The sequence below is a fragment of the Pleurodeles waltl genome, chromosome 11 (assembly GCF_031143425.1).
Source record: "Pleurodeles waltl isolate 20211129_DDA chromosome 11, aPleWal1.hap1.20221129, whole genome shotgun sequence".
NCBI lineage: Eukaryota > Metazoa > Chordata > Amphibia > Caudata > Salamandridae > Pleurodeles > Pleurodeles waltl.
In genome coordinates, this window is record NC_090450.1 from 690,766,053 (window position 1) to 690,838,141 (window position 72,089).

Below are 72,089 nucleotides of genomic sequence, written 5' to 3' on the forward strand. Positions count from 1 at the left end.
TAGTCTTACCGGAGAACTGCCATTTCATCGATGGTGGAGGTGAAAGGTGTGAATGCAATCTCTCCTGTTCAAGATGAAAGGGTCCCCTTAGGTGAAATCAGACTTTTATCTTTCCCCTGATCACTCTTCAATGTGGCCGATGACAGACAAAAGCAGAAAACACACCTCATTGAGCCTCTTTTGTGGGAGCTCTAGGCTGGAGGCTACCATGCTGTTGAAGAGCATCACTCTACACAAATGCTGTGTCTGGGGAACAGCCTGAAGAGAACACTTGAAGGAGAACCAATCCAAGCCAGTGTAGAGAGTGGATCCACATCTACTGTCTGGTGGCTCTTCAAAACTTGAGGACAGTGGAGAGTGATCTTTGTGTCCTAGTGTCAGCAGGCCCCAGTCTCTCAAGTGTAATTTCTGGCAGGAATCATGAAGTTGCACAGTGACCTGAGCCGCTGGGCCTAATCTGTCAAGTTGCAGTGTGGATCAAAGCTGCTGCACCTGGACTCAGTCATGCCCTAAAGCTTCTGTGTGATGTTAGATTCTGGTGTGCCTGAAGCTGTGGTCCTCCATTCAACCAGTGAGGCGTCAACATCTGCTTGACCCCAGCAACGTGGGTCCACATTGATCTGGACCCGAGCAGGGCTGCACCTGTCGGACCAGCCATGAGAATACCCAGAACTCCCCTAGGCAGCTATACCACCCAAACTTGACTGCTGAGGAAGTTGAGAGGAAATGCAGGATCACACTCAGCCAAGAAAAGGATTGGGAGCGAGCATCAGAGGATCTGGGCAGACAATCATAGATTGAGAACCAGTAAACTGAGTAAAAAAGACTGTGCGCTAGCACAAGAGTTTGACACTAATCTGCTCATCTGCACCTGAACCTAATCACACTAGAAGCAGACCCAGGGAGGGACTCACTAATTGGGGTAAGTGGTCATTAGGGGAAAGAGGCACCAACCTCCTCTAGGACCAGGTCACTAAATTGCATCATTTACATTTTCCTATGAGTAGCATTTGCTCTAGTGTTTATTAAAGTACTTTTCTTCTTAAAAGACAAACACTGGGTTAGACAAACATTTATTATACTAATGTATGCTTATCCAGTATTAAGCTCAAGCGCCCCTACGCTACTTCCTTGAGAAGCCTGTGACTGCTCGTCATCTACATCACTGAGAGCCACTAAAAGAGGCGTAGTTGTCCCAGTTTTCAGAGCCACAGTAGGATGGACCCCATGACAACAGAGGCAAATTTCCTCAGTCCCGAGAGTGAGGCCCAGTAGTTCCTTCTTGCTCCATGGCCCCCTAAAAGGATCTGGTAAATTTTGCCATTTTAAACTGAAAATTCAATTGCTGGAATTTATGCTTACTGGGAGATTTTTAGCTTCATTACGACTCTGGTGGTCCATGGACCGCCAGACTCGCGATGGTGCTGGGACTGCCGCTGACAGGGGCAGTCCGACTGCCATATTCTGACCGTGGTGGAGCCGCTACGGTCCGACCTCCATGTTGCTGCCAGCCGACGGCCTGCGGTCTCAATCCGCCAGGGCAGCACTGCAAGCAGCGCTGCCCTCTGGATTATGACATGTGTCTCTGCCAACCTTTGCATGGCAGTCCCACTGCCATGCAAAGGCTGGCGGAAAGGGGGTACCGGGGGCAGTGCAAAGCGCGACGGGTGCGGTCTCACCAGACGCACAGCAATATTGCTGCCAGCTGTATTACGAGGTGGCATCAATGTTGTGGTGTGTTTCCCGCTGGACCAGCGGGTGGAAATGCTGTTTCTGCCAGCTGGCCCAGCAGGACACTTGTAATAGGTACTGTGGAGGGATGGCCGCATATGCGGTGATCCCGATGCAGGACTTTGACAGGCGGCCTCTGCAACCCACCAAAGTCATAATGAGGGCCTCAGTGTTAAAGCTAGAAACCGCTGAAACCCAGTGCTAGACATACTATAATAAGGTTTGAACACAGTATGCTTTGTGCTTGACACATCTTTCCCATTGAGACTTTGTTGGTTAACACTATTGTAAACTCCAGAAGCCCTCCAGAGCAATTTGATTGCAACACAGTAGTATAAAACACTGGTTATTGAAATTTAGCTCCCAGCGTGTAAACTCTATAAACAAATTTGGGGATGTAGCATATTAGTTCTCTGCCAAAATATCCTATTGTTCTTTGAAGATGAGCAGTGAATGAACATTGAGTTAATTTTGTTTTACTTGCTCTCTCATGGTGTGTCTGAGTTTCTACTCCCTACCTCCCTCTTTAAGTAAATCTTGACTATGAGACTTTGCTGCAATGTGTATAGTTATGGAGGATGGCACATAGGTTATTCTATTGATTTGCTACATCAACAGTGTTGGTAGAAATGTAATTTGTTTATGACGATATGGCAAGGATATGATAACCGGGTGTCCACTGTGAGAACTGCCTGATTGCAGAAGATCCAGTTCTTTCATCAAGGGAAAGCTGGTGGCTTATTAGAGCCTTGAGAAGGAGCCAGCAGGTTTATGAGCCTTGCAAGTACCATCGGTCAACTGTTGGGTAAGATGGATAAAGAGCATATTAAGGGTTTGTGGAACATTTTAATGTGGGGGGAGAAGCAGGTAGTGAAACAGGATTATTTCAGTGACTGTAGTGCAGGAGCTAGCAGCTGGAGCCTTGTAGGGGAAACAGACCAGAGGATCTGAGCGGTTTGGCTGGTAAGGGGAAGGATGGTCAAGAGAAAGGTAAGATGGCATGTTAGGCATTTCATCACAAAGTTTCAAGTCAGATCAGCGCTGGATTAGAGGGGGTTATTTCAGGTGGTGGATGTAAGTTTCTTTCTGTTCTCTTCTGTTGGGTGCAGTTAAGGAAAAGCACAAGCAGATTAGACAGAGGAGAGGAAGCAAGAAGAAATTATGGTTATGCAGCCTTTTATTAGATAGGAATGGGTTGCGTATACTAGATGTAATGTTCAGAAACTGTAGGAGTGACCGACACGAGGGCAACAGTTGGGATTGGGAGGGAGAACTTCTGGTTAGTTAATGATACCACCCTCTGTCATTTTCTAAATGCAAAGAGAATGAATTAACACAGCTGTCGGTTGATTGATTTGAAAGAAAAGGAGCTAGTTGTGTCCTCTCTTACCATGCGTCTCCTCAGAAGCAGTCAGCAGCATCAAGAGAGGGAAGTTGGGAATGTTTGATAACAGTTGCGAGCACCACTTAAGGCCCCATAATTTAATCCTTAATGGGAACTCAATGAAGAATGTAAACATCTACTAAATATTGTGGGCTTAATGGTCAGACTATCCAAGCAGTGGTAAACCAGGAAACCTATGCAAAAGCTGATGGCTGACCATAAGCCCACTGTCTTTAAACGTTTTTTATTTGCTTTAAAAGAAATAATGAAATTAACTCTCGCAACAGACTGTTAAAGCTCTCTGTAGCCAGAGATAAAGATGGGTTTGAGGCAGTTTTAAGTGAAGGGGATAACAGTGTAGTTGACACAGGCCAGTACATAGCAGAAGGTATTTATTTTAAGGAGGCAGTGTACATCCATAGTTCTCGGAGAAATGCATGCCATATGGGAATAGACGCTGGGAAGGTGGCTCCACCACATATGATGGGACAGGAAACTCCTTCAGACAGGCCTTTTCTGAGCATAGAGAAGTGTATTGCTAATTTGGTTTGCTTCAGCCAGGGACAGTACAGGTGTGCCAGCTTGGTTCAAATATAGCCAGCTTGCAAGCCGGTATTTGTTAAAAAGAAGATGGAAGGTCCAGGGAGTGAAGCAGTCCTGGGAAGTCCAGGATATGGAATATGGTACAGTTAGCTGAATGAAACAAATTTATCCCAGTACATTAAGCAGATGAGATGTCAAACTAGTGGATCTAAGAAGTGAAAGAGGGCCCATTTGTGCAGGAGATTGAAAGCCACATCCTTTGATCAAGGGGATAGATGTCATTCTAGCAGGTTCAGGAAGTGAATGATGAATGGTAGATCCAGGAAATAGAAAACTGTAAGAGCATATCCAGGAAGGAAAGGCAGACTTAGGTCTGGGATGGTTATTGAGGAGCTGATGGATGAGTTAAGTAGACACTAATCTCGCTAACAAGGGGGCAAGCATGTACGAGTACAGACCAAAGTGGGTGGTGAATTTAGGGGAGGTCAGAACAGTTTCTTTATTAGCCTACCGTTTAGGGTACTTTTGTAATGTCCTACTCCTTGGCATAGCACTGTTTTGCTTGTGCAGTCCTGTCACATTTGAGTAGCCTCTTACCTCGCTTGTGTCTGCTTTGGGTTGTGGTTTGTTGCTAAATAAACATAGGTGTACTGGGCCTTATGACTGTAGCATATCTAAATCATCACTGGCCACACTTTTTCAGCAGTTGCTTTCTAAATATATTTATGTATCTGTAAAGATGACACATGGTACCATACTATACCTGCTGAAATCCAATTTGCTGGAACATTTTGTGTAATTTGACTCAGTGTAGTTTTGGGTGCAGCATTAATCAGTCATGTACATGGAGGCCTAGAACACAGCTGTGAAGAAGGGCATGCAACTTGAGAGAGACAACAGGAGCTATGCAGTATGTTATTTTGCAAGTTTAATGTTTGTAAGGTTACAGGCAAAGAGAAGTCAATCCAAGATGTAGTGTTGGGTAGTGGTTAGTGGGTCGTGGGTCTTAGAAGCACTTCCTGTGCACAATGGAGGGGCCCGCCTCATCGTACTCTGGTTTACTGATCCACATCTGCTGGAAGGTGGAGAGGGAGGCTAGGATAGATCCTCCGATCCATACAGAGTACTTTCTCTCCGGGGGCGCAATTATCTGCAGGGAAGAAGAAGAATAAAAGTTAGTGATATAGAGTGCTATAAATGTATGTTAGATGTGAATCTTTATGGAATGTATAATGCTAAAGCCTTTTGGGAAGGTCTCAAATCACTTGTATTACATTTTACCATCAACAATGACAGACAAACTTTATGAGAAATCTCAAGCTACTTTAACAAGCTGTTGCTCAAAGGTCATTAGTTCTGGAGCAGAGACAGTAGAAACATGTCTTTTGGTTGATTGACTCTGTAGTAATCCCACTATAGTGTTCAAAAGGTGGCCAGCCTGTTCTCAAAGCCAAAGTTCATTTTAAGGTGGTGTGTGCTAGTACCAGAGGTATCTTGAAATGCATTTATGGTCTGTATGGTATCTTCTAATTCATGGTATATTGGGCTACGATGTACCTTCTAGTGCAGAAGAACTACTTTAGAAGGAGTATTATAGTCAGGTGGGGTGGTCTGGGAGGCATTCTCTAGTGCTGTGGGTGTAAAGTGAAAATATCTTCAAGCACAAGAAGAGACTACTAGAAACTCTAGACTAATACTACAGGTATGATCTATACAAAACTTGTAGAGCAGTAAGTGTGGTACAAAAGGTATTTTCACATACACAAGTTGTTGTTTTTTTGGGTACTGATTCTTAACCTTTTGACTTGTGTAAGGAAATGCCTCCTTGGCATGGTTGCCCCCTGACTTTTTGCCTTTGCTGATGCTATGTTTACAATTGAAAGTGTGCTGAGGCCTGCTAACCAGGCCCCAGCACCAGTGTTCTTTCCCTAACCTGTACTTTTGTATCCACAATTGGCAGACCCTGGCATCCAGATAAGTCCCTTGTAACTGGTACTTCTAGTACCAAGGGCCCTGATGCCAAGGAAGGTCTCTAAGGGCTGCAGCATGTCTTATGCCACCCTGGAGACCTCTCACTCAGCACAGACACACTGCTTGCCAGCTTGTGTGTGCTAGTGAGGACAAAACGAGTAAGTCGACATGGCACTCCCCTCAGGGTGCCATGCCAGCCTCTCACTGCCTATGCAGTATAGGTAAGACACCCCTCTAGCAGGCCTTACAGCCCTAAGGCAGGGTGCACTATACCATAGGTGAGGGTACCAGTGCATGAGCATGGTACCCCTACAGTGTCTAAATAAAACCTTAGACATTGTAAGTGCAGGGTAGCCATAAGAGTATATGGTCTGGGAGTCTGTCAAACACGAACTCCACAGCACCATAATGGCTACACTGAAAACTGGGAAGTTTGGTATCAAACTTCTCAGCACAATAAATGCACACTGATGCCAGTGTACATTTTATTGTAAAATACACCACAGAGGGCACCTTAGAGGTGCCCCCTGAAACTTAACCGACTATCTGTGTAGGCTGACTAGTTTTAGCAGCCTGCCACAAACCGAGACATGTTGCTGGCCCCATGGGGAGAGTGCCTTTGTCACTCTGAGGCCAGTAACAAAGCCTGCACTGGGTGGAGATGCTAACACCTCTCCCAGGCAGGAATTGTCACACCTGGCGGTGAGCCTCAAAGGCTCACCTCCTTTGTGCCAACCCAGCAGGACACTCCAGCTAGTGGAGTTGCCCGCCCCCTCCGGCCAGGCCCCACTTTTGGCGGCAAGGCCGGAGAAAATAATGAGAATAACAAGGAGGAGTCACTGGCCAGTCAGGACAGCCCCTAAGGTGTCCTGAGCTGAGGTGACTCTAACTTTTAGAAATCCTCCATCTTGCAGATGGAGGATTCCCCCAATAGGGTTAGGATTGTGACCCCCTCCCCTTGGGAGGAGGCACAAAGAGGGTGTACCCACCCTCCGGGCTAGTAGCCATTGGCTACTAACCCCCCAGACCTAAACACGCCCTTAAATTTAGTATTTAAGGGCTACCCTGAACCCTAGAAAATTAGATTCCTGCAACTACAAGAAGAAGGACTGCCCAGCTGAAAACCCCTGCAGCGGAAGACCAGAAGACGACAACTGCCTTGGCTCCAGAAACTCACCGGCCTGTCTCCTGCCTTCCAAAGATCCTGCTCCAGCGACGCCTTCCAAAGGGACCAGCGACCTCGACATCCTCTGAGGACTGCCCCTGCTTCGAAAAGACAAGAAACTCCCGAGGACAGCGGACCTGCTCCAAGAAAAGCTGCAACTTTGTTTCCAGCAACTTTAAAGAACCCTGCAAGCTCCCCGCAAGAAGCGTGAGACTTGCAACACTGCACCCGGCGACCCCGACTCGGCTGGTGGCGATCCAACACCTCAGGAGGGACCCCAGGACTACTCTGATACTGTGAGTACCAAAACCTGTCCCCCCTGAGCCCCCACAGCGCCGCCTGCAGAGGGAATCCCGAGGCTTCCCCTGACCGCGACTCTTTGAACCTAAAGTCCCGACGCCTGGGAGAGACCCTGCACCCGCAGCCCCCAGGACCTGAAGGACCGGACTTTCACTGGAGAAGTGACCCCCAGGAGTCCCTCTCCCTTGCCCAAGTGGAGGTTTCCCCGAGGAATCCCCCCCTTGCCTGCCTGCAGCGCTGAAGAGATCCCGAGATCTCTCATAGACTAACATTGAAAACCCGACGCTTGTTTCTACACTGCACCCGGCCGCCCCCGCGCTGCTGAGGGTGAAATTTCTGTGTGGACTTGTGTCCCCCCCGGTGCCCTACAAAACCCCCCTGGTCTGCCCTCCGAAGACGCGGGTACTTACCTGCAAGCAGACCGGAACCGGGGCACCCCCCTTCTCTCCATTCTAGCCTATGTGTTTTGGGCACCCCTCGGAACTCTGCACCTGACCGGCCCTGAGCTGCTGGTGTGGTGACTTTGGGGTTGCTCTGAACCCCCAACGGTGGGCTACCTTGGACCAAGAACTGAACCCTGTAAGTGTCCTACTTACCTGGTAAAACTAACAAAAACTTACCTCCCCCAGGAACTGTGAAAATTGCACTGTGTCCACTTTTAAAACAGCTATTTGTCAATAACTTGAAAAGTATACATGCAATTTTGATGATTTGAAGTTCCTAAAGTACTTACCTGCAATACCTTTCGAATGAGATATTACATGTAGAATTTGAACCTGTGGTTCTTAAAATAAACTAAGAAAAGATATTTTTCTATATAAAAACCTATTGGCTGGATTTGTCTCTGAGTGTGTGTACCTCATTTATTGTCTATGTGTATGTACAACAAATGCTTAACACTACTCCTTGGATAAGCCTACTGCTCGACCACACTACCACAAAATAGAGCATTAGTATTATCTATTTTTACCACTATTTTACCTCTAAGGGGAACCCTTGGACTCTGTGCATGCTATTCCTTACTTTGAAATAGCACATACAGAGACAACTTCCTACATTGGTGGATCAGCGGTGGGGTACAAGACTTTGCATTTGCTGGACTACTCAGCCAATATCTGATCACACGACAAATTCCAAAATTGTCATTAGAAATTGATTTTTGCAATTTTAAAAGTTTTCTAAATTCTTAAAAGACCTGCTAGGGCCTTGTGTTAGATCCTGTTTAGCATTTCTTTTAGAGTTTAAAAGTTAGTAAAAGTTTGAATTAGATTCTAGAACCAGTTGTAGATTCTTAAAAAGTATTCCAACTTTTAGAAGCAAAATGTCTAGCACAGATGTGACTGTGGTGGAACTCGACACCACACCTTACCTCCATCTTAAGATGAGGGAGCTAAGGTCACTCTGTAAAATAAAGAAAATAACAATGGGCCCCAAACCTACCAAAATACAGCTCCAGGAGCTTTTGGCAGAGTTTGAAAAGGCCAACCCCTCTGAGGGTGGCAACTCAGAGGAAGAGGATAGTGACTTGGAGGACAATTCCCCCCTACCAGTCCTATCTAGGGAGAACAGGGTCCCTCAAACCCTGACTCCAAAAATAATAGTCAGAGATGCTGGTTCCCTCACAGGAGAGACCAACACCTCTGAAATCACTGAGGATAGCCCCAGTGAAGAGGACATCCAGTTAGCCAGGATGGCCAAAAGATTGGCTTTGGAAAGACAGATCCTAGCCATAGAGAGGGAAAGACAAGAGATGGGCCTAGGACCCATCAATGGTGGCAGCAACATAAATAGGGTCAGAGATTCTCCTGACATGTTGAAAATCCCTAAAGGGATTGTAACTAAATATGAAGATGGTGATGACATCACCAAATGGTTCACAGCTTTTGAGAGGGCTTGTGTAACCAGAAAAGTGAACAGATCTCACTGGGGTGCTCTCCTTTGGGAAATGTTCACAGGAAAGTGTAGGGATAGACTCCTCACACTCTCTGGACAAGATGCAGAATCTTATGACCTCATGAAGGGTACCCTGATTGAGGGCTTTGGATTCTCCACTGAGGAGTACAGGATTAGGTTCAGGGGGGCTCAAAAATCCTCGAGCCAGACCTGGGTTGACTTTGTTGACTACTCAGTGAAAACACTAGATGGTTGGATTCAAGGCAGTGGTGTAAGTAATTATGATGGGCTGTACAATTTATTTGTGAAAGAACACCTGTTAAGTAATTGTTTCAATGATAAACTGCATCAGCATCTGGTAGACCTAGGACCAATTTCTCCCCAAGAATTGGGAAAGAAGGCGGACCATTGGGTCAAGACAAGGGTGTCCAAGACTTCAACAGGGGGTGACCAAAAGAAAGGGGTCACAAAGACTCCCCAGGGGAAGGGTGATGAGACAACCAAAACTAAAAATAGTAAAGAGTCTTCTACAGGCCCCCAAAAACCTGCACAGGAGGGTGGGCCCAGAGCCTCTTCACAAAACAATGGGTACAAGGGTAAAAACTTTGATCCCAAAAAGGCCTGGTGTCATAGCTGTAAACAGCATGGACACCAAACTGGAGACAAGGCCTGTCCCAAGAAAGGTTCCACTCCAAACTCCCATCCAGGTAACACTGGTATGGCTAGTCTCCAAGTGGGATCAACAGTGTGCCCAGAGCAAATCAGGGTCCACACTGAAGCTACTCTAGTTTCTGAGGGTGGGGTGGATTTAGCCACACTAGCTGTCTGGCCGCCTAACATGCAAAAATACAGACAGCAACTCTTAATTAATGGGACTAGAATAGAGGGCCTGAGGGATACAGGTGCCAGTGTCACCATGGTGACAGAGAAACTGGTTTCCCCTGGCCAATACCTGACTGGAAAAACTTACACAGTCACCAACGCTGACAATCAGAGAAAAGTACATCCCATGGCAATGGTTACTTTAGAATGGGGAGGGGTCAATGGCCTGAAACAGGTGGTGGTCTCCTCAAATATCCCAGTGGACTGTCTGCTTGGAAATGACCTGGAGTCCTCAGCATGGGCTGAGGTAGAACTAAAAACCCATGCAGCAATGCTGGGTATCCCTGAACTGGTGTGTGTGAAAACAAGAGCACAATGCAAGGCACAGGGTGAACAAGTAGAGCTGGAGTCTGGAAGAATGGCCCAGCCTACCAAGAGAACAGGAAAGTCAGTTGGGAAACCAACTGCAACACAGCAAAAGAAAGGGAACCTCTCTTCTCAGGAAGAAGTTCTGCCCTCTGAGGGAACTGAGCCTTTGGAGCTTGAACCTTATCAGGTTGAGCTCTTAGGCCCAGGGGGACCCTCAAGGGAGGAGCTGTGTAAGGGACAAGAAACCTGTCCCTCTCTTGAAGGCCTTAGGCAGCAAGCTGCTGAAGAGTCCAAAGGCAAGAAAAATGGAACGCATAGGGTCTATTGGGAAGATGGACTCCTGTACACTGAGGCCAGAGACCCCAAACCTGGTGCCACTAGGAGAGTGGTAGTGCCTCAGCTGTTCAGGAAGTTCATCCTAACATTGGCCCATGACATTCCCCTTGCTGGACATTTGGGACAAACCAAGACGTGGGAGAGGTTAGTCAACCACTTCTACTGGCCCAATATGTCCAACATGGTTAAGGAGTTTTGCCTCTCCTGCCCCACCTGTCAAGCCAGTGGTAAGACAGGTGGGCATCCAAAGGCCCCCCTCATTCCACTTCCAGTGGTGGGGGTTCCCTTTGAAAGAGTGGGTGTGGACATAGTTGGTCCACTAGAACCTCCCACAGCCTCAGGAAATATGTATATCCTGGTAGTAGTGGATCATGCTACCAGGTATCCTGAAGCTATTCCCCTTAGGTCGACTACTGCCCCTGCAGTAGCCAAGGCCCTCATTGGTATCTTTACCAGAGTGGGTTTCCCTAAGGAGGTGGTGTCTGACAGAGGTACCAACTTCATGTCAGCATACCTAAAGCACATGTGGAATGAGTGTGGGGTGACTTACAAATTCACTACACCATACCATCCACAAACTAATGGCTTAGTTGAGAGATTCAACAAGACATTAAAGGGCATGATCATGGGGCTCCCAGAAAAACTCAAAAGGAGATGGGATGTCCTCTTGCCATGCCTGCTTTTCGCTTACAGAGAGGTGCCACAGAAGGGAGTAGGATTCTCCCCCTTTGAACTTCTGTTTGGTCATCCTGTAAGGGGACCACTTGCCCTTGTTAAAGAAGGCTGGGAGAGACCTCTCCATGAGCCTAAACAGGACATAGTGGACTATGTACTTGGCCTTCGCTCTAGAATGGCAGAGTACATGGAAAAGGCAACCAAAAACCTTGAGGCCAGCCAACAGCTCCAGAAGTTTTGGTATGACCAAAAGGCCGCACTGGTTGAGTTCCAACCAGGGCAGAAAGTCTGGGTTCTGGAGCCTGTGGCTCCCAGGGCACTCCAGGACAAATGGAGTGGCCCTTACCCAGTACTAGAGAGGAAGAGTCAGGTCACCTACTTGGTGGACCTGGGCACAAGCAGGAGCCCCAAGAGGGTGATCCATGTAAACCGCCTTAAGCTCTTCCACGACAGGGCTGATGTCAATCTGTTGATGGTAACAGATGAGGATCAGGAGGCAGAGAGTGAACCTCTCCCTGATCTTCTGTCATCAGACCCAAAAGATGGTACAGTAGATGGAGTGATCTACTCAGACACCCTCTCTGGCCAACAGCAAGCTGATTGTAGGAGAGTCCTACAACAGTTTCCTGAACTCTTCTCCTTAACCCCTGGTCAGACACACCTGTGTACCCATGATGTGGACACAGGAGACAGCATGCCTGTCAAGAACAAAATCTTTAGACAGTCTGACCATGTTAAGGAAAGCATCAAGGTGGAAGTCCACAAGATGCTGGAATTGGGAGTAATTGAGCGCTCTGACAGCCCCTGGGCTAGCCCAGTGGTCTTAGTCCCCAAACCTCACACCAAAGATGGAAAGAAAGAGATGAGGTTTTGTGTGGACTACAGAGGGCTCAATTCTGTCACCAAGACAGATGCCCATCCAATTCCAAGAGCTGATGAGCTCATTGATAAATTAGGTGCTGCCAAATTTCTAAGTACCTTTGACTTGACAGCAGGGTACTGGCAAATAAAAATGGCACCTGGAGCAAAAGAAAAGACAGCATTCTCCACACCTGATGGGCATTATCAGTTTACTGTTATGCCCTTTGGTTTAAAGAATGCCCCTGCCACCTTCCAAAGGTTGGTGAATCAAGTCCTTGCTGGCTTGGAGTCCTTTAGCACAGCTTATCTTGATGATATTGCTGTCTTTAGCTCCACCTGGCAGGATCACCTGGTCCACCTGAGGAAGGTTTTGAAGGCTCTGCAATCTGCAGGCCTCTCTATCAAGGCATCCAAATGCCAGATAGGGCAGGGAACTGTGGTTTACTTGGGACACCTTGTAGGTGGAGGCCAAGTTCAGCCACTCCAACCCAAGATCCAGACTATTCTGGACTGGGTAGCTCCAAAAACCCAGACTCAAGTCAGGGCATTCCTTGGCTTGACTGGGTATTACAGGAGGTTTGTGAAGGGATATGGATCCATTGTGACAGCCCTCACTGAACTCACCTCCAAGAAAATGCCCAAGAAAGTAAACTGGACTGTGGAATGCCAACAGGCCTTTGACACCCTGAAACAGGCAATGTGCTCAGCACCAGTTCTAAAAGCTCCAGATTATTCTAAGCAGTTCATTGTGCAGACTGATGCCTCTGAACATGGGATAGGGGCAGTTTTGTCCCAAACAAATGATGATGGCCTTGACCAGCCTGTTGCTTTCATTAGCAGGAGGTTACTCCCCAGGGAGCAGCGTTGGAGTGCCATTGAGAGGGAGGCCTTTGCTGTGGTTTGGTCCCTGAAGAAGCTGAGACCATACCTCTTTGGGACTCACTTCCTAGTTCAAACTGACCACAGACCTCTCAAATGGCTGATGCAAATGAAAGGTGAAAATCCTAAACTGTTGAGGTGGTCCATCTCCCTACAGGGAATGGACTTTATAGTGGAACACAGACCTGGGACTGCCCATGCCAATGCAGATGGCCTTTCCAGGTTCTTCCACTTAGAAAATGAAGACTCTCTTGGGAAAGGTTAGTCTCATCCTCTTTCGTTTGGGGGGGGGTTGTGTAAGGAAATGCCTCCTTGGCATGGTTGCCCCCTGACTTTTTGCCTTTGCTGATGCTATGTTTACAATTGAAAGTGTGCTGAGGCCTGCTAACCAGGCCCCAGCACCAGTGTTCTTTCCCTAACCTGTACTTTTGTATCCACAATTGGCAGACCCTGGCATCCAGATAAGTCCCTTGTAACTGGTACTTCTAGTACCAAGGGCCCTGATGCCAAGGAAGGTCTCTAAGGGCTGCAGCATGTCTTATGCCACCCTGGAGACCTCTCACTCAGCACAGACACACTGCTTGCCAGCTTGTGTGTGCTAGTGAGGACAAAACGAGTAAGTCGACATGGCACTCCCCTCAGGGTGCCATGCCAGCCTCTCACTGCCTATGCAGTATAGGTAAGACACCCCTCTAGCAGGCCTTACAGCCCTAAGGCAGGGTGCACTATACCATAGGTGAGGGTACCAGTGCATGAGCATGGTACCCCTACAGTGTCTAAATAAAACCTTAGACATTGTAAGTGCAGGGTAGCCATAAGAGTATATGGTCTGGGAGTCTGTCAAACACGAACTCCACAGCACCATAATGGCTACACTGAAAACTGGGAAGTTTGGTATCAAACTTCTCAGCACAATAAATGCACACTGATGCCAGTGTACATTTTATTGTAAAATACACCACAGAGGGCACCTTAGAGGTGCCCCCTGAAACTTAACCGACTATCTGTGTAGGCTGACTAGTTTTAGCAGCCTGCCACAAACCGAGACATGTTGCTGGCCCCATGGGGAGAGTGCCTTTGTCACTCTGAGGCCAGTAACAAAGCCTGCACTGGGTGGAGATGCTAACACCTCTCCCAGGCAGGAATTGTCACACCTGGCGGTGAGCCTCAAAGGCTCACCTCCTTTGTGCCAACCCAGCAGGACACTCCAGCTAGTGGAGTTGCCCGCCCCCTCCGGCCAGGCCCCACTTTTGGCGGCAAGGCCGGAGAAAATAATGAGAATAACAAGGAGGAGTCACTGGCCAGTCAGGACAGCCCCTAAGGTGTCCTGAGCTGAGGTGACTCTAACTTTTAGAAATCCTCCATCTTGCAGATGGAGGATTCCCCCAATAGGGTTAGGATTGTGACCCCCTCCCCTTGGGAGGAGGCACAAAGAGGGTGTACCCACCCTCCGGGCTAGTAGCCATTGGCTACTAACCCCCCAGACCTAAACACGCCCTTAAATTTAGTATTTAAGGGCTACCCTGAACCCTAGAAAATTAGATTCCTGCAACTACAAGAAGAAGGACTGCCCAGCTGAAAACCCCTGCAGCGGAAGACCAGAAGACGACAACTGCCTTGGCTCCAGAAACTCACCGGCCTGTCTCCTGCCTTCCAAAGATCCTGCTCCAGCGACGCCTTCCAAAGGGACCAGCGACCTCGACATCCTCTGAGGACTGCCCCTGCTTCGAAAAGACAAGAAACTCCCGAGGACAGCGGACCTGCTCCAAGAAAAGCTGCAACTTTGTTTCCAGCAACTTTAAAGAACCCTGCAAGCTCCCCGCAAGAAGCGTGAGACTTGCAACACTGCACCCGGCGACCCCGACTCGGCTGGTGGCGATCCAACACCTCAGGAGGGACCCCAGGACTACTCTGATACTGTGAGTACCAAAACCTGTCCCCCCTGAGCCCCCACAGCGCCGCCTGCAGAGGGAATCCCGAGGCTTCCCCTGACCGCGACTCTTTGAACCTAAAGTCCCCACGCCTGGGAGAGACCCTGCACCCGCAGCCCCCAGGACCTGAAGGACCGGACTTTCACTGGAGAAGTGACCCCCAGGAGTCCCTCTCCCTTGCCCAAGTGGAGGTTTCCCCGAGGAATCCCCCCCTTGCCTGCCTGCAGCGCTGAAGAGATCCCGAGATCTCTCATAGACTAACATTGAAAACCTGACGCTTGTTTCTACACTGCACCCGGCCGCCCCCGCGCTGCTGAGGGTGAAATTTCTGTGTGGACTTGTGTCCCCCCCGGTGCCCTACAAAACCCCCCTGGTCTGCCCTCCGAAGACGCGGGTACTTACCTGCAAGCAGACCGGAACCGGGGCACCCCCCTTCTCTCCATTCTAGCCTATGTGTTTTGGGCACCCCTCGGAACTCTGCACCTGACCGGCCCTGAGCTGCTGGTGTGGTGACTTTGGGGTTGCTCTGAACCCCCAACGGTGGGCTACCTTGGACCAAGAACTGAACCCTGTAAGTGTCCTACTTACCTGGTAAAACTAACAAAAACTTACCTCCCCCAGGAACTGTGAAAATTGCACTGTGTCCACTTTTAAAACAGCTATTTGTCAATAACTTGAAAAGTATACATGCAATTTTGATGATTTGAAGTTCCTAAAGTACTTACCTGCAATACCTTTCGAATGAGATATTACATGTAGAATTTGAACCTGTGGTTCTTAAAATAAACTAAGAAAAGATATTTTTCTATATAAAAACCTATTGGCTGGATTTGTCTCTGAGTGTGTGTACCTCATTTATTGTCTATGTGTATGTACAACAAATGCTTAACACTACTCCTTGGATAAGCCTACTGCTCGACCACACTACCACAAAATAGAGCATTAGTATTATCTATTTTTACCACTATTTTACCTCTAAGGGGAACCCTTGGACTCTGTGCATGCTATTCCTTACTTTGAAATAGCACATACAGAGACAACTTCCTACAACTTGTGTGGAAACCAGGGTATCACTGCTGGAAGTTGGGCATGCTGCCTGAGCAATTTCTACAACTTGAACCTCACAAGCATATACCGATACACAAATGATCAAGTATTGTATTTAGCTCACCAATAAAAAACATTTAAAATCAAACTTTTATTTGGAAGGTTGGGTCTTTTCAAAATGTCGCTTTATTTCTAAAAGACAAAGCGATCTGCTAGACTCTAACATATCACTTTGTCTTATTTGCTTCTAAAGCATAGTCTTTTTGTCGGCATATTCCAGTGCTGCTTCTACTGAGATCACCAATCATTCATTCTAAGATCAGTTTGCTGTACTTGTGCTGCTCTCATGAATCAAGATAAGGATACCATCTTAGTTTTGAGCATCCAATTTCAAAACCCTTCACATTTACAGAACATTAAATTTTGCTTTTTTTATATATATGTACTTTATTAATCTACTAATAATATTTCATTTTATAAAAATGTGCGTATCCTCTAAGTAGGTGTTTCGGAACCCCGGGGGTCAATGGACTACAGGTTAATAGCCACTGGTCTAATAAAATGTGCTGGAAAGGGAATGTCGTCGACCAAAAGAGGTGTGGTCTTAGGAGGTTTATTATTCTCTTCAATATGTGATTTAGTCGTATCTTCCTTTACAAGACGTGTGGCTAGGCGGTATCTTCAACTGCTGGATGTGTGTTCTAGCAGTCATATGTTATCAGATGAGGTATGGCCAAGAAACATCTTCTCATACATTAAGTGGAGTTCAGTAGAGGAGATGTGGTAAGGATGAACCATCTGGTGCCAAAGATGTGTAGTAAGAAGTGTCTTCTACTGGAGCAAGTGTAGTCTAGAACGGATGATCTATATGGTATTTTCTGGGAGAGCAGTGGTAGTGTATAAGGTATCCTCTGGTACAAGGGTTGTTATCTAAATGGCATGTGTATGCTCTTAGGATGTAACTTCTCGATCAGATGGTATGGTCTATATTGTCTAATGCATGGTGCGTGCATAAGAGTATTTCTATTAAAGCATTAGATAATGTCTAGGGAGTATTGTCTAGAAAATCGAGGTGAAATCTATGGAACTATTGTAGATAGGCATTTCTAATGCATACACTTAAACTATTCATCCAATCTTGACACCCCTCTCTTCCAACATTTGACACCAAGTCCTCCTACACCAGGGACACACACACTGAGGGAGCTACTCCAGTTGAGGGACATTAACTCCACTTTTATCCTACAACCAGTATGATTGTTTTTTACAGAGGTGGCAGGATGCCAGGTATAGGCAGTGCTACCAGAGGAGTCTGTGTTCCTTGCATTTTGTCGTAGATACATTAATGCTTTTAAAGTGCTGCAAAAGCAAATCACAAATATACATGGAGAGCCTTCTGCTTTTCTTTTTCGTGCAGAGATCACTGCACATATGGTAGGAACTGTGGGAGGGACAAGGGAAAGTGGCTGGGAAATCTGGAATACTTACTCCTAATTGGGAAGGGACAGGCTACTTCAAACACCTACCCACAAAGGGTTAAGGTTACTGCTCTTAATAAACTACACTTCTGAAGTTACAGCCAAAAAGGTCACAAAACGTGCACTTCAGCCAGTCTTTGGACTAACATTCCCAGGGAATTGTATATATCGTGACCTGAGGACCCTTCGAGTAATGGTATTAATTAATTGAGCCATGATTGATATAATAGAACAGGCCACTTTGTTACGGTTATGGCATTGCGTTGATAGGAGATTGTGTTTTAATCTGATGAATCTTTGTGTGGGAATACAAATGGATTGAGTTATGACTGATGCATTGGCATATGGCACTTAAGGCAATTGTGTAAAGGTACACCGACGAGCTTTAAGGACATCTAAATCTCTAATATGGTGTGCCTTAAAATGAAATAAAATTTGTCAATTTAGAAACAGCTTATATGTAGTAGGAGTTTAGTACATAGGACTGGCACAAAGGTTGAAATAGGAAGGCCAGCCTTTGCTCACGCTCTGTTGCACATCAATCTGCATATGAACTGCACATGTCCCGCATGTGTCACTTTATTGGGGCTTTGAAGGTATATTGACCTTGGCCTATGCACTATAATAATAACTTTTTATGAACTGCACATGCCACTTTATTCTCCTTTATATCATATTCATGATAATAATAGCCTTTGATTGACTGGGTGTGTCACTTTATTGGGGCTCTGAAGGAATAGTGATCTTGACCTATCCGCATTTAATAATGATTTCTTACGAACAGCACATGGCACTTTATTTCGCCTTACATCATGTTTATGGTAATACTAAATTTGAATGTATGGTACATGTCACTTTATTGGGGCATTGAAGGCATATTGAGGTTGGCCTGTGAATTTTTAATATCAAATGTGTATGAATAGTACAAGTTATTCAATTTGATTTTATATTAGGTTCATGATAATAGTAACATTTTATGGATTGCACGTGTCATTTTATTGGGGCATTGAAGGCATATTGACTTTGGGTTACGCATTAGTTATAAAAAAATTCTATTAATGACGTGTCACTTTGTTGAGACATTGAAGGTGTATTAACCTTGGCTTAGGCACTACCGAAAATAACTTTTTATGAACATCATGTGCCACTTTATAGGGACATTGAAGGAACACGGAATATGTTAGAAGGAATTAAAATACTTCTGCTTCATGAATATCATTTAGAACCTTACAGATAGTAATGATTTACAGCTGAGTATTTGAGACCTTCTGAACGTAATCAGCCATATAAGATCTGGCAAAATCAATGTTTGTTTATGATGCGCTGTTGTTATATAAGGTTTCTTACATCAGCCTTTTAAATGTATGTGACATTAATATTTGGGAATATGGAGTTGAACATCTTTGAAAGTAAAAATGGTGGCTGAAATGGGTCATTCCAATGCTTGGAAATGTAATGTCTTGTTGTGCATGGAAAGTTTAGGGGTGACCTGTCTAGCGGGGGCCGAGAAAAAGGGGGTGGGTCAAAAAAAGTGCATTTCCCATGTTAATTCCGACAGAGATTTAGACGAGACAAAAACTTTCCATGTAAAACAAGATCCTTGGGCACACTTTTTTTAAAAATAAAATTTCAGAAAGATTCATCAAACAGCACCAAATATATAGCCAAGTCAAAAGACGCGTTTCCTATAGACACTAGGTCCTAACTATAACTACCTACTAGTGACTGCCAGTAGGTAAAAAAAACTAAAACAAATATATATATATATATATATATACATACATATAAATTTTCTTTTCTCAGCAATCTACTGCCGGTCGGTTACATCCACCTCATGGTGTTGGCAGGTGCATGTCCTACTACAAATCCATCATCCAGTGCGTACTCTCTTACAATCACAGGTGAGAGACAAAAAAAAAGACTGCACTCCAAGGTATTTTCCAAAGTGCTGTACACATGGCAATGCTTTTGAACCAAAATGATCTTCATCAACGACCAAAAACAAAGACCGTTTTGGTTGACCCACGTTGCCACAAATAAAGCACTTCACGACAGACCGTGGAGTGCTGTAAAAAGTTGGATTGAATTACAAAGTAATAATTTTTTAATCTTGAAGAAATAATTAACCCAAAACATAACTTTATTAAATGTAATAAATATTAGTTAAATATGTTAGAACATTAAAATGTTGGGAACTTCACTGAAGACTATGAAATGACTCAGGGCTAAAAATGGCTGGTGGAAGCCTTCTGCTCCACCATACCAATGTTTATTTTCTGTTTCTGCCTTTTTAATTTAGAACATCTAGCCTCAGTGGATGGAATATTCTAATAGCTATTCTGCCTTAGGCTAAAACATTTGTTAAAGGAACTGTCACCCGTTTTAGTCCCTTGTCTGTGGCCCAGACCTATAAATCAGGTTCATGGCCTTTAACAAGTGATATACCCACGGCTGTGGGCTATAAGGCTATAAAATGAAAGTGTTTTTCTTTTAAATGTTGATTAAAGATATATATATATATATATATATATATATATAAATTATATTTTAATAATTTGTGTTAGTACTGTAGCATGTTATTTTAATAGTTCTGGTTTGATTATTATTATTATTTTAATTCGATTTTCATTTACATTAAGATATATGTATTTTTGTTAGAGTTAATAAACATCATTAGTATTCCCTATACTATACTATAGGGCAGTGTTCTTCAAATATTTTAAGACCGTGCCTCCACTAATGAAAACAAAATGTCATCAACTTCCCACACCCTCAGAATAACATACATATTTTTTCACAACTATTCCCTAAAACTAGCAACTATAAACCTATTCAATAGTTAAAATATTACAGTAATCCCTTTAAAAATGCAAATAAATACATGAATGCCAACATTCTACGGGCAAGTTTGGTCTCCTTAAAGTGTAAAAATATTGACTAAGTGATCCTTTATTAGACATGGAAGTAGGGACTTTGAAGGCTATTTGGACAGCCCCTACCTCTGATACATACTCCCAAGCTAGGACATAAGTGACAAAGGATATTATGTCCCACTGCGGACGGGACCCCTGCACTGTTTTTTTCCATTACAAAGCAAGCGGTTTTCTGCATGATGGTCACCTCAGAGATTGCATGTGATCAGTTTAGGCCTGGCAGTTGGAAGACCTCTTCCACATGGAGAACTTCTCTGATGATTGAAAAACTACTAGTAGCAACTTTACAATTGTAAATTCTGTCTTAGATGATTCCACCCCTGACTCAAAGGGGTAGATGTAAATCTACACCCTAGTGTAATTCTACACCCTGAAATGGTGAATAGCAACAAAAGGTGTAGACGTACGGCTAAGTACAACTCTTGAGTAAATGTACACAGTGCAAATTTAACTTTGTAAATCAGGCTATTTATTCCCTGCATTGGGCTTTTGCTTCTGAAATAAATCCACTTTTGGTAGTCTTTGTTGCTTTCAATTGAACTATCTTGCCTGACAACAATAAATTCTTAAAGGTAGATAAACAATTGATTAATTGGTGCCCCTGTGACATGGAGTCACATGGCAGCCCAAGGAATGACTGTAGATAGACAGCTGGGGTAAATACAAACTGCAAAGTTTAGCAGTCAATGCTGTAATGTAATCTGTAAATGGTAATTTCTAATACACATAACGTGACCTAGCATTGAAAAGGTTTGTGTTCCCCATTCTAGCCTCCCCATACCTTTATCTTCATGGTGCTGGGCGCCAGGGCCGTGATTTCCTTCTGCATTCTGTCAGCAATGCCTGGGTACATAGTGGACCCTCCGGATAGGACATTATTGGCGTACAAATCCTTCCTGATATCAATGTCACACTTCATGATGGAATTATATGTAGTCTCGTGAATGCCAGCAGACTCCATGCCTGTGAGGGAAGTGACAAAAAGAGGAAATTAGTCAGTACCAACAGATTTGACTTTCCAATGGAAAAATAATGGCCCAGATTTAAGAGGGCCTTGCGCCTCCTTGCACCAAATTAGCATCATTTTTCATGATCCTAATGTGGCCCAATAATGCCAAATTCCCCGCCCCATATTTACAAGGTGGCGCAATGCATGCATTGCGCCACTCTGTAACCCCTTGTGCCAAATTATGCCTGTGCCTGGCATGATGTATGCAATGGGGCGTTTCCCCATTAGGAGGACCGCAAAATGGCGCAGTTGAATCTCAGAGATCACAGAGCACAGAGCAGGTGTTAAAAGGGGGCATACCATTGTTTTCAATGGGCCCCTATGTTCTCTGCAGGATTAGTGCCAAAATGTTGGTGCTAGTCCTGCACAGTACATCAATAGCGTCAAAAATGTTGACGCTATTGCCCCTACTATACACCATGGTGCGCCATATATTAAATACAGCGCACACATGGTGGGTGGAGGGGTGATAAGGGGCGCAAGAAACGTGGCGCTGAATTGGATGCATCACCACTTTTCTTAAATTCGGCTCAATATTTGAAGGATGTATATGGGAACATTTGAATGTAGTTTCATATGTAAAAAAAAAAATCTTCCAAAGTTAAATTGATGATTTAAAAACTATTTTAAAAAAATCCACAAAACAGAGTACTGAATTCTGCCTAGTTTTAGCAGAATGTTAGCATTTTGTCACCAAAAGGTCCTAACGGACTGTTTGAAAATGAGAGCGTAAACTAACCTGGGACGGGTAGGTGGAAGATTGTCTTTGGTGAGCGTTGACATAAACAAACCCCAGCCTTTAGAGATTCTCTTTCTGCCCTGCTGCTTTTCCAGAGATTGTTTGACACTATATTAAGGTTAATAATTGAACTACAAAAATCAGTGGCGGCCCGTCCTTTAGGGCGGAGGGGCCACGCCCCCCCCACCTTTTGCCCCCATGAAGAGTGTCTGTCAGGCTGAACAAAGGTCAGCCTGACAGACACTCTTCATGTTCAGGTCAGGCAGCCAGGAGCAGACATGCACGATTTGTGCACACTCCTGGCTGCCTGAGCTGAACTTTGCTGGGCTGAGGAGATCACAGCTCCTATGGGTGTGACCGCCTCTGCCCAGCAAAGGTGTCTCGAGGCCCTCCCCTGGGTGACGAGGAAAGCGTCACCAATTGACACTCTCCCTGGGCGCTTCAGTTTAAGCCCTGAAGTGCCCAGGGGAAATGTCCCAGGGGAAATGTCAATCAGTGACACTTCGTCACAGAGTGGGGTGGGGTCAGCAGTCTCACTGACCCCATCCCACTCTGTGACGAGGCTGGGACTGCTGCCTTCCCTCATTGGCTGACCTGTGGTCAGCCAATGAGGGAAGGCAGCAGTCCCAACCCTCCTGGGACCTGGAGGCCGAGAATGAGTGTGTGTGATGTTTTAAAATGAATGTTTGGTGCGTGCGTGCATGTTTGAATGGTATGAGAGTTGTTAATGGCTGTGCGTGCGTGTCTGTGTGTGAAAGAATGTGTGTGTGTGTGTGTGCCCCGCCTGCCCCCTCCCTCCTAAAGCTGCCGGCCGCCACTGACAAAAATATTAAAGTCACTAATTCGCATACTTCTACATCGTAAGGTAAGCAGGGCCAGACTGGGAACACAAAGCAGCCCAGGCAATTATGTTGGACTAGTCACCGGGGAAGGGAGGTGGGGAAGAGGCTGCAAGTGTGGAGCACTGCTGCTTTCGTTACTGGAGGCCGATATTGCAGCACTGCTGCAAAGCAGGCCCCCAGTAACAAATCTGGCCCCACTGCTGCAAAACCGGCCCCCAACCCTTCCAGCCTCCCGGGGAAACGTCCAATGACTACTGCTATGGCCAGTCTGGCCCTGAAGGTAAGGTAAGAAATATGGGCCAGATTTAAGAAAAGTGGTGCTGCATCCAGTGCAGTGCCACTTTTCTTGCGAACCTTAGCGTCCCCCTAGTGCCACCGTGTGTGCGCCGTATTTACGATACGAGGCACCATGGCGGTAGTTAAGGAACTAGCGTCAGAATTTCGGATGCTAGTTCGGGGCTTTGCAGGATTAGCGTAAAAAATGTTGACGCTAATCCTGCAAAGCCCATTGAGGCCCATTGTAAACAATGGTGTGTCTCTTTTTAATGCCTGCTTCAGTGCTGAAAAAAATGACGCAAAAAAAATCTCTTTGATTTCATTGCGCCATTTTTCGCAAGGGGCTCTTAAATCTGCCCCTATATTTACTATTCCTAGCTGCACATCTACTTACCTAGACTTACCTTGCGATGTTGGTGTTGGGTAAATGCAGTGGACGTGATAGTTTTTGTCATGCAGTACAACATAAGCAGTTCAGTGGGGTATACCTAACACTCACCAATAAAGGAAGGCTGGAAGACAGTCTCAGGGCAGCGGAAGCGCTCATTCCCGATTGTGATCACCTGACCATCAGGAAGCTCATAGCTCTTCTCCAGTGTCGATGATGCGGCTGCTGTTGTCATTTCATTCTCAAAGTCCAGGGCCACATAGCATAACTTCTCCTTGATGTCACGCACAATTTCTCTCTCAGCTACCAGGAAGAGAGGAGATTCACCGGTCAGGAAGAAAAGGATGCATGGTGGACTTACTCTGTAAGTGTGAGGTTGTGATGAGCAGAGGCAGCTAGGGTCATTTACTGACATTTATGGTAGTTGCAGCTGTAGTAAGTACACAGGCTCGGTAGCTCAGATGCACGGATTATTGCCCCAACTAGATGTTACTTGCTCTCCCGAGGCAGTTTATGTTAGATCGCAAATCACAGTCACGGAAATGAGGGCTAGAGTCTGTATGGCCACCAGTGGCGGCTAGTGACATTTGAATGTGGTGGGGCGTCAAAGTTAGGAATTACTTTTAAGTAGCGAGCGAGCACTGCATTTTCTTTTACTTTCACCTTGACATTATTTTAAAGACCATGTACCCCCATACTGGGGGCCCCGTCATACGCACTTGCACAGAATCACAATTACAACTACATGTGACCACTCCCCTGTATACTGTGCAAAGAGGCCAAGGATTGGATGGCTATGTATTCTGAACACGTTTTTGATGGACTGACAGGCACAGTGATAAACTCACACTCCCTTCAGCTCCACACAGGAGCACTGTGCCAAAGTATGCCACATGCGACGCATCGCCATGAGACTACCTCAGTGTTGTGTGCCACTCACCTGCGGCCTTTGCTCCCTGGATGGTGTCTGTCTTAGAAGGGATCTCTTGTCCTAGTAGCCCCGAACTGACTGACAGCAAGTACTCATGATTTTCTGTGTTCCAGGTCTGGCTGAGAGCAGTAAGTTCCAAAGGTAGGGAAGGTGAAAGGCTTTCCAAACGCACCCCCAAAGGGAGATAGTGAGGGTACTGAGAGCAACCTTAATGTTGCCTCTTGACACACCACAGAACTTCTCAGTGCATAACCTGCATTAGCCTACTGATGTGTGGTCCAGCGTTATGCCACGCATACAATGTATGTCTTGTTCTATCTGCATACTGCTCAGGGAACAATGACTCATGTATCTTTTCCACCCACACACCTAGCACTGTGCTCGCAGAGTGACTGGACTTTCTTAGCCGCAGAGTATTTACTTTTTCACACCTTGTAACATGAATTTATTCTATGGTCGCACAGTTCTCTAAAAGAAGGAAACAAAGGTACTCATATCTGAAGTAATTATCCAAGGATCACACAATGTGTACATAAAAGACGCCAAATTAGAGTCACAAACCTGTAGCCTGCAAACACAGAGTTAAGAATGGCTCCCATGATCCATTGATCCCGGCTCACTAGTCTCCACAGGTGAAACCATCAATTATTTTAACAACCATACAGAAGGCGCAGCACAGCTCTGCCACGCTCCCTTTTAAATATGTATTACGCACTCTACCCCTGCAGCCTTCTTTATTCATGAGGGAGTTCTTAAGCCATAAAACAGATCTCAGCCAGGTCTGTGTAGCAAAGCAGTGCTTATGGGTGGAGTATGCGCATTTACAGAGTTCCAATAGGAATCAGCAGCATATCTTAATATCTCCATGCCAGCAAGCTAACAGTTAAAAGTAAATCAATGGCACATTTTGGGCCTGATTCTAACTTTGGAGGACGGTGTTAAACCGTCCCAAAAGTGGCGGATATACCACCTACCGTATTACGAGTTCCATAGGATATAATGGACTCGTAATACGGTGGGTGGTATATCCGCCACTTTTGGGACGGTTTAACACCGTCCTCCAAAGTTAGAATCAGGCCCTTTGTGTCTTTCTTCGATACCAAGAAAACAACACGTAGCGAATCCAAAGAAACACAGCAGATCTCGGGGCTCACGGTTAACAGGTTCAGCTTTATAGCTCTGTATTAGCCAAATTTGATAGCGACACACTTTACTTGAGTTAGGTAATCCATTGTTTTTTTTGCACTGCTGCAGGTACCTACTGTCACCCAAACGAACACCACAGAATAACTCACGAAGTGCACTGAAAACACAGCTTACCCATGCAGCACGCCAAGCCCACTGCCCACAGGACCCGCGCCGGGCTCATGTTCATGGGAGAAGGTCGCAGTCAGGACGCGCTACAAACACCAGCCTCGCTAAAAATGTTTTCCTTTCTCGGAGTTGCCGGGTCTGGCAAAATCACCTGACTAATCGAGAGCAAAACTTGTTGCTTTTGGGAGAGAAAAAAAACGTCTGCCCTCTTGCCTTCTGCGCTCACCCTTAACAACTCGAAAACGGGCTGACAGTTACAACACAAAGCACACAGGGACAGAAAATGTTGAGGGAGAGAGGCCATGGCTGTGCACTTGAAATATGAGGAAGTCAAGCGCCACCGACCGCGGGGTGGAAACTTATTACTCACAGACTGGAGCTGGGAACTGCTGCATCCTCTCTTTCTTCACTTCTTTAGAAGAAGGGATTCTACCGTCCTACTGACTCCCAACAGCAGCGCGGGAAGCAGACACCTCGTGTTTGCGCAGTTAGTAACACAAACTGCGCAGACTCGATTTTGAGCGTGCTGCCTGCAGCCTCTGCCCCGCCCACCATTTCCCAACTTGTCACAGGGCTGGACTCACCCTCCGTGACGAATTGGGAAAGGGTGGGGTGACCATCCTCCACTATCCTGACTGACGTGAAGCCCCTAGCGCTACAGGGCTTCAGTCTGAAGCGCCCGGGGCAAACTTTATCCACACGTCATTAGGGGGTGGAGACTGGTCCTCGGAGCTATGTCTTTGCCGAGCTGATGACCTCACAGGCCTCAGGCTGTGAGATTATCCGCCCGGCAAACATAGACTCAGTCAGGGGAGGGACTGGCCTGATCCTGCCAGTCTCTTGTCACGTGACACAGTAGCCCGAGCCAGGCCCCAGCCCCAAGAAGAGTTGTGTGCATTTTTGTTTTAGGGATTAAGGGGAGTTTATTTTCACTTTTTTTTTTGTTACGAATTTAGGAGGGCGGAGCCCCGACACCCTTATGCAGAAACCGCCACTGATGGCCACACTGGCATATTAAAGTCATACCATTGAAACAGGACCACAGCAACGCTCATCAGACGTAACACTGCACAGACTGGTACACGTCACAACATATCTCCTTTCTTTCGCAACAAAAACAAGGTGACAATGGCCAAGACCCAACAGTTTTCTTGTAAACAAATCACTACAAACGTTTCCCAAAAATGTTACGAATGCTGTGAAAGATCAGGCAAGGCTATTTTTAATTTCTATGAAGTATGTGTGACAAGTCGCACCAAATGGCCCTCACCCTCAATTACGAGCAAGGTGAGACATAGAGGGCACGGTTACTTTGTGAATCATGCACAAAGCGGAGACAAATTCACAAAACTATTTTTCCCAGAATCCCAGTGAATGTGCAACATAAGGGGTAATGTAAAGAGGAGAGACTATTCTGTTACAACAAGGGTCTCAGTAATAGGGCAGTGTGGGAAGGGTGTGGAGGAGCCGAGTCAACTTCTTGAAGAAGTGATTCAGAAAACGATTTTCATGTGAGATTCAACGCGGTGAGGAAGCAACGCAAGCCTAGCTATAGAATATTGACATATCACACAGGAGTGACAAAGAGATCTGCCTCTGACACAGTAGGGTAAGAAATACTGGACGAGCATGCAGAAACACCAGTGCAAAAGGATACCTAAAATGTAGATAAAATATAATGGTGATTGAGTTCCTGGAAAGATCTTGCTCTCTGCTGAGTAGCGTTAATTACTGGAAGTGGGCTGAACCAACAGACAATGCAGTAGTGGAATCTGGGGTGAATTAACATTGTGCAGACTAACATCCTAGAGGCCAGAGAGGCATTCAATCAATCAATCTATCAATCAGGATTTTTAAAGCTCAGGTAATCACCCGATAGTGTACCCAGCTGCTTGCAGGTCCCGGATGCTTATGTGAACAGCCAGGTCTTGAGGGCCATTCAGAATTCTGAAAGTGAGGTGATGGCCCTGAGATGCGTGGAGAGGCAGTTCCTGGTTTTTGCTGCGATGTGAGAGAAGGAGCATCCTCCACTTTTGCTTTGGTAGATGCGGGGAATATGTGCAAATAAAAGGGAGGCAGAGCGTAGTCTCCTCAATGGTTGTTGGAAGTTCAGGCATTGGTTAATATACGAAGGTTCTTGGTTGTGTAGAGCCTTGTGTGTATGGGTCAGCAGCTTGAATTGGATTCTCCTGTATGGGGAGCCAGTGGAGTTGCCTGAGGTGGGGTGTGATGTGGGTTTGTCGTGGAAGGCCTAGGATGAGTCTGACTGTGGTGTTCTGTATTGTCTGAAGTCTCTGTAGGAGGTGTGTGGTGATTCCTACATAGAGGGCATTGACATAGTTCAGTCGGCTGGTGATGAGGACCTGTGTTATGATGGCCTTGTGTGTAAGGGTAGCCACTTGAGGATCTTACGTAGCATGTGCAAAGTGAGGAAGCAGGTGGAGGAGACAGCCTTGATCTGTGATTTCATGGTGAGCCTGTTATCAATGATGATCCCGAGGTTTCTGGCATGTTCGGAAGGAGCGGGTGTGGGTCCAAGGTCTAATGCAACACAAAAGGAGTGCTGACAATGCAAACACTCACCCCCAGTTACAGATCTGGGTTTAATCCATCGTTCTTTTGCTCACTGTGCCACCCCAGGTTGGACCCAGCCATATGCAAATCAGTCTTGACCCTGTTCCTCATGGGAACAGTCCAGCCCGAACTGCCAGGCCAGTTCCTCCCTGGACCGGAAACAAGCATCCTGGGTCCGGTTTCAGGGTATCACCCTTCCGAGTACAATTCATACATATATAACTGTATGGTGGATTTTTATTGTATTTGGTCTCGTCTTATATAGATAAATATTGGATATTTTTCTAAAACTGGTGTGGTGTCCTTTTGTAGTGTTTTCATTTATTACTGTGTGCTGTGTGTAAATGCTTTCAACACTGCTTCTGAGATCAGCCTGACTGCTTGTGCCAAGCTACCAAGGTGGTGAGCAGGGGTTATCTGAGCGGGTATCTCCCTTATCCTGCCTAGGGTGAGGGGCCCTACTTGGACAGGGTTCAGATTGACTGCCAACTAGAGACCCCATTTCTAACAGTGATCCAGGCATTGAAGTTTTTCACTCCCTGTTTAAGGTTGGTGGCAATAGTGGGATTGGAGGCATCCGCCCAGCTGGTCTCTGAGATTTTGTTCCAACTCCAGTGGGGGCACTGATCAACTTGGGGGTGGAAATGTGGGGGCTGGAGATGGTGAAGTGGATGATGGAGTGATCAGTCCATGTGAGTTCTGTGACAAGGCTGTATTTGACGTGCTTGATGAGGTGAAAATGGGGTCCAGCGTGTGTCCTGTGGTGTGTGTAGGGTCATAGATGATCTAGGTCAATCTGAGGCTGCTCATACTGTCAAGTAGGTGTACCTTGTTTCTGTTGTTGGGGTCGTTGATGTGGAAATTTAGATCACCAAGGAAGATGTAGTCCTTGGAGTCTAAAGCTAGGGGCACAACGAAGTCTGCAATGGTGTTGCAGAAGCTGGCAACATCACAAATCAAAATAAAATGATGGACGGAGTGTTGAAACTTTTCAAACACTCACCCCCATTCATAGATCCGGGTTTAATCCATGGTTATTTTGCTTGCCACGTCACCCAAGCTTGGATCCAGCCATATGTAAACCAGTCTTGACCCTGTTCCCCGTGGGAACAGTCCAGCCTGAACTGCCAGGCCAGGTCCTCCCTGGACAGAAACAAGCATCCTAGGACCAGTTTCAGGGTATCACCCTCCATCAGCCAGGCTAGCTTGAATCCAGTGGCGCAACGAGCAAGGGACTCACGTCTGGGCATACCATAGCCACTTGGGGTGCACAAGGCAACATCGCAAAACAAAATAAAATGATGGACGGAGTGTTGAAACTTTTCAAGCACTCGCCCCCAGTCACAGATCTGGGTTTAATCCAATGTTATTTATATATATGCAGAAGCTGGAGCACAGTCCTGGATGTTGATATGCAAGGGTGTCTCTGATGGTTGTTTTGTCGTCCGTGTGGAGCTTGAAGTTGAGACGTTTCACAGGGGTGGTGGTGGTGTTGTCGGCAGTGGCAGTGCTTTGTATGATCTCTTTGTGGAAGATGGCTATTCCTCCTCCCGGCTTGGTGGTGCGGTCGTAGTGAGTGATTTTATATCCGTTGGGGAATGCTGTGGCACTGTCGGGAGCAGATGTGGTGTTGAGCCAGGTCTCAGTGAGGGAGACAATGTTGGGTGCAATGGTGGTGATGAGGTCCCATAATTTGGTGGAATGCTTGCATAGTGAGCGTGTGTTGAGAAGGGCGCATGCGAGTTGCTGTTTTTGTTCTGGTGGTGTCTGTGGTGTGTTCAGGGTGGGGCTGGTCGGTGGGCTGGTGTGTGTGCTGTGGCAGGTGAAGTGGCAGTGGGTGCAGGTGAAAGGTCCTAATGTGGAGCGTGGATCATCGTGGTGGCAGTGTTTGTTACGGTGTCCGGGGTCAAGGGTGTAGAGATTGGTGATGGTGTCTCTTTGGGGGAGGGAGGGCCAGGGCTCATGGCGCTGGGTGCGGTGCAGGCTTGGACATGTGCAGACAGGCTTGCTTTTGGTGTGCCTTTGATGTGCCAGTGGCGCACACGCTGTGTGGTCACGCTGCAGTCTGCATTAAGTAGGTCCTGGGGTGGGCAGAGCTTCTGTTGGCAGGAAGAACGGTGATTGGGTGAGACATTCCACTTTGATAATGGCGTCTGGTGGCCTGTCAGAGTGTAGCATCAGTAGAAGTTCGGCCACTGGAGAGCACTAATACGTGGGTGGTCAATAAGGATTGTGCCTGAATGAAGCCAATCCATAGTCCTTAAGTTTGTGCTAGTAAAAGTTGGCAGTAGAAAAGCAATAAAGCAAGCGATACTACTGGTCCTATGTGTGAGGGTTGTGATCTGAGTGGTTACCCATTAACATCTGATTTCCTACCTGTAGTGACAAAGGAGTAGCCCCTCTCCGTGAGGATCTTCATCAGGTAGTCTGTAAGGTCACGGCCTGCAAGATCAAGGCGCATAATGGCATGTGGGAGGGCATATCCTTCATAGATGGGCACATTGTGTGTCACTCCATCACCAGAGTCCAGCACAATACCTGGGTTAAAGAGAATGGCATGAGTAAACTTGTGCACAATGGGTACTGTTCAGATATGCCTGGTACATGTCAATGGGAACCCACTACAGTCTGTTATCTTTTTCTTAATCTTCTAGTGAGCCACTGGTTAAAACACTAATAATTTTCTTTATAAATATAGTAACTATGTCCTGACTCACCTGTAGTACGGCCGGAAGCGTAGAGGGACAGCACAGCTTGGATTGCAACATACATGGCAGGAACGTTGAAGGTTTCAAACATTATCTACAAATTAAATTGAGAGACTCAATCAGCAAATTTGATTACCATGATCTTGTCTTATCACTGTATCTTTTGGAGGGGTGTGTTGTCGTCTATAAAGGATTGGAGCGTTTTTAATGTATTCTTTCTAGTTGCAGAATTTGTGCATTCATTTTCCCGAAAATACACTTAAACTTGAAATAAGCCAATGTTTTAGTTGCTGAAAATAAATGACACAACATACAGAAAAGCAATTAAAAAAATGTTTGCTATTTGATAATGTTCTGTTCCGAGTCATGGTTTTGATACTAAAAATGCTTTTATCAAACCATTTTTAGGGTCGAGCCTGCAAGTGCATGTGCTAACGCATGCTTCTCGCTTTCAAGACACTGTTGTTTACAAGAAAGGCTTGTAGCCCTGCCATTGCAAACTATTTGTGGGCTGAAGCATCTGTCTTCTTTGCAGCTGCCGTAATTGGCCAGCGTCTGCCAAACATCATCCCCAATCTGTTCTGCAGAGCATGCACGCATTGCGCCACTAATGTATGCAAAGGAGGGGGTTCCCCCATAAGTGGGACCACAAAAATGGCAGAGTGGAATCTCAGAGATTGCACTGCGTCATTTTTTACGACTACTTTTAACGCCTGCTCAAAGCAGGTTTTAAAAGGAGGTGCGCACACAGTTGGTTACAATGGGCCCCTATGTACTGTTCAGGATTAGCGCCAAACCCTTAACAGTACATCAATAGCGTCAAAAATGTTGAAGCTATTGCCCTCTACCCTGTGCCAGGATGCACTGTATTTTAATTATGGCGCACACATGGTGGTGGTAGGGGGGGCTCTAAGGGGTGCAAGAAAAGTGGCACTGCACTGGGTGCAGCATCCCTTTTCTTAAATAAGCCCCTACTTCTTTTATGTTCAGCTGTCCATGTGTTCAGCATACCATGTATTTAAGAGCAGTCTCCCTCCTCTACATCTCTCCTCATGTGTTGCTTTTTGTTGCCACAACCCCCATTGTGCTCGTCCGTGTATCCTTTCCATTGTCTCTCGCGCAGTATTGTGACCCCTGTGCTGGAGGGGAACTTTATAAGCGTGCGGATTCCTTATTTCCTCTGGCCTTTCAAGGTTACGTAGAGGATGGATTTGTGTGCATTTATGCACACCTCTGGTTGGAAGGAAACTGCGGTAACACACTGGGTTTGGAAGTGCATGTTTTGTGCAGGTCTTCACTCCTGACAGCCTTGAACCTCCTATTTATGGGATTCTGGATTTCCTAAATTTACTTTTTGTCTGCTTGCAGTCTCCTTTTACTATAGCAGTAGCAGCATCTTTGCTATTGCAACAGATTGATTTATTGCAGGTTTAGTGCCTTAGGCAGCCTTCTCGTTTCTGGCGGGTCCTGTTTGCTATCGATTGTTGAAGTATGCCTGCTCAGGGAGGAGGATATATTGGAGAACTGTAGTTCTGCTTCTGCATATTTTGCCAACAGATAAATCTGGAAAGGGCAAGAGTTTAGGTAATCTTGTGTAGCACAAAGCTTGAGTGCTGATATATTCTAAAGTTTATTGTGTGGCTTCTTCCCTTCCACCACCACCCTCCCGTTATCCATGTTGTCCACCCCCCACAAGCCGTTAAAAAAAGTGCTATGACGTGTCATGGCGGTTTGTTGGGGGTTATTTTGCCCTTATTGTGGCTTCCCAGCATCACAGAATGAAGGTGAGGAGTCCATGCCATGGTTAGACTGCAGGCAATTAACTCTTTTGTAGCCACATCACTTGTCCCCTCTGCAATGTGAATATGCAGGAGGTTTACTGAAGTCAGATCCATTCATCTTTAGCCTATAACACTGGTTCCCAACCTTGTCACTTTTGTGGACCCCCACTTTATCATTATTGGAACCTGGGAACCCCCCACTGAACCATTATTGGAATCCGGGGGCCCCACAAAGAGTCATTACTGGAAGCCGTGGACTCCGGCCTAAACATTGTTGACGATTTGGAACACAAAACAATATACAAAAATACAAAAACAACATTCATGAAACACATACACAAATGATAACACATTTTATTTAATTTGCAAACAAATATAAATATAAAAAGTACAAATTGTAAAGCTTTTTTAAATGTAGTTGAAGCCACACATCATCCATACTATATTTTGTTTGATGCACCTGCACTGCTCCCACAAATCAATTTGATTATACAAATTTAATTTTTAGCCTCCAATGTCAAATTCCTTGAGATTTACAGTACATTTTAAAATTTTCAGTTGTACATTTAGCTACTTTATTTATATACACTTTATGAATGTGTTAATAGTATATAATTTTCTAAGCAGTAGCGGACCGCCTGAGGAGGCTTTGCGGACCCCAAGGGGTCCCCGGACCACAGGTTGGGAACCACTGGCCTAAAACATGTACTGTCCCAATGGAGCTATGGTAAACTATGGGTAGGGCATCTTTTAATTTGATTACATAATACCACTGTATCTGCCAAAAGCACTCAATTTAGAGTTGAATGTGCAGGGCGTAATTGCTTGTTTGCTGGAAAAGATATTGTAGTCAGTGGATATGATTTAATCACAAACTGTAATGCAATTTCACAACTCTACCGAGGCCGACCACTGTTGCAGCTTGATTTTTACCGCTTCTGTGCCCACGTTATGAGTGGCAGAATTTCACTTTTGGTGAAATTTCGTCATATCTGCAGTTACAATTTTCTCCGGGCCTGGAATCATAAGGTCTGCCATCTCTGACATAATAATTCTAGGCCCGGGATACCAGACCCAGGGACGGCTCCTCTGTTAAGGTGGAGGAGCATCACCCCACTAACTAAATTGCCCCCATTGAATTAAATGGTAATAAAGTTCAATTACTACCATTTTATTTTTCAGTAACCCCATCCTGAGCTGAGCATTAGCCGCTGCTGACTGGCAGCACCAGAGAGCAGTGATGGGCAGGGCACTTCAAGTTTAAAGTGCACTTGTCTCTTTGGCTGACAGTCTTGCAACAGCCAGCCAGACATGCACATTTTAAACCTCTCTAACCCAGCTGTTTTAGACAGCTGGGTTAGAGAAAGCGCAGACCTCCAGTGCTCTTAGGAGAGCTGAGAAAGCCCGTGGTACCCAATCCTGGTGCTGCTTTATTTCTGGTTAACAGTATGAGGGCAGCGCTAGGATTGGTTAAGGGAGTGGACTAGAGCCTCGAAGAGAGCAGAAGAGGACCAGAGCAGGAGGATGTGTCATTGTGCAGGCTGCAGCAGTAAATTGTTTTTAATTTTATTTCCTAGGCAGCTTGCATCTGGCGCTTGTGAATGCTCCCACCCATTTGCCCGCCCACCATCCGCCACTGACCAGGCCTCTCTTTCATTCTGCAGGGGCTGCGGGCAGTAGCACGGTTTGGCCCCTGCCTGACCTTCTGTAGCAGTGTGGGAGAACAGAGAATGCTCCCCCAGGGCAGACTGTAGCCTGTCCTGAGCCTCTGCTCTGAGCAAGTGAAAAGCGTCAATAGTTTTTTCCTCCCAATCGGAAAAACGTGTTTGGAAAAGGACCCCGTATTACTGGGTCAGTCTAGTTATTCCCATTCCTGGGAGAAAATTTGTAATAGCTGAAAATTGTTGTGGAAATAAGGCCGGAATAAGAGAGTCCGGTCCTCCAGTATCCCTGCACCAATCCCAGATTACTAGTAACGAGGGCCTATGCATAGTATACGAGGTAAATTGCTATAATACGCACATTTTTGTTTAAACCTTTTCACCTTAAAAACTAGCAGTACAGGGTTTAGCTGAATGCTTGTTGCAAAAAGTACTGCATAATAAACATTGCCTGACAACCATCAGGGAAGGGTAGGCTGCCACAGATACTTGGTAAAACCAATGAGAGAGAGGGAAAGTAAGAGAGAGAAAGAGCGAGAGAGAAAAACAACATCTTATTCATGTTTTGTATCAATATCCTTGTGGAGTTGATATGATATCACCTTACATCCACACAGGTAGACTAGAGAAAACCTATTTATGTACCTGATGTATGTGCATATATTAATGATTTGTGAACCTAACTCAGATCACCAGAATGCTGAACAGAGAACGTAAAGCTCAGAGAGTCAATTGAAGATAGTTTACGGTAGCACTGAATATTCAAATGATGTTGGCCTCCTCCGCGCATTGTGGTAAAACATATTTCCAGTAGACCAGTGAACATCACCCCAGAAGTACTTTGTGTGCTGTCACTTTTGATCGGAATATTAACACCCTGTCCTTCTCAACAACGTTAACCATTCTGGGCAACTCTGAGCCCACTTCAGCATGAGGAACATTGCTGGAAAAGCAGTAGACTAGTACCATTTGATGGACACGCTGATTGTGATCATACCCATCGGGATAACTCTCCGCGCGTCCAGGATTTTCTGAGAAAGCTCCATAGTGGGAGCATGCTGTGTTGTCCAGTGGGGCTGCTGTGTCACACGCTTTCAAAAATACTCCTCTTGCTGTAGACTCACCTGGGTCATTTTCTCCCGGTTTGCCTTTGGGTTCAGGGGAGCCTCTGTGAGAAGTGTGGGGTGCTCCTCGGGGGCCACTCGTAGTTCATTGTAGAAAGAATGGTGCCAGATCTAAACCAAAAAAATAAACAGAATCTTAAGTCCTGGAGTTCAATAATAAACAACAAGCCTCATATTATTATGATCTGACTTGGAGTCCAAGATTTGAGGTAGAATAATTCTGTGCAGCTCAAACATACAGTGATCTGAAAATAAGAAGTGGTGGAAACAATATGCGCTAAAAGGGACAGACCTTGATAGCCTCTTCTGTCCTGAACACCTGGGCCAGTGCAACACTGCCTATCTTCTGCACAGAACAGCTTTCCAATTGACCAGCAGGTGTCATGTGCAGCCTGAGGCTACATCCAATTAGCCATAAAATCAGAGTTAATCTCCCAGCTATCTAAGGTCCTCGTGGAATGGTGAATTTACAATCCAGGTCAAACAGACCTTGGCTTATGACTGGATCCTTGAGTTCATATCTAGGCAATGGCATTCAGCTCATGTGATCCTTCACACTGCTCTTTCAAACTTCAGCGTACCATCCCTTCCTTACATCATGGAACCACAAAGCTAGGTGATGGTGCATGCATTTCATTATCTGTGTGCTGTAGTCATGATGTCTAACCCCAAAGGTGGTCTTCACAACATGGTTCAAGCTGAGGTGTCTAACCCCAAAGATCTAACCCCATTAAGAGTTTTGAAGATTTTCTCAGCTTCACTTAAAATACCGTATTTGATGTTGGTAATAATTTTCATCGTACATGCACACACACACAATATTAACAACGAGCAGGGGGGTATAGAACATTCCTCTATCTGCTCACATCTCATGATGCTCAAACCATGGAATTTAACCCTAGTTTGAGTCTATAGTGTCTTTCTCCTACTGGCTCATATTGTGGTATTGAAACCATATAATAGTCTATACAAGCTACCACATACCTGAGCATAGCACCTGGTACCTAACCCCGGAAAAAATCTATATCCAAAATATCCATCTTATATCTATGCAGCACATGGTTTTAACCGAAGAAAGAGTCTGTATAACAAGTGTTATATTTACACTCCCATTGTCCTATCCTCACACACCTTGTGGTATTGACCTCTCCTTAATAGTGTTGTACACTGCCCAGATGTCTTCGTATCTACTTGCAGCCCATAGAGACTAAACCAACACAGGCCTTCACAGTGCTCCTGCTTGGTGTGTTGTACCACATTAGGCTCAAGCGCATTCTCACAATTCAAGGTACTGAGTTGTGTTGGAGGGTTTTGTAGATATATTCTAAACAGCTCAAAGCTGGTTGCATCGGGCAAGGTAGGGCTTTTTTACATCCACCCGCAGCACATGGATCGGAGCTCAGTAGGGGGTCTTTGCATCCTCCCACAGCTAATGATATCGAAGCTCAGAAAAGGCTCTTACCCACAGCTCATAGATCTGACCTCTTTAGTGGGTCTGTACATCCACCCATAAATCTTGGCATTGTGCTCAGTGGGGGATCTTTCCACCCACCCACTAATCATGGTTCAGGAGCGCAGTGGGAGCTTCCCAGTACTCTTCACATCCACACACATCTCATGACATCAGACCGTGACCACTTTCCACACATGTGTGAAGCGCAGAACAAGAGCACCTCCTTACCTTCTCCATGTCGTCCCAGTTGGTGATGATGCCATGCTCGATGGGGTACTTGAGAGTCAGGATACCCCTCTTGCTCTGGGCTTCGTCTCCCACGTAGCTGTCTTTCTGCCCCATGCCCACCATGACTCCCTGTGAAATGGAACAAGAGGCCCGTTACCACCACTCATCCTTGATGGGAAGATGTACCTACTGCTTCCGGTCTGTAGGGTCCTGCACCCGCAAACTCATTCATAGAGTATGTGAGACATTAAAATAACTTCCTGGAACGTCTTCACTATACAAATACATCTCAATTTTAAAGTGGCTGAAGAATAACTCATAGACCTAGCAAAGGAGTTCTGGCCCAGTGCAGCAGTGATACGACCCAGTGGCCTATGACATTATAGCATTGGCTAAAGACCTAGAAGCAGTGCGGTGGTTGCACAGTTGCCCCCCCCCCCCGTGCAGTGGTTGCACAGTTGCCAGCCCACCCGTGCAGTAGTTACACAGTTGCCTGTCACAGCACATAACTGTAAATGAGGCTCTGGATGGAGTACACAGACACAGCTACAGCAAGCACTTCCATAAGCTGATGTGAGCATAAGTGCTGAAAGTATGGGTGCTAGGAGTGCTGCAGCACCCCCAAAATAACCACGCTGGAGTTCAGTAGGTGAATACCTATTAAAGATGGCTTTAATTTTTGTTTTTTTCTAGAAATAATTGCTGTGATGCACAGACAAAGGTCGAAGTCCCGCAATAGCTTCTCGCAAATAGTTGTTTATTCTTATAACATGAAGATTGGTGTTTACTTTCTCTAACTGCAAAGCGACATGATTTTGTAAAGTGAACTGTATGGCAATCTTGCAGGTAAACAGTATAAATATTTGTTTCTAACTCATAATAAAATGTAAATACCTGTAAATGAACTGTACAAATGTTTCAGACTATATCAGCAATTCGGAAAGAACAAATTAAGCACATTTTTTGTAATTCTGCAGTGTGATGGAAGTTAAGATTCTATTAGGATAAATAAATTTCCTGAAACCGGATTTCCACCCATTATTGTTTATGCACTTTTTATCAGTAAAAATCTGTGTGTCTGAGCACATTTAGTGGCCATTTTAATGGACAATGTGTTGTCTGTAAATGATACTGTGCTACTATGCATTAGTGATATATTTGCTACAGGAGTCTCCAAAAAAGCACCAACAGCAGGATAATACCCCCTTAGCACCGTCCTGCTCAGTACCTTTGCCACACTTGTGCTTTACGTGACTCCTCGATTTCTCCACAATCTCTCTGACGTCAGTGTTGTAACACTGATGTCAGCGCCCCCTTCTGAAAATCGTAGCAGTACCATTGAGTAAGGCCTCGTGCAGACACTGTTGCTCCGCTGCCACCTCGTGGCTTCTGATGAATGTAAAATAAGCAGGATGGTGTTCCAAGCTCACACTCCGTCACCGTGTGCCATGTGTCAATGATTCGCGAACAAAACATTGAACCAGCCGTGGTGTGGTGGGTATAAATAAGAGCACATTTTTACATCGTAACGCCGTTTCTGGTAGTTTGTTTAGAGCAGACCCAAGCTAATGATCTCTGTTCCTGCAGCATGTGGCATGGATCCAATTGCAGAAGTGGAACCAAGTAGTTAGTAAGAATGTGAGGTTGACTATGGTCTGGAAGACTCAACGGACAATGGTGCGGCAGTGACACCTAGTGGTAAGTGAGAATATGGCATTGACTATCCTCTGAAAGACCCATCATCAGCCAGCAGTGCAACAGAGACAATCATTGTCAGGAATATGGAATTTCCTATAAATTGGAAGACCCAACAGACAGTGGTGTAGTAAAGACAAACCGAGGCAGGTGACAATACGTTAATGTCTGAGGACCTGTGTCGAACAGGCAGACACCAGGGCTGCAGCAAGACCCACTGGGGAGTACAAATATTGCAATGGCTGGGCACTTAATATCACTCTTGGGTATGGCATTGGCTGAGGGCACTGCTTTAAATAAGCAAGTAGTGTCTAGTACTGAGTACCTGCACTTCTTAAATTTCAAAGGGAGCGTACTTGTACTAAGATTAATATCGTTTTGCAACAAATTGATAACTGCTTTTTTATGTATTTATTTTCACAGTAGATTACGTTTTTATTCGTCGTGTCTGCAACCATACTACCTATATCATATGAAAGAACAAAACACGAAAGATGTAAGTATTTTGTGGGGAGGGTGATGGTGTAACCATGTATTCGAAGGGATAAAATACCCTCCGCTTTACATCTTAACGATATTGCATGTCAGCTCGGAGTTCCATGACCTTATGAAGGAACTCAGCTCTGTAGTGCAACGTGTACCCTCAGTGAAGTGCAATATCCTTATAACATACGGCGTAGGGTACTTTATCTCATACATAATGGAAGGTTATTACTATTGCTAGGTTCGTGCTTAGAAGCTGTCGGTTTTCATAAGAAGCACTCGCTCAATGCACTGCTGTGATGTAATGTATTAAAGTGAACACCACCAAATGTTAAAGGATTACACGTTTTCAGTTTTGAACAGTCTTTATGGTATGACATCTTCTCTGTCATTCACATGCCGAATCTTTTGATGGCTCCGCTCGTCTGCTGCTTTGGCTCTTAGAAGCGTGTCAGACCCCTGCCTCGGCTCTATTTAGGGCTTTGCTGGTTAGGCCACCTCTAGGGAGAGTACAGTGGGTTGTCACATCAGGTCACGTACCTGGTGGCGAGGGCGGCCCACAATGGAGGGGAACACGGCCCGAGGTGCGTCGTCCCCTGCGAAGCCCGCCTTGCACAGGCCGGAACCATTGTCGCAGACCAAGGCGGTGGTCTCCTCGTCACACATGGTGGATCCGAGAGCTGAGGGTGTTCAAGAGGACCTGTGGACGAAGAGGGGAAACGTTAACGTACTGAGGTGAGCTGGATGAAGCCACGCCCCCCGTGTGCGGTAAGGACCGCGCTTCACCGCAAGTGTTTGGAGAGCCGCATAACCACAACCGCCAGTGGAGGTTACTTACCAGACAGCCGCGTTACACAAGCAATACACAACCACCAGTCAGTGCTCAGCATGGTCAACACAATAACTCAAAGTGTGCAGTTTGCCATGTATAACCCACACACATACTACTATCAATACTTAAAAACAATATACTCTTCACAGTGGCATCCTCAACACCACAATAGCTTGACTATAGAGACACTATTGTTATTCTTCAATCATTGATTAACACAACGAGGCACTACATTCATAGAGCCGTTGTGCTCTGCCACATTATCACTAAGCATGCCCTGGTGTTTGTCGAACATCTGTAATACTTATGTGTCTCGGCTCCACTTCATTATCTAGTACAGCCCCTCAAACAATGATGAGTGAAAACTCATTCACTAAGGAGACGCAAGATCTGCCCCCGTACACTCTCCCTCTCATGGCACGATAAGCGGAGATCACCCTCAGTAGTGTAGCAGATGTGATGCACCAATGTGCATCCTGTCACTTACTGAGAATCTCACTCGTGCAAGACATACTCTGCACCAGTGCACACTCCCTCTCACACACCGAGGATCGACGAGGAGAGGCTCCTCACTAGTGCAGGGCGTGCTCCGTGCTCCTGAACACGTATGCCGCAGTCTGAGGCCTGAAGAGCATCACCAAATGTCCTGCAGCCACACAATGACCAGTGAAAGGCAACTCCACAGGATTCATTAGTGCTACGGATACTTTGCCCCGTGCAAATGATCTCTCACACAATAAAAAACGAAGAGCACCCTCGTTAGTGCAGCCCGTGCTGTGCACCCTATCACATACAAACAATAGGTGAAGAGCCCACGTACTCGTGCAGGAGATGTCCTGCACCAGTGCACACTCCCTCTCACACACCGAGGATAAGTGAGGAGTAGCGCCATAAACGCAACGTATGCTCTATGCTCCTGAACATGCATGCCACACACGAGGACCTCAGAGGAACATTCTCTACTGCTCTGCACCCTCAGTAGTGCAGAGTATACTCTGTGCCCCTGAGCATCCACCACCCCCACTGAGGACTGAGGAGCACACTGTTAGTGCAGCATGTTCTGCACCATGAGCACCCCAGACAGACTTGGCGAGCACTCTTACCAAGGCAGTGGCCAGAGTCGGACTGGCTCACAGGGCAATCAGGCAGTGCCTAATGGGCTGGTCTGACAGGTCAGTGTGTGGGCAGGTTTTTTTAAGCAGTTTCTGGGCCTGTTTTATTTATTTTGCATTTATATATAGTGTAAACTCGACCAGAAGGTACTGGAGCGCTGTACATGAGTAACAGTTACATTACACAACAACACATTCATTTTTGGTAGGCAGAGGGAGATTAAGTGATGTGCTCAGAATCACAGAATGAGCCGACGCCAAGAATCAAACCTGGTTTCCAGCTCTAAACTTGGCAGTTCTGCCAGTTACGCCACATCCTCTATGGCCAAGTGGGACGGTTTTTACTGTTGATTTCCCTGATACTACCACAACCATTGCCTGCAGCAAACACAAATGCATGCAGTCCCCACTTCCTTGCAAAATACCCATACAGTGCATCTTTACAAGTTGACAACTGGTCTTACTGCAGATGTCGGCCACCTTGTTAGTAATCTCACTGGCTCACTAATGAGAGCCACTTTTATTTGGTGCCCAGGCCTTAGGGACCCCTTGCAGAGTATGATTAGGAGTCCCCCACAACCATTTCCCAAGCAGTCTTGTCCCCAGTAGCCTACCTTTGCATAGCTTCACAGAGACTCGTTTAATGGGAGGAAGGAGAGACAGTAATTACCGGGACAAGGAGATTTTGGTGCATGCCATTCCCCATCACCGGGGAAAACTCGGAATTGAAAACAACTGTTTAGGTGCTATTTATTGCATTTGATGAATTCCAAACCCAGGGATGTTGGACTTTATCAAGTGCAATAAGACCTAATACGCCTCTGGGTCACTCGTAATGTGGGTCTAAGTAATGTATTTCCCTTTCACTTCCTCTCTTTCTGCCCTTTTCCCCACGTGTCTCTTTATAACCTCTCTCTCCCTTTCTCCTGTCTCTGTGTTTTCTTGTAGTCTGCATATCTCTCTATCTCTCTCTCTGGTGTCTTTTCTCTCCACTCTCTTCCCTGTGCTCACATTCAGCTTCTTTGCTCACCTACCTCTTTATTACAATATTTTGCTTTCTTTATCACTCAGCAGTTTCTTGTTCAGTTAACTCTTTATAGTTTGTATCTCTCCTACTCTCTCTGGGCTCTTCATAGTGTCCTCTCTAATCATAATTTCTCTTTCCCTGGTGGCTCATCCCCTCTTGTGTTCTGTGTCACCTTTGAAAAGAGGAGAGTAAGAACAGTCTCAGGGGTGCCTTTTCCCTGGGACTTCCTGTAGTGCAGCAGCGGCTCCTCCACTAAGGCAGAGGAGCGTCGCCCTACTGCTTTGTGCAGTGAAGGAAAAAAAATGATAATGACGCAACATTATTATCATTGTATTTTTCCTCAGGAGCCAGGGTGGGGCAGGGCGTGGCTGGGCTGGAGGATGACTGGAGTGCACCATAAGTTTGCATGACCGTTTGGTTTGCGCCGTGTTGGACCGACTTAACTGTCATGCGCACTTAGCATTTCTCCACCTGGCTATATTGCACAGCCGGGTGGAGAAAGTGCCAGGGCTGCCACACCCTGCCTGAACGCCGAACCAGGCCACTCAGACCAATCACATCGCTGTTGTCATGCTGGTGACAGCAGCGTTGTGATTGGCTTAGGGGAGGGAGTCTGGGAGCCTGTGCTTCTGGGAGTTAGGGAACAGAAGAGGACGAAGGAGAGACAGAGCTGTCTCTCCCAACAGAAAAGGTAAGTGCTTTTTTAAAAATGTAAAAAAAAAAATCATACTTCCCGCCAGCCACCCCCGTTGAGTAGTAGCCGCAACTGTTTTTGCCAGCAAACTGCCAGTGGCTATGTATGTATGCTATGTATGTATGGATGCACACTGGAGGCCGGTTCTCTCAAACCTTTGGGTTTTTGCAAGATAAGTGGGCACCTCCTATGACTCCAGTCTCCAAACATTTGGTAGAAATGGATCACAAGATACAAATCATAATCAGAACCCGGACTCTGTATGTCAGAAGGTTATCTACGAAAATAGTCCATAGTTGCTGAGTGAGAACTCTTCATTGATGATGTCGTGATATGTGGTACCCTTTGTAATGTTAGGCTAGATGAAGAAGCCACATATATATCCAGTGAGCTGATTTGTCTTAGGCACTTGACCAAACGAGGACGGAGTAGGAGGGGATTGGTGTCTAGTTCCAATTCAACTGACTTTAGGGTCAATGGAAAAATCTGGGTTTTCAGATTTTTTTTCTGAGCCTTAGGAAATTCTCTTTGAGTCTCAAGGAGAAAGGTAGCAAGTGTCAGAGAACGGAGCCGTGCACATGGAATGTTCTTCCACCAAATCTTTGGAGTATCTCTGGATGAACGGAGAACAGAGTTGTGGAGGCAGATCTCAAGCACCCGTGGAGCTGTGATGGATAAAAGGCTGTACTTGGGTGTGATGGGGCCATAGCAATAAATAACTCTGTGGAGCACATACATTGTCTTAAATATTATGCATGGCTTCCATGGAAAGTCTCGATCGTTTACAACAGAGTATAACTCTGGTAATTCCCTGATATGAAAGACCAATAGTTGATTAGAAAGCTGGGTCATAAAGTCCTTCCAGGCCAGGCAGACGGGGCTCTCTGAGAGCCTGTCAGCGCTGTGCCCCTTGGAGGGGAAAGGAAGGCAGGGAAGTGGTAGGGGGTTGCTACGGATGACAGGTAAGGTATGGTTTTCCACATTTCTGTTAGGAAGGAGAGGCTATATTATGTATGGCTCCCCATTACTCCTCCGCCCATCGATAGAAGTTAAAAGCAGGGGCAGATGATTTTGAGGGCAATACATACCTTACAATTATTAGATGGGTAAAAAGTGACTTACAGGGATGTCTCTCACCTCAGGGTTCTGACTGACATCGTGGAAACCCTTAGTTTCGCTCTTAGTGTTTATTTGATGTAATTCAGAGCCCGTAAGTGAAAAATATATCCCGTCATTCACTGTTACTCATCTATAATTCTATACGTTGTAAGGTCTCTGTGCCACCACATGCATCCAGCACTGAGAGATATGAGAGGGCGGGCTGTTTCAAAGTTCTCACAATTTCTACAGATGACTATGGCGAAACCTTCAACCCCCACATAACTGGACAGAGGTCCTCCCGCATTGAGCGGACAGACTGCCACCGTTCTCTTAATTTTAATCAAGATCTTAATTTCTAGATTTACAAGACTGACGACGAGAACCAGCTACTGCTTACCTAAAGAACAGAAATAGGGCCATCAAACAACACACTCCTTGTAACACAGAGGGGGCAGTGTCTAATCAATTCTTTCACAAGTACAATATCACCCCTGGCAGTGACGTAACAAGTCAATGCCTCCTGTGATAGGGATCATATGGATTCATAATCAATATCTGCAGGGGCAGGTACAGCATCAACAAATCAGGGCATTTATAAATAGACCTCTCATCAATCAATACACTCTCCACCCACCACCATCAAAACTTAAGAAACTGCCCAAAGGAGCTGTAAAAGCTGACTTAAAATAAATTCACTAAGAAATGGGGGGGGGGGGGAGTCAATAAAATAAGAATGACACAGGCTCTCTTTCATTCCGCCCAAACAAAACAGTTTAAAAAATCAAATAGAATTTGAAAAGACATTTACAAAAAGGGCGACACTAAAGACATGGAAAGACAAGTCCACCGGCTTCTTTCTCCTTTGACATGAACTCCCCACCTGCTGAGACTAGCCCCTCTCTCCTGACCCACAAGAAAGAACTCTTGGCTTGGCTCCTCCCAGCTGCCATCTCCCTCCACCCACCTATGTCTCCTGCATCCCACAGCCTCAGTACTTTAACTGGGCAGGTACTGTCCAGTACTGAGTACCTGCACTTCTTACATTTGAAAGTGAGAGTACCACAATGTATAGGCATATTTCCTATAACTAGTGTAAATTGATGAACCACCCTCTCAGGTTGGCTATGCCCTAAATAGCTACCTCCTAAAAACAAGCCCTGGGAAAGCCAATAGGGCTGGCTTGCATTTTGAAACGTGACTAAAACTATTCAAAAAAAGCATGCTGTAGCGAAAAATACAAGAAACTATTTATTTCTTTATACCATGCATCTGTGAGCCAAATAATGTATTTTGTGATGATTGAGTGTGATTTTGAGATTTAAAATAGTCCCTTATGCATTACAATGCAAGCATGCCACAGGAAGTGGAATGCTACACGTGCAGGCAATGACACAAGGTGAGAGGGTAACACACCTGTGGGGCGAGGCCAAAGCCCACTCTATGCATATTCATATGTTAAGGAATTCGTAACGATTGGTCTTGCAGACACCGCCACCATCAAGCCAGAGGTACAAAAGGTTGATCTTTTCTGCAGGAAATCAGTCCTTGATTTTATCTATTGAGCGGGTGCTTTGTTGGCATTGTAGTCCTATATGGCTGCATGTAAACATGGAATAAATCCTATTCATCACAGGAAATTAGGTAAATGATGACATGAGTGTCATGGCCTTGTGATTCCAAAGCAAGGGAAAGAAATGCAGGAGTGACTGACCTCTTGAAAAGCTGTGATTCTGAATATGTGCCCTCTGTGCCATCAGAAACACCCGCTTCATTTAGATCACAGCTGCTCAGATGTACCTGCGCTTCTCCGACGTACAGCTGGCAGCTGATAAGTACTGGCACTGCCCCAGCTATACTTGTCCATTAAATGTATAGCAGTCCCACTTGAAGCTAATATATTTCAATGCAAATTACTGCAAAAGTGCTGTTACTGTCATTATAAGTACAGCAACCCTGCTGAGGAAGGCTGGTATTGCCACTTAAAAAATGTAGCAACCCTACTAAGAAGCATTTCTACCTTACCATTAAAAGTGCAGTCATCTCGTCGTGAAGTGTTGGCACTACTCCAAGTCTAGCTGCAGCGCAGAGAAACGCCAGACTGGCCATTAAAGTTATAACAGCCCCGCTGAAAAGCGCGGACCCCGTCCTTTTAAAATTATGTTAGCCCACCTAAAAGTGATGGCTCCACACCCAAAAAATGTTGAGACTGCACCATGAAAAGTATAACAGCTTTGCAGAAAAGTGTGGAAACTGCAGCTTAAAGTAGAAGAGCCTTGCTTAAAAGTGTGAGTAATGTCCAAAAATGTACTGGTTCTGCCTCATTAAGAGTGCACCTGCCCTGATGAAAGGAGCGGCTGACAGTGCTTTAAGGGGATGAAAAAGGTGTAGGGGGTCTGTAAGAGGTTAGTGGCTAAAGAAGCGTACCGTGGCCTGTGTAATGAAGGGTGTGGCTTAAAACAAATAAACCAAAACCCTATGCTTCCCACAGTGTGCCAACTGAACAGTATTGGGGCGTCTCTCTCTGAGCTTTCTGCTGTTACATCAGACATGTAGCACAATGTGCACGTGCATTACACAAACCAGACCTGTTGGCTTTGCCAATGATTGTTACAGTATCAAAAGAATGAGTAACACAGATTTGGTTCTGTATGATTAGAAATGAAAATGTTTCAATCATGTAAATATGAGACTGTGAATTTTAGTTTGCCAAGGTATGTGGAGGGGGTAGTGGTCTTCGGAGTGTGTCAGTCACTCCTGAACTCCCCCTCACACCTTTCTCCTCTGTAATCTCTTACTCTGTTAGACACTTACGCCCTTTTCTCCCCCTCCCATTATTTTTGAAAACTGCTTTCTGAATATCTCTCACTTCATGTCTTTCATCTTCAACACCCTCTCTTCACTGTCTCCTTCTGCACCTACCTACTTATATCTGCTCCACTGCAGCTCATTGCGCGCAAGCGCAAACATCACCCCCCTCCTCCCCCCACCCTCCCCCAGGCGCTGTGAGACACTCGCAGTTCCTTCAGCCTAAAGCCTCGGAGCGCTCAATTCTCCCCCATCAAACACTCAGACTGAACTCTCCCAGGCTCCTGGAGGCTACTCAGTTCAAGGCACTCGCCACACGAGAGCCATATGCTGCTTGAAGTAAAACTACAGGAACACAACTTCTGGAAAACGCAAATGATCTTAGGGAATGCTAGATGAATTAAAAGGTCTAATGTGACTGGGACTGCATTGCTGACACAGATTATCCTAAGGAAGTTCACAGTCACTGTCGAGACATGGATGTGTTTTTGCTTTAAAGGTAAGGACATGCTGATAGGGTGTAAGGAGCCGATTCACAGTCAGTTTTTAATAACTTCCAGGAGTGAGACCCCGCACGGCAGTGTAATGCTCAGTGAGCAAAACACTTGTTACTGATAAATGATGCGATCCGAAGGTCTTGAGTCCGAATCCTGGCAAGACAGACTCCGCCTTCCAGCATTCCACCCTGGTGACATGTATTCATTTAAAGAGGTTCTGTGAAGGTCTTACAATGCGGTCTAGAAATGGAAATTTGTAAACAGGGTTTGCACTATGTACAGTCCTAACTTAACGCGACTTTCATAGTCACAGTGCATACTGTCACACACCGGGACCTCAGATCACCAAAATGACACATGCCGCTGTTCCCCAGTGCACCAAGCAGGATTTAAATCAGCGACACACTATTTACACACACAGGCACCTGCCGTGATCACATCATCCACCTGAGTGTTCCTACTAGTGCAATGCATTTCCCACCGATTGCCCTAACTTGCAGTTATTTTTTAAGGTGTCTGCATTATATTTTTGTGCAGTTAACTGTAATTGAAAGTCCAGCTAAATAGTTACAGAATATGTTGCTCTTTTCAGACACATCTCTCCGGCTCTGCCCCCACCCCGCACTCACGTAACCCATCCCATGTAACCCTTGATCACATTTTCCAAACTCAAAAGTTTAAGCAATTGTAATATTAAAAGCGGAATCGCCCTGGGCAAACGTGTCTTTAAAAGTATAGCAGGACTGCTAAAAGGTGACTGTGGAACCCGAGCCACGGTGTCACAACCAGGACAGAAGCATCATTTCACACGGCTGGGGACATTGCAATGTAGAACAGAGCCGCTTGGCACATTTCTTTTCGGCAGGATCCAATTGTGTCCTGGCTCTCAAAGTATTCAGCAGGATGCGTAAAGCAGTGTAGCGAACTTTCTATAACGTGTGTATATATATATATATATATATATATATATATATATATATATATATATATATATATATATATAATGTGTGTGCGTGTGTCTGTGTAAAGAGAGTGACAGATATATACATATTCACAAAACATATAAATACATAAAGTAGTGCCCCTCCCATCTACCCTGCCAAAACACGACCTGCACCTGGTCCTCGCCCGCAGCAACCTTCACTGTAATGCCTGGTACCCAGTACTCGGTACCCGTGCCCAGTGGTCGCCGATAGTCCCCGCTACTCACCGTTGTGCGCGTGCTGTACTCCGGTGGGACAGATTTCTCCGTCTGCTACGGGTTTAAATACCAGGGTGAATACTAGGCCCCGCTCACCCAAACATAGGCCCCAAAATGGCCTTTCCGTGGACCAACTGGGTGCGTTACCATAAAAGGGGCTTTATTTCATCACTTCGAGGGAGCGTCTGAAGGGCGCGAGCGCCGAGCAGGCCTCGTATTATTCTGCACTTTTTTGTAAACAAAGCCAACGCACCGGCCTTATACGAAGTCCGAGGCAGAGGAGCCTCCAGGAACCGTGCCAAGGCAGGAGCAAGAGGCGCTCTGGGAAGATGAGGGAAGACATGCCCTTAACTAGGTTACAATGTATTGAATTGTATATTATGAGAATATGCCTTATAATATAGTATATTTCTTCCATGATCTGCATGTATGATTCACTTAAATAACGAAAGAACTCTTGCTGACTTTTTATTTCACGTTATTCATTCATTCATTGTGTCCCCAATAGCGATGACATGTCACAATTCTGCTTCTCAAGAGCGCTTTATAGACAGTACAAAAATAACATGATGTTAACACTTTTGGATTCTATAACAATGGACTCACTACTGCAGTTGTATCAATAACAATAGCTCGGAGAGCAACACAACTATTACAGACAAAACGTGTAAGCAGAGGCACACACCCACATTTCATCCAATAGTAATAATACGTTTTTGTGTGTGTGCACTAAACAAATCATTCATGTAGTGTGCGTGTGTATGTGTATATATAGATAGATATATATATACATATATATATCTATATACTCTCTCTCTCTCTCTCTCTCTCTCTCTCTCTCTCTCTCTCTCTCTCTCTCTCTCTCTCTCTCTCTCTCTCTCTCTCTCTCTCTCTCTCTCTCTCTCCATCTCTCCATCTCTCCATCTCTCCATCTCTCCATGAATGATTTGTTTAGGGCGTTTAAATGTGTGTTAATATCCAATGTGCTCATGTTATTACCTTTAGGTGAAAAGCTGAATCGACCCGTGGGGTAGTAACCCATGGCCCATAGGTTACATACAGAATTCGATGGCAGGGACGCAACCCAACTAGCTACCCTATAGGTCTAACAATTAAGAATACACTGCCCTTTTTACGATACGTTTCATCTCGAACTGTTACCCAAGCAGAACCGGTACTACTTTGTCGGTTTCAGATAGGGTGAGTGGCACCTATATAACTGGCAGTTCTGTCTTTCCAACCGCACCCATGTCGGCCCAATAAACCGTATGGGGCACTATTAGTGTAAAAAAACAATAAATACATACAAAAAAATCAATGTCGCTTTCGGAATGCACAGTAAATGGAGCGACTTCTAGAAACCTTTAGTTTCTTTTTTATGTCTAAGATCCGTCAGTGTAACAGAGGCAGAGCCAAGTATGAATTCACGAATCCCAGTTTAGGGTCTATTAAACCAGACTGACGTATTTCTTCTGGGTTGCTGCTGGGCTGCCATATTCACAGAAGGCGGGCTCTTGGCAGGAAATAAGCACAGCGACCACCAAACAGGCCCTTTCCTGGCAGCACTTACACAGGAACAGGGATATGAGTGAACTCCCACGGTCTGAACCCCCGACATGGCCTGCAGCGCTCCGATTGGAGGGGAGTGGAGGGTAAAGCAGGAGGACACGCCCAAGCTATATCCGTATATGGGCACCACTCCCCTCATTGGCCGCGGCAATGCTGGGGGCCCCCTTAATGCCATGAGCTGTGGTGCATTGGAATGGTTGTTGCACTTAAAAAATAATATGTGATAAAACATTTCAAAGCACCTCTCCTTTTATGTACCTCTTATGTACCTTTTATGTATAAGAGACAAAATAAGCTCTCGCTCGGACTGCGCAGGTCTTATAGCCTTAGCAGGGCTAGCCACCAGGATACAGGGGTCCTGCAGACTAAACCGCAGAGCTATCTCTCAATTTAAATATGTCACACAAGCGATCAATCGAGTTACTCAGACCTTGCGGACTCAAGTCTCAGAAAACAGAGCCGTTCCTCAGTTTACCTAGAACTAATAGGATCCACTTCAGGTATCACAACTCATCAGTGTCATTTTACGTTTTTTGGGGGGCAACACATACAATGAGAGCTCCTGTTTAGGACAGCTTTGAATATTAGTATATATTTTCTGCTAATTCATACTCACATGATGGCAAACAAACTTTCAGAAACAGGGTCGTGCAGAAACGGGGTACCCCAAAAATCCTTAGACACTGGGCAAAGAGATAGAGTCAGTGGTAGCCAAAGAGGAGGAGAGGTGTTGAGATGTAGAAATAAACAGCGTTGAGACAGACACCATTTCCCCATGAGCTCTTTGGAAGGTGGGAGGCTCTGAACACATTTCCATCTTGCCCATGCCTTAAGATGTCTCTGCAACTAATATTGTTTTACAACCAGGACTCCCACTCAGGCAGCAGTTATTCCTCAGTTAAATGCACAGGTCTCGGGCAACACTGATGTCCCTCAGTTTACCTACAGTTTAAGGTTCTCACCTGATATATCCTGTAAATAAATTTTACAGGCATAGGATTCAGGCAGCGAAACTATCCCTCTTGTTATAGGCATCTTATAGGCACAAGCCTCAGCAAATACAGCTATTCCTGAATTTCATAGATCTTACAGGTTCCCAATTCAGGTATCCAACTTATAGACCTTAAAGGTCCAGGCCTCAGGCAGCAGAGCTATAAGCCAGGTTACACAGATCTTAAAGAACAGGCCTTATGTGGCAGAGCTACTCCTCAGGGTACACCCCTCGTCTGTCTTGGGCCTGCAGCCTCATACCAGGTTCCACTGTGAGGTGTGAGCGATTTGAAGAGACCCAGCAACATGTCAGGTCGCTGCATCTGGTAGATATGGCTGGGGCTGAGCCAGTGACTCACAAGATTCTTCTGTGAATGGCTGCTTTAGATCTCTGGTTGTGTGACCTATTTGTATAGTGCAAACCTAGTTAAAAGGCAGTGGAGTGCTCCACAGGGTGAAAGGTAAACATACAGCCCACAAGTGATCGGGGAGGTACCTTGATTCTTCAGAAATGTACTGTCACTGCATTTTGTTGTAGTGTTTTATAAAGAGGAGAGTCTTCAACTTTTTGCTAATTTGGATCACTGTTGGGACAGTCCTTATGAATATGGGGATGTTGTTCCATATCCTGGGTGCAGAGATGTTAAAAGAACTGCTGTCTTCATTTTTCTTTTTAAAATGTCTTAGGGCCCGATTTAGGGTTTGGCAGATGGGTGCTCCACACGAAGGCAGCAGACATCCTATCCTCATTATCACAGAAGTAAGGCGGACAAGGATATCCATGATGTATATGATGGAGTATTTGTTCACCAAACTATATTTTTTCCCTAAATATTTTTATTGGCATTTGTATTGGCATCGGTTCGTACAGTCAATCAAGCAATGTACAGACAGTGCAGATTGTTGATCAACAGACAAAGCAGGACAGAAGTATAGTCTTGATATTTGTGTAATGCTGTTTTATAATAACACATTCAATGAATTTTGCATCTTATCCAGATAATGCCAGTAGAATTTAGGAGTAGTTAATTATTCAAAAGACACAGGGAAACCAACTGGGTGCCCTTGCTATATGAAAAAGGTAACATTTGGAGAGCACCGTCAGGAGTGTACACATCTGGGGCGCAGGAGCACAGGGAGCAGAAGTGGGGAGGGACAAAACAAATGGGGGGGGGGCAGAAAGTCACACTGGGGCCTCTTCATGCGCGTACCCATAAATCAGGCGAATGGGCTGTCCATTACACCTGTGCTTCGCTTGTAGACCTTCCACGCCGCCTTATATCGTCTCACAGGATGGCAGAGGCAGCTGAGGTTTAATTTGGGGGGGGGGATTGCTAGGGGGAGGGCGTGTCATAGGCATGGCAGATGGTCTTAGGCCCATATTTATACTTTTTTAGTGCCGCATTTGCACCGTTTGTTTGACGCAAAAACGGCGCAAACTTACAAAATACAATTGTCGCAAACGCGACGCTAAAAAAGTATAAATAAGGGCCTTAGTTCTTACTGTGGGTTAAGCCATCAAGGAAGTTTGTTATCGTTTTTAATGCAGGCCTGCAAGTGTTCACTGAGCTTGTTCCATCTGTGCGCTATAAAGAATTTGAAAAGCCTTCTCAATTCTTCAATATACAACGCCTGTTGTTCCCCCAAACCCTACATCAAGCCCTCAGTGTTCAGTTTGATGGTATCCTGGCTGCGAGTGTGCTGAGAAGGGATGATCAGCTTGTCTGCAATATGTGGGTTGCTTGTCGTTATGGCTTTGTAAATGATGCCACTGGTGTTGGTGGTGGTGTGGGCCAACAAGGGGAGCCAATAGAGTCCCACCAGGATGGGGGTGATGTGATCATATCCCTTCAGGCCCTGGATGAGACCTGCTCTAGAGTGAAATGTTACACAGTTAAATGAGAGACCCCCAGCACCTCCATTCCCCCACCCCTGGAAAGGTTGGACTCTTTTGTGAAACATCAGAAGTTCTAGGGCAATGAGCCGGGCGTCGGGCTCAGCTGTTAGCCTGACACGCAGCTGATTCTGAACCAACTCCCAAGGCTGGCATGCTGAGGAATAGAGTGACCACCCGTCCGTAAATTGCACGAACTGCCCGTAATTTCTCCCTGCCATCCATTGTCCGTGATGAAAGGCTTAAGGGACAACATTTGTCTGTAATTTTAGCCTTTCACCCAAAAGGACAACGGAGGCAGGGCGAACGTACGGGCAGATCAGTCCCCCGACTGGATTGAAAGACATTGAGTCTCCTGTGCTCAGAGGGAGGAGCAGACAAATAAGAAAAGGCCTTCTTGCCAGAGAGTCGCTTTCCTTAAAGAAATGCAAATGTGCGCAACGGGTAAATCTGCAAATGCAAAGGGGCTTGAAAACCTGCATTGACTTTAATCAAAGGAGTCACTTGAAGCTTTCTGATGGCAAAGATATTTTCTTTTAGAGAGGTACCTAAAGGGTGTTCAAAGGTGAGCTGTGGAGTGTGTGGTTTTAATGGAGTGTTATAAAAAATATTAGTACTAGGTATAAACTGTATATTATTCAAATCTGTATTTGAGAAGCACTGTTTTGTATTTAACCTAAATGTATTTGCGCTATTTGTAGCAGCCTATATTATGATATAATTGTATTTATATAGAGCTTTCTACCCCTGACGAGCCTTCAAATGCCTGTTTAAGATAAGGACTTACACATTCACAGTTCTTTCAGGGACCTCAGTACCTCATAGTACTAATAAACATACGCAAGAGTTATTGGCTTTGCCAATGTGTTTCAGCCATGTTATACACCAGAGTGGCTGCTGTTCATTCCTAAAAGTTAATGGCATAGTGGTGTGGAGTAGAGTGGCATAGGAGCAGTGGCGTAGTGGTGCAAAGTACAGTGCAGTGGGGTACAGTGCAGTTGTTTAGGAGCATTGGCGTAGAATGCAATGGTTTAGAGTGCAGTGGCGTGGAGTGGAGTGGGGCAGAGTAGAGTGGCTTAGAGTGTAGTGGAATACAATAGAGTGGCAGAGAGTGCAGAAGTGTAGAGTGGTGCAGTGGCATAGAGTGCAGAGTAGACTTACGAGGTAGAGAGTGCAGTGGCATAGAGTGCAGTAGTGTACAGTGGTGTGTAGAGTATAGTGCTGTAGAGTGCAGTTGTGTAGAGAGGAGTGTTACAGAGTGTAGTGGCATAAAATGCAGTGGCATAGAATACAGTAGTGCAGAGTAGATTGGTGTAAAATGCAGTGACGGGGAGTGCAATGTTGCAGTGTAGAGTGCCAGTGCAGTGATGTAGAGTGGAGTAGAGTGGCAAAGAGAGCAGTGGCGAAGAGTATAGTGTTGAAGAGTAGAGTTTCAGTGCAATGGTGTAGAGGGGTACAGAGAACAGTGGCGTAGAGTACAGTGGTGCAGAGTAGAGGGCAGTGGTGTACAGTGTAATTGTTTAGAGTGCATTGCTGCAGAGTGCAGTGGCATTAGGTAGAGTAGCATAGAGTGCAGTGGAGTAGAGTGGCATACAATAGACTGGCAGAGAGTGCAGTAATGCAGAGTGGTGCAGTGCCATAGAGTGCAGAGTAGACTCACGTGGCATAGAGTGCAGTGGCATAGAGTGGAGTATTTTAGAGTGCTATAGTGCAGAGTAGAGTATAGCGCCTAGAGTGCAGTGGCGTAGAGTGCAGTGATGCACAGTGCACTGGCATAGAGTGCAGTGGCATGAAGCAGAGTAGAGTGGCATAGAATGCAGGGGAATAGAGTGTATTGGTGCAGAATGTAGTAGTTTAGAGTAGAGTGGTGTAGAGTATAGTTGCAGTCAGTGCAGTGTTGCAGAGTAGAGTGTCAGTGTGCAGTGGCATAGAGCGCATTGAACTACAGTGCAGTGGTCAGAGTGGCGCAGAGTAGCGTAGAATAGATTGTTCCAGAGTAGAGAGCAGTTGCATAAAGTGGATAGATGCAGGGTAGAGGGCAGTGGCATAGAATGCAGTGGCACAGAGTGCAGTGGTAAAAGTAGATTGTTTCACAGTAGAGTGAAGTGGCTTAGAGTGGAGAGGTGCAGGGTAGAGTGGAGTTGCGTAGAGTGTGATGGCATAGAGTAAAGTGGTGTAGAGTGCCATGGCATAGAGTGCAGAGGTGCAGAGTAGATTAGAGTGACTTACAGTGTATTGATGTAGAGTGCAGTGGCATAGAGTTGAGTGTTACAGAGTAAAGTGCACTAGCATAGAGTGTATTAGCTTAGAGAGCAGTGGCGTACAGTGCAGTGTTACAGAGTGGCATAGAGTGGAGTTGTGCGGACTAGATTGGTGTTGCCTAAACTGGAGTGGTATAGCGTGCAAAGGCGCAGAGCACAGTGGTGTAGAGCGGCGTAAAGTGCATTGGAATAGAGTTGAGTGGCACAAAGAAGAGTAGAGAGGCATAGTGAGAATTAGCATAGAGTGCAGTGGCATAACATGGAGTGGCTCAGAATGGAGAAGAGTGCAGTGGAATGGAGTGGTGTAAAGTGGAGTGATGCAGAGTAGGGTGCAGTGGTGTGGAGTGGTGCAGAGTGGAGTGGAGTTTGCATGGTGTGGTAACACACTGCCATTACAGACAACACATTTTTGATTGAAATGACCATTACATTTGCACAAACGTACAGTTTTTCAAATCAAACTGTACAGTACACAGACGATGATGTGTGGACATTGCATCACCTAATGCAATGATTTGTTTTAATCATAGAAAGGTATTTGGTTCCAGCACAGTTCAGAATTGACAAAAATGTGCATCATTTGTACTCTTAATTCTGAAATATTCTGACATTTATTTAAATGTTGTCATGTGATAGAAAAACATTCTTTCCTAACCACAGTATCCAGAAAGATTGTTGCATAAATCCCCTCATTTTGAAGTCAGAGAAAGAAACGTAAACACTAAGTTCCCACCGAAGACAGAGCCTCACATTTGACTTTGTTCTTTGAATGCATAGCCAAAGTGATGAGATAAAAACAAGATTTACAGGCCTGTTTACAGAAAGGGAGCATTCAGAAGGATACTGTAAATAAGGTTTGGGCAAGGGAAGGGACAAACTCAAGCTGTACAGCCTAAAACAATTAAAGCAAGCAAATTGAAAGCAACAAAATGTGAGTTACAAACCGCAAGGCCAATGGCAAGCAATGGGCGGAATGCATTCCCAAGGAAGCTCCATGAATGTGCTTAAAGTGCAGCCGTGGGATACTTTGTGGGTAAAGTCCAGTATTTTTGTCCAGTCCATATCTTGCAGATGTTTGGCCACATCAATCATCCAGGTAGTATGACGAGAAGACCTGCAGTGGTGCCCATGTTGCAGGAAAGGTCTGTACACCCATTCTATCAGTTTGCCACCAGTTCCTATGGTGTAGAGCTTCTGGCACACCTCTTGTAGGGTAAGTGCTAGGTGGCAGACATGAAATAGGGCATTCAATGATTATTTAAGGAGTTGACTGGGGTGAAGATGGTAGTCTGCCACAAGGGTTTGGAAATTTAGTAGCTCACTGTCCAGAAACAAATCCCATACTTGTAAGACACCTGCAGCATGCCAATGATGGAGTTGCTCTGAGCACAGCCGTCCTGTGTGAGTAGGAAGGCTTAGCAAAGATAGTGCAGAAGCACAGGGTTTTTTCATGTCAGTGAGTTTACAGGTTCTATCAAGGCAAGAGAAAGCTGTGCATGATAACCTCAGATGATGATCCGTAGAATGGTCAGTAGGAAACAATGATCAGTGCATTAAGCCTTTCTTAAAAGTCTTTACTGATAAACCCCATCTCGTGCAGGGAGGTGGGCAGAAAACCAGCAAGCCACCTATTGGACCTGTGCAGCTGAATAATAAAATTCTAAGTCCAGGAGACCTAATCCACCCACAGTCAGGGGTAGCTTTACAGTGGAAACAGCTATCCGACTGCGCTACAGTGACCAAATCAGCTGTGTGGCATGTGTGAAGAAGGAAAGAAGGACAAGCAGGGAAAGGTTTGCAAAATAATACTATCATCGGGGTAGTAAACCATCTTCACTAGTGCCACGTGGCCCACTACAGAAAGCAGAAGAGAAGACCAAAAAGCAAACTGGGTTTGGATGGACCATGATGTTCTGACGAGATTTCCATCCTGCAAATCAGTGGGAGAATGGTATATATTAATCACTAGGTATCAAAAGGTAACTAGTTCCTAGTTCAATCTGAGATCTAATTGTATATAAAGGGGAAACAGTGCCATATGTTAAAGAAACACTAATTACATTTTAACATTTTTCATTTTTGTTTGTGCAATTTACATCCTAAGGGCCATTTTTATACTTTTTGATGCAAAACTGCGCCAACAAAGTTTTGCATCAAAAAGTTTACCGCCGGCTAATGCCATTTCTTTGAGCCGTGCGGGCGTCAAATTTATACTTTGACACACAGCGGCGCAAACCACAGGTGTGAGTCTTTTTTTTTTTTACTCAAACCAATGCGTCACGTCGTAAAGAAAAACGACGTTAACGCGGCGAAAATGACAGTGAGCCGGTTTACGATGTCGCAAACCGGAAACGCGCCGTTTTTTGACGCAATTGCATCAAAAAGCGGCGCAAACACAGCAAAATGTGCTAAGGAGAGCCAAAATGGATCCCAGATGCTTGCACAGACCAAAGGAGGATGACAACAGACAAGGAACCAGCCAGGAGGACCCACACAAGACCCAGACAGGGAGAAGAAGAAAAGAAAGTGTCGCTTCAGTGCAGAGGAGCAGGAAATTCTGGTGAAAGAGGTGACAGAACATCAGCACCAACTGTTTGTCACCTCAAAGTTGCCAATTAGTAGGAAAAAGGCAATATGGCAACAAATTGTTGACAAGATAAACAGTGTGCCAGAAGTACAGAGAACAGTCATCGAGTGCAAGAAGCGGTGGCATGACTGCAAGCGCAGGACCAAGGAAAAGATGGCCAGGAACAGGAAGGCAGCATTGCAGACTGGAGGTGGGAGTCCAGCACCGCAGGAGGCCCTGGACCACATGGAGGAGATGGTGGCAGCCGCCATCCCTGAGGAGATCGTCACAGGGATTCAAGGACAGGACAGCGCAGACTACCAGGAGACAACACAGATGCAGGGTAAGTTGCATGAGGAACTAAAATGCCTAATTGTTAACTGCAACTGGTTGGGGGGGGGGGGCATACCTACTACACAATGCATGGAAGTCATGATTTTCAGGGAGTGGTATGGTTAAAGGGGCTCGGCACAGGGGCATGGCCCGTTCAGAGGAAACCTGGGGCACAGTACTACCCTACACCAACAACCTTTGCATGGGGGTATGCTGCCATGCCAAGGATGTTGGAAAGGTAAAGCCAGGCCAGGAGGGTAGGGTACAACGTAAAACTGGCATGCTGTCACACATCAGCCAGTATTCTCCCTACATGAACTAGGGCCCAATTAACAACCTCAGGCCATATCTGCAAGTGGAATTTAACATTGACAACAGTTGCCATTACCACCTCTGCTGTGTGTGCAGGTCAAGTAGCTAATGGCAGTAACATCCCCATGGATCAAACACACCCAAATTAGATGGTTCAGGATGACAATGTTATCAATCCCCTGAAATCAATACAATTGTTCCAATCCTGTCAAATGTGATTGTCTATAGTTGCTACAAACATCAGCCATTGCCATAAACATTATGAGGTACACAGCACTAATGTCCTACCCATGCTGCATATGTCAGGGTCCACCCTATGCCTGGGTCACAATAGCTCCAATGACACCATGCAACATCCCAAATGTCATACTACTCAGACAACAGCATTGAGGGGGGAGACATATGTAACTTGTTACAGAAATACACCCGCACAGTCAGAGGAGGAAATGGAACACTGCTAGGACCATTAGTACAATCCAATGTAGCACGCATTTCCCAACATCGGCAGTACACACTACCAATGCTGACATCCGTATCGTGCCATACCAGTGCAATGCATAGTATATGCTAGATCTCAGCAACATATAGGTGGATGTGAAATATCAGAGACTGGGGCAGTTCCAGAATGTTAAGTGTGGTGCAAGTGCCATCAGAACACCCACAGCCAGTGAAAGGCCTCACCATGAGAATGGAAGTAGAAGGAGGGTTGAGTAGGACAAGAAGGTGGCAATTCACAATTTGGCCAGAACCAACACCTAGAGGATGTGATGCTGACAAGTCCACAAACTGACCACAATACATGTGACATGCAGTTGGGGCATAGGCCTGAGAGAAAGCTAATATGAAAGACAGGAACAATGAACAGGAACCAAGATCACAATGTGAAAATAATAGGAAGGCAGGCATGTCACATTACAAATCCCACAACACAGACACACTAATTGTACCACATCTCATTGCGGAGGACGATGGCTCTCCTGCAGATACGTCTGTCCAGGACTACCCTGATGACATGGATGATGAGCTGACAAACATCAGCCAGCAGACCCTCCAAGATGTCCTTGGAACCCTCCAGACCCCACCTTCACTCACAAGGAGGAGCACAGAACTAGCGGCCATCAAGGAGGACCCACCCACCACCCCAATTGTACGACCTGCCAGCTCCAACCCAGCTGAGGACTCTGACGACACTGGCACCAGCTTTGAGAGAACTGTAGTTAGAGTACAGCGGGAGCTGGCCAAGGAGGTGCGGGATGGAAAATATGGCAGCCAGCCTGGGGGGGGTGCATTCGTGCATGATGTAAACTGCAGAACAGGCAGCAGCCATGCAAGGTCGAACAACAATCTTGCAGGAACTTGAAAAAAGGTTGAAGGAAATCAGCACAGCTGTAAGAGAGTTGACACAACACCTACAACAACAATCCTGTCGACGTGTGCACAAATGCAATTTTGAACCCCTCAGGGCCGACCTGGCTGCCTACCACAGTTATGTGGCTGCTATTCTTAAGACCCAACTTCTCCTCCTTGCTGCAATACTGCCATTAATAGCCCCACAGTTGGCATCTACCGGGATGTCTGACTCCACGTCTTCAAACACTGAGGTGTGTGTTGCCCCTTCACAACCACCAAGGGCAGAGGAGACGACAACACACATCAGAAGATGAAGATGTGGAACAGATCACCTTCACCCGTAAGGGTACCCGGTAGCACTAGTCCCTGCCACATGGCCACCTATTGCCAGTCTTGCAACAACTGTACGCAAGCACTGTTCTTCAGCCCACTGTTTATCTTGTCACCCTGCCCTGTGATTGTCTCTCACTAACTCATTGGGAAATCCTGTCCCTCTGCACTGTCTGACACTTCACCCCAGCATGTCCAATGACATGTCCTTTTGCACTTGTGTAGGATCACAATGGAAGGCGTCACACTAATGGACTCACAATCATGGACAATGTACATATAGCACTACAGCACTTTAAAATAAATAGCACTTACACAACAACTTTGTCTCTGTGTAATGTAACACATCAACCTTGAGGTAGATCAGTGATGTTTACCTCAGGTCAATGATTATAGATTGTCAATACACCTGATCTGAAAGAATGTTGGCTGATAACTATGCACAGTGGTCTGGATTGTGACCATCATCTGCCCTTCCTGAGGGTTATTTCTGAGGAAAATAGAAACTATACGCCATAATGCTGTGTTTGACAGAATAACGCTTCCTCAAGGGATGTCTAAGCCAAAAATTATTGCCTTCAAATGTACGTATGTGAAATTTGACCCAAATTGTAGCTAACACACACCATACTGCATGAATGGGTGTGTATGAGTTTACATACAAATATGTAACGGGCTGAACATTGTAACAAATGAGAGGTGTGAGTTATGTATAGCATACTACATGAGAGCCTACTACCACTCACCTTATAAGGATTCGCTTGGACATCCGGCTGCAGGCAGACTTAACACAGTGTCCTCAATAAAATTCTGGTAGCAAAGTATGTGAAATTGAAAACATACATCAAAAATTAACAACACTTTGGGATCCATAGTAACCGTGAGTGGTGGGTGCAATGGATGGCAGAATCTTAGCAAAGTAGCTTTGGTGTAGCTGCCAATGTAACAGCTCAGTTGGGATTTGGTTGCAGCATAGGACAGAAAAGCTAATACAAAAGAGACCCTGTTCACTCATGCCAAGGCCCTGATCCCCAAGCATGTGACACATACTGTAAAGGTTTACCTAAATATTTATTAAACAGTAAAAACAGAAACTAAAAGCAGGGGAAACACCTTATCTAACCTAACCTATCCTATCCTAACTACACATTACCCACAACTGGCCCTAACTAACCTAAGCTAAACTTACTTATCACATTTAACGAAACAATCTAAACATCAACCTACCACCCCCCCCTTATAAGACGGGAAATGTGGAGGTCAACATATACTAACCTACACACATACTATCTTATACTAAACAAATATAGATATATATATATTTTTTAAACACCTAAACCCCGACATCATCCCTCACCCACACACATAATAAAAAACAGATATAAAAATGTTCATACCCCCACTCCCCCACCCACTACTACGAACTAAACTAACAGCCTATACTAACCTAACACTAAGCCCCCTAAACGCACTAATTAAAAGAACTAGGAAAGAGGAGGGAGGGAATCATGGCTGAGGATATATTGTCTACAAGTTTGCCCTCTGCAGGTTTTTTTCTATGGCAGCCTGGTAATTTTCCGCAACATATGGTCCAAGTTCCGTTGTATCTGTTGAAAAGCTGCAGGGTGAATGACTGCAGCAGGGGTGGTCTGGGTGCCAGTTGAAGAAGTATGTCCCCTTGTCGGTGCCATGCCTGTAGGAGGAGGTGCAGGTTGTTGCTGTGACAGGTCCTGCAGCAGTGAAGGTTGATGGTCCTGCAAAGGTGCCTGCTAAGGTTGGTGCCACCTGGGTGGTAGTGGTGGTGCTGGCGGCTGTTGTGGACACGGAAGGGCCACCTTGGGCAAATGCCCTCCACACTCCGGAGGCTCTTTCATGGCGATAGCGCCTTGCCATGTTGCGGAACCCCGACTCCACATCCAGAATGTGGCGGTAACGCATCTCCCTGCGCTGAAACTCCAGAATCTGGATGGGATTCATATTGGCAGCTGTTAAAACAAATAGAAAACCAAACATTAGGTACTTCATTGTGTAATATGGCTCCAGAAGTAAATCAAACAATACATCTAATGTACCAGAAACAGGCCATATCATCATACAGATCACTGATTGTCCCTGAGGAAGTACATGCCAATGCAGCCCACACATGTCCTATCAAACAGCACAGCAATATTCTAAAAGATGGGTAACAACTTGAATGACTTATGCATCATTGTTCAGCCATTTGTCAGGTAAAACAAATGCTGCAAGTCTTCTACCACTGACAGGCCAACTAATGACTATCTTCTGGAGGACAATCAAGGGCCACAAGATCTGCGAGCTGTCAATGGAATTGCCAGGATAGAATGCAGTTGCTAATCATGAGTGGGTATCCTAGGTTTGGACAAGGCAATTACAGATTTACATGTCTGTGTACAAAACTTGGATCATCAGTCCTAGGTACACTTTTCACAACCCTACGCCTGAGGGATGGGGGGCAGGCAACAAATACTTTCAAACAACAAGGACATCAAGGAAGCTTTGGACAGTTGTACATGGGTTTGGGCAGCCCACCACAGGTAAGGAGGAAGTCCAACTAGGATACAGCCAAACCTTGGACAATCCCATCCACACTTATGTTTGGAAATGCAGACAATTGTAAACATAATTTCCTACCAGTAACACATGACTTACAACAAGCAGATAGATGCAAGCACACATCTGGCCATGAGCTGCATGCACACATAGGCCATTGTACTCAAGTGCCTCATACTCGTAGCACATGTGGAGCTACATGCTGCTAAAAAGTCAAACATACAGTCAAAAAGTCTGTGGGTAAGACTTTGGCATCCCTATTCTGTGAGAATCAGGGTCTGACTTGCTGACTAAATCACAAATATGGTTCTCTGCTACATTTTCTGATTTTAAGATTTATCCACAAAAGTCATCCCTATTCACATGGCCGTCCCTACAGGACTGACCTACAATCCCAATATTATTGGCCAACTCAAAGATGGGAAAAAATTACACTCTATTCAAGGAACATAGCCAATCATTGACTATCGCATCACACCATGCTATGTGTCCAAGACACAGGAGTCAATCACACAGCAGCAGCAAACACAACACAGAAAAGAAATATCAACACTTACTGGAGATGTCTTGGTCCACAAATCGAGCCACCTCTCCGATAGTGTAGGGGGCAGGTCCACCTGTAAGGCATGGAAGGGAGAAATGTGCTCAATGTCAGTGCACTGTACAACACTTCCAAATACAAATACTGTGTGTAATATTAAATCAGAAAGTCAAGCCTCTCAGACATGATAATACTGCATCCGACATACCACTGCAAACATGTACAGACCCGGGGACTCTAGTGAGTGATACACACATATCTGCACACATGCAGTGGCCCTAACTATCATGTGGTGGCAAACATGCTCCATCATTAGTTAGCAGACTAATTCATGGAGTGTGTAAGGAAATGCCTCCTTGGCATGGTTACCCCCTGACTTTTTGCATTTGCTGATGCTATGTTTTGAATTGAAAGTGTGCTGAGGCCTGCTAACCAGGCCCCAGCACCAGTGTTCTTTCCCTAACCTGTACTTTTGTTTTCACAATTGGCACACCCTGGCATCCAGGTAAGTCCCTTGTAACTGGTACCCCTGGTACCAAGGGCCCTGATGCCAGGGAAGGTCTCTAAGGGCTGCAGCATATCTTATGCCACCGTGGGGACCCCTCACTCAGCACAGACACACTGCTTGCCAGCTTGTGTGTGCTGGTGAGGACAAAACGAGTAAGTCAACATGGCACTCCCCTCAGGGTGCCATGCCAACCTCACACTGCCTATGCAGTATAGATAAGTCACTCCTCTAGCAGGCCTTACAGTCCTAAGGCAGGGTGCACTATACCATAGGTGAGGGCACCAGTGCATGAGCACTGTGCCCCTACAGTGTCTAAGCAAAACCTTAGACATTGTAAGTGCAGGGTAGCCATAAGAGTATATGGTCTGGGAGTCTGTCAAACACGGACTCCACAGCACCATAATGGCTACACTGAAAACTGGGAAGTTTGGTATCAAACTTCTCAGCACAATAAATGCACACTGATGCCAGTGTACATTTTATTGTAAAATACACCCCAGAGGGCACCTTAGAGGTGCCCCCTGAAACCTTAACCAACTACCCGTGTAGGCTGACTGGTTTTAGCAGCCTGCCACACTCGAGACATGTTGCTGACCACATGGGGAGAGTGCCTTTGTCACTCTGTGGCTAGTAACAAAGCCTGCACTGGGTGGAGATGCTATCACCTCCACCAGGCAGGAGCTGTAACACCTGGCGGTGAGCCTCAAAGGCTCACCCCCTTTGTTCCAGCACCACAGGGCACTCCAGCTAGTGGAGTTGCCCGCCCCCTCCTGCCACGGCCCCACTTTTGGCGGCAAGGCCAGAGGAAATAATGAGAATAACGAGTAGGAGTCACTGGCCAGTCAGGACAGCCCCTAAGGTGTCCTGAGCTGAAGTGACTCTAACTTTTAGAAATCCTCCATCTTGCAGATGGATGATTCCCCCAATAGGGATAGGAATGTGACCCCCTCCCCTTGGGAGGAGGCACAAAGAGGATGTACCCACCCTCAGGGCTAGTAGCCATTGGCTACTAACCCCCCAGAACTAAACACGCCCTTAAATTTAGTATTTAAGGGCTCCCCTGAACCTAGGAACTTAGATTCCTGCAACCTAAAGAAGAAGAGGACTGCTGAGCTGAAAAACCCTGCAGAGAAGACGGAGACACCAACTGCCTTGGCCCCAGCTCTACCGGCCTGTCTCCCCCCTTCGGAAGAAAACTGCTCCAGCGATGCTTTCCCCAGGACCAGCGACCTCTGAATCCTCAGAGGACTGCCCTGCTCTAAAAGGACCAAGAAACTCCTGAGAACAGCGGCCCTGTTCAACAAAGACTGCAACTTTGTTTCCAGAGGAGCAACTTTAAAGATCCCTGCAATTCCCGCCAGAAGCGTGAGACGTGCAACACTGCACCCGGCGACCCCGACTCGACTGGTGAAGAAACAACGCTACAGGGAGGACCCCCAGGCGACTCCAAGACTGTGAGTAACCAAAGTTGTCCCCCCTGAGCCCCCACAGCGACGCCTGCAGAGGGAATCCCGAGGCTCCCCCTGACCGCGACTGCCTGACTCTAAGATCCCGACGCCTGGAAAAGACCCTGCACCCGCAGCCCCCAGGACCTGAAGGATCGGAACTCCAGTGCAGGAGTGACCCCCAGGAGGCCCTCTCCCTTGCCCAGGTGGTGGCTACCCCGAGGAGCCCCCCCCTTGCCTGCCTGCACAGCTGAAGAGACCCCTTGGTCTCCCATTGATTCCTATTACAAACCCGACGCTTGTTTGCACACTGCACCCGGCCGCCCCCGCGCTGCTGAGGGTGTACTTTCTGTGTGGACTTGTGTCCCCCCCGGTGCCCTACAAAACCCCCCTGGTCTGCCCTCCGAGGACGAGGGTACTTACCTGCTGGCAGACTGGAACCGGGGCACCCCCTTCTCCATTGAAGCCTATGTGTTTTGGGCACTACTTTGAACTCTGCACCTGACCGGCCCTGAGCTGCTGGTGTGGTAACTTTGGGGTTGCTCTGAACCCCCAGTGGTGGGCTACCTTGGACCCAAACTTGAACCACGTAGGTGGTTTACTTACCTACAAAAACTAACAAATACTTACCTCCCCCAGGAACTGTTGAAAATTGCAGTGTCCACTTTTGAAATAGCTATATGTGTTTTATGTAAAAAGTATATATGCTATTGTGATTATTCAAAGTTCCTAAAGTACTTACCTGCAATACCTTTCAAATGAGATATTACATGTAGAATTTGAACCTGTGGTTCCTAAAATAAACTAAGAAAAGGTATTTCTCTATACAAAAACCTATTGGCCTGGAATTGTCTCTGAGTGTGTGTTCCTCATTTATTGCCTGTGTGTATGTACAACAAATGCTTAACACTACTCCTTTGATAAGCCTACTGCTCGATCACACTACCACAAAATAGAGCATTAGTATTATCTCTTTTTGCCACTATCTTACCTCTAAGGGGAACCCTTGGACTCTGTGCATACTATTCCTTACTTTGAAATAGTGCATACAGAGCCAACTTCCTACATTGGTGGATCAGCGGTGGGATACAAGACTTTGCATTTGCTGCACTACTCAGCCAATACCTGATCACACGACAAATTCCAAAGATTTTCATTAGAAATTGATTTTTGCAATTTGAGCTATTTTTCTAAATTCTTTAAAGTCCTGCTAGGGTCTTGTGTTAGTCCCTGTTTAGCATTTCTTTTAGAGTTTAAAAGTTATGTGAAAGTTTGAATTAGATTCTAGAACTAGTTTTAGATTCTTAAAAAGTATTCCAACTTTTAGAAACATAGGGGGTCATTCTGACCTCGGCGGTAAAAGGCCCTTACCGCCGGTCAGAAGACCGCCATAACACCGCCGCGGTTAACCGCCACGGTCATTCTGACCCACAACGGCCAAACCTCCAAAAATCCGTCCTCCACTGCAGCCCGCCACATCAGCGGGCATCGAGAAACTGGAGATGACCAAACCTCCACCGTCACGCCAACAGAAATACGCCCATGCCATTACGACCCACGAATCCACACGGCGGTCATTCAAACGCGGTATTCCATTGGCGCTACACACCGCCGCGGTCAGGATACACACACAGCACCAAAACACAGCCACATTGGACAATTTGAAATACACACACCTGATACACATACACACACCACTCCCACACAATCAACCAACTATAAAACACACACCCACATCACCCACAAACCCCTGCGACCATAATTACTGAGAGAAGGAGAGAGAGACACAGCAGACAATCCATAGCAAGACACACTGAGGCACACTACACCATCACACACACCACATAGTAGCACAAAGCACCACTCACCAACATACTTATCATCACATACACCACCCCACACCTCACCCACACCACCCCATGGCACCCCAAAGGCACCCACGCTTTTCGGACCAAGAACTCCGGGTCATGGTGGAGGAAATCCTAAGAGTGGAACCCCAGCTCTTCGGCTCGCAGGTGCAGCACACCAGTATAGCTAGGAAGGCGGAGCTATGGCAGCGGATCGTGGACAGGGTCAACGCGGTGGGACAGCATCCCAGGAATAGGGAGGACATCCGCAAAAGATGGAACGACCTACTGGGGAAGGTCCGATCGATGGTCTCCAGGCACAACATCGCGGTCCAGAAGACTGGCGGCGGACCCCCACCCACCCCTCCCGAATTCACATCGTGGGAGCAAGAGGTCTTGAACATCCTGCATCCTCAGGGCCTCGCAGGAGTAGCCGGAGGAATGGACTCTGGTAAGTCCAATCTCAACTACTATATCCCCCCCACCCCACCAGCATGCCAACCCACACCCCCACCCTCACCCCCAACCCCCCAGCACACATCCTCCCTGACAATGTCTCACCAGCACAACCCACCCATCCCAACACCAACTCCTGCATGCCAACACAAATCATGGGCACCCATCACCTAAGCATGACCACTGCACTAACCCCCCCCCCCCCCACTAACTACCCTCACAACACCTCCCTCAAGGGAATGCCTGCACTGGGGGACAAGGGCACCCATAACACGCACGCTATTGCACACACAGAAACAATAACCAAACTCTCTTACCCCATGCAGGACCCGAACGACAACACACCAGCCAGGAGGGTCCAGAAGTGTCCATCCCACCACCGGAACAGGCCCACACTGAGGATAGCAGCTCTGTCGACAGTGAACCTGATGACCAGCCCGGACCATCGGGGACCTCTGGGCAGTCGGTTCCCCTCAGGCAGCCACAGGCCACACCAGACCCGACCCCCTCTGCCAACACCAGCACAGCTCCCACCCAGCGGGCCCATGCCTCTGTCTCTAGGACAGCTCAATCAGCGGTGTGTCTGCCACTACAGGGCACCCAGGCTAACTCAACACCCCAACAACAACAGGGACCTGGGGACAGTGGTAGCGGGCACACCGTCCAGGGGACAGAGGCCGGGGGAAACCGGGCAGCTCGGAGGGCTGCTGTGCGACAGGGGGGGGAGGAGAGGCCCAGGGAACCCACTCTCCAAGAGGCCCTCACCACCCTCATGGGGGCATACCACCACTCCCAAGAAACGATGGCGACGGTACTGGCCAGGTTCACTGAGATCCAGGCACAGCAGGAGGAACGCTACATGGGGTTCAGGGAGGAGCTGAGAATCATCGGGACCGCAATGGGGACCATCGTCCTGGCCCTCCACAGGATAGAGGACGCATTGCGGGACCATGGTGCACCACACAGGGCCCCTGTCACTAGCCCGGACCAGGAACAGCCTACCACCTCCGCCGGCGCTAGTAGACAGGAGGTCCCAACACCTCGACAGCCCCCCAGAACCCCACCTCCTGCTGAAGAACAACCACCCCGTAAGAGGAGCCTGAGACCAAAAAAAAAGACAGAGTAGGATGTCAAGACCCCCGCCAGCAGGACATACCCCCTCAAGTCTTCCCACTGTCCCACATTGCCACCCTGTCCAACCATGAACTGCCTATGCTCCATCCTTCCACAGGCAAAAGGACAATGCACCTGTGAGACTGAGAACTGGACTCTGCCATGGATATTCCTCCACCCCCACCCATCACCCTTAGAATCACATGTACCGATATCTAGCACTGTAAATAAATCACATTTTGCACACAAATCTGTTTTGAGTCATGCTGTATTATTAACAAATGTATTACATATTACTGTTCAATTTCTGTTCTGTAAATTAGTCATGACAACATACCAATGTCAATACGCTGTATTTCATGGGCGAACCAAGCAGAAGTCAGGTACTGAGTCAGACAGCACTGAGAAGGGAAGGGAAAGGCAAAAATTTATGAAAAACATCTGTGGGGAACTACAGAAAGTACAGATGCAGGAGGCTATAAGCAATTGTGAAATGGCGTGGGTGATTCTTACCTGTGTGTTACTGGAAATACTGTTGTATCACTCTGTCCCTATTGTCTGTGTCGTTCTCAGAGTCTTCCTCCTCTTCACTCTCCACAGGCTCCACGGCTTCTACAACACCACCATCTGGACCATCCTCCTGCAGGAAAGGCACCTGGCGTCGCAAAGCCAGGTTGTGGAGCATACAGCACGCCACGATGATATGGCACATCTTCTTTGGTGAGTACATTAGGGATCCACCTATCATATGCAGGCACCTAAACCTGGCCTTCAGGAGCCCAAAGGTTCGCTCAATCACCCTCCTAGTACGCCCATGGGCCTCATTGTACCGTTCCTCTGCCCTGGTCCTGGGATTCCTCACTGGGGTCAATAGCCACGGCAGGTTGGGGTAACCAGAGTCACCTATTAGCCACACACGCTGTCTCTGTAGCTGTTCCATCACATAGGGAATGCTGCTATTTCGCATAACATACGCGTCATGCACTGACCCTGGGAACTTGGCATTTACATGGGAGATGTACTGGTCAGCCAAACAGACCACCTGGATATTCATTGAATGGTAATTCTTCCTGTTCCTGTACACCTGTTCATCGTCATTTGGGGGGACTAAAGCCACATGGGTCCCATCAATTGCACCAATGATGTTGGGGATGTGTCCAAGGGCATAGAAATCAGCTTTCACTGTAGGCAAATCACCCTCCTCTGGGAAAATGATGTAGCTCCGCATGAGTTTCATCAGGGCAGACAACACTCTGGATAAGATCTTGGAAAACATAGGCTGAGACATCCCAGATGACATGGCCACTGTTGTCTGGAATGAGCCAGTTGCAGAGAAATGGAGGACAGACAGAACCTGCACTAGAGGGGGAATTCCTGTGGGTTGGCGGATGGGGGACATCAGGGCTGGCTCCAGCTGGGCACACAGTTCATGGATGGAGGCTCGGTCAAGTCGGTATCGTAGTATTATGTTGCGTTCTTCCATTGTGGACAGGTCCACCAGCGGCCGGTACACGCGAGGATTCCTCCTTCTCATCGCTAGTCCCAGCGGACGGTGCCTAGGAAGGAGAATATGGAGTACAGAGTCAATCCACTCACAGGTACGTACAACACAGCTTGCACAGTACAGGTAAATGTATGGTTTGATATGTTTGTATGTGTGCCATTGCAAGGCCTAGGCCTGTGTGACGCATTAGAAATTAAGCCATGTGGGCCCTTGAAATGGCCGATGCCTGACCTGTGAAGTGGGACAATGGGATGTGAGGTCACTGTGCTGGCGGGGCACACCGTGGCGGTAGGCGGTCGAAGACCGCTGTGCGAAGACGCATTGGTTAACATTGAAGCCTATGGGTTTCAGGAGCCAATGACGATGTGCGCCGGCGGTCGCGGGACGCACCGTCGCGGTACGCACCGCCGCGGGCGTGACCGCCATTTTCTATCTGCTCAATCATTCGAGACCTGATCATCCACAGGAGAGGACCTATACTGCAAGTGCTGCTGTGAACTCGGTCTGGAAGTGACAATGGCTGCTGCTACTGGTGAAAGGGCCCCCGCCTTCAGTTCAGAAGAGTTGGAGAAGCTTGTGGACGGGGTCCTCCCCCAGTATGCGCTACTCTACGGTCCTCCAGACCAACAGGTGAGTACACTCAGTGCACATTGAATGGGTTATGCCTGTGTGGAGGGGGGGGGATGTAAGTTGGTGGGGTGTGGGGGGGAATGAGGAGTGCAACGCACGACAGATGAGAGAATGGGAACCATGACAAGGTTGGGGAGGGGGGGGCATGTACTCCAAACATGCAGATATGTGACGGTTTCTCTTTCCCACCCTGTACATGTCAAACAGGTGAGCTCCCACCAGAAAATCGATATTTGGCGTGCCATCGCCAAGGAAGTCCGGAACTTGGGGGTCTACAACAGACGGGGCACCCACTGCCGCAAGAGGTGGGAGGACATCCGCCGCGGAACGAGGAAGACCTCAGAAACACTGCTGGGGATGGCCTCCCGACCTAGGAGGGGTGCCAGTCGCACCATGACCCCCCTGATGTCCCGGATCCTGGCGGTGGCCTACCCTAATTTGGATGGGCGCTTGAGGACAGCACAGCAGACACAAGGGGGTGAGTATCCGCACATTCTCCTATCTGTATGCGCATTGGAGGCGTCTGGGTGGGGGAGGAGGGCTGTGGGTGACATTAGGCCAGGGCGCTCTCTGTAGTGTAGTCCGCTCCCTTAGGCATGGCCCTGTGCCCCCGCCCCCCACCTCTGTAGGGTGCCAAGTGCAGCTACCCATGCTCCAGCATCACACATGTGCGCGTGTGTTGTCCCTAGACCTGTTTGCCTAGTCAGAAGTACTGAGTAGTGTACCCCAAGTTCGCGACTTAGTGCACGAGGCACCTGTGTCTGTCCTCTCCGCAAAGGGTATTGCTAAGGCATGCACTCAACTTTGTTTCATTTCTCCCCCCACCCTAAATCTTTGTCTTCTTGTGTTTTAGCATCATCAGGCGGAGGAGATTTGGCGTCGGAGCAGGAGGGAGCTGCAGGTCACCAGGCCCCGGTGGGCACTGACACAGACACCGAGGGCACCAGTGATCCGGAGGGCGAGGGGAGCACCACAACGGGGGCCGGTGGAGACACCAGCGACACGGACACGTCCTCGTTTGGGAGCTCCCTAGCGGTGGCGGCACCATCTGTGCCCCCCGCAACAACAGGTACAGC

The 72,089-nt window shown here is 46.5% G+C and overlaps 1 protein-coding gene across 1 annotated transcript; it reads right to left on the bottom strand.

Annotated features, from left to right (window-relative positions):
* Positions 1 to 4,569: 4,569 nt before the first annotated feature.
* On the bottom strand, positions 4,570 to 48,909 carry LOC138265976 (actin, gamma-enteric smooth muscle-like). Its single transcript, XM_069214212.1, has 9 exons — positions 48,803 to 48,909; positions 40,065 to 40,224; positions 37,347 to 37,475; positions 35,666 to 35,776; positions 31,109 to 31,193; positions 30,768 to 30,929; positions 23,684 to 23,875; positions 21,100 to 21,281; positions 4,570 to 4,808 (listed from the first exon to the last, which is right to left on the bottom strand). The coding sequence occupies exons 2-9, from the start codon at positions 40,188 to 40,190 to the stop codon at positions 4,665 to 4,667; spliced, it is 1,131 nt and encodes a 376-aa protein (XP_069070313.1). The 5' UTR covers positions 40,191 to 40,224; positions 48,803 to 48,909; the 3' UTR covers positions 4,570 to 4,664.
* Between the last annotated feature and the right edge of the window lie 23,180 nt (positions 48,910 to 72,089).

Bases quoted from the DNA above. Each gene is read 5' to 3' on its own strand.
- LOC138265976 (XM_069214212.1), bottom strand. From the start codon at position 40,190: ATGTGTGACGAGGAGACCACCGCCTTGGTCTGCGACAATGGTTCCGGC. The intron at 31,194-35,665 runs GTGAGTCTACAG...TTTAATTTGTAG, and splicing joins ACCGGGAGAAAATGACCCAG to ATAATGTTTGAAACCTTCAA. The intron at 4,809-21,099 runs GTATGGGGAGGC...TCTTCCCTGCAG, and splicing joins CCAGCACCATGAAGATAAAG to ATAATTGCGCCCCCGGAGAG.